This window comes from Schistocerca piceifrons, chromosome 6, assembly GCF_021461385.2.
Source record: "Schistocerca piceifrons isolate TAMUIC-IGC-003096 chromosome 6, iqSchPice1.1, whole genome shotgun sequence".
NCBI classification, from domain to species: domain Eukaryota; kingdom Metazoa; phylum Arthropoda; class Insecta; order Orthoptera; family Acrididae; genus Schistocerca; species Schistocerca piceifrons.
The window spans coordinates 278,424,974-278,497,062 of NC_060143.1; positions in this window are offsets into that span (position 1 = coordinate 278,424,974).

A 72,089-nucleotide genomic window follows, 5' to 3' on the forward strand; every position below is an offset into this window, starting at 1 on the left:
ATCATCCTCACCCCGCATTGGTCACTGGACGCGAAGATGTAGGGGCATGTGGTCAGCACACCGCTCTCCTGGCCGTATGTCAGTTTACGAGACCGGAGCCGCAACTTCTCAGTCAAGTAGCTCCTCGGTTTGCCTCACAAGGGCTGAGTGCACCCCGCTTGCCAAAAGCGCTCGGCAGACCGGATGGTCACCCATCCAAGTGCTAGCCCAGCCCGACAGCTCTTAACGTCGGTGATCTGACGAGAACCGGTGTTACCACTGCGACAGGGCTGTTCGCTAAATCACAGTAAGACTCAGTTTCTATAGCTTCTAAGACACAATTCAATAAAACTCGAAGTTTTAATTTCACAGAATGGACAAATGATTAGTGAAACTGAACAGTTCAAATTTCTAGGTATTAAGCTAGATAGTAAGCTGTCATGGAAATCTCACATTCAGGATCTTGTTCAAAGACTTAATGCTGCTATTTTTACTATTCGAACAGTATCTGTAGTAAGTTATCGTTCGAGACGAAAATTAGTCTACTTTGCTTATTTTCAGTCGCTTATGCCGTGTGGTATTATATTTTGGGGTAACTCCTATCATTCTAAAAGGATATTTTTGGCTCATAAAGTGGCAGTTCGGGCAATGAGTGGCGTAAGTTCGAGAAACCTCTTGTCGACCCCTGTTCACTACCGGTATTTTAACATTGGCCTCTCTCTCATTCTCTCTCTCTCTCTCTCTCTCTCTCTATATATATATATATATATATATATATATATATATATATATATATATATATATATATATATATATATATATATTCTTTACTCTCGTTTCTTGTTAATAATATCAGCTTGTCCCCAAGAATTAGCATCATTCACTCAGTTAATACCCGGTAGAAATCCAATCTGCATTTGGATCGCACTTCCTTAAGTCTTGTGCAGAAAGATGTGCGGCATACTGCTGCATCCATTTTCAATAAGCTACAACAAGTGTTCAAAAATCTTATCTATAATCAACGCGCTTTCAAATCTAAAGTCAATAGTTTCCGTATTCTGTTGAGGAGTTCCTTGAAAAATTAAGGTGATTCTTATGTTATGTTGTTGATTGCGTTTACTTAAACTTACGGATTGACTGTTCTCGGGTTCATAAACATTTTATTTTATCTGTTATTAATTTTATGTTGTAATTCCATGTACTGACACCTTCCATGACCTTGGAGATCTGCTCCTCAATTTGATCCTACGGAACTAGACGTCTAAATAATATTTAAGATGTAACTCTTCAGGCTTTCCCGGCGATCTAATGACATCTTGGGTTGTCGGGTGTTCTGCCGGATATCAGCGTCGTACTTGCACGATATTTCGGTCACGTAGCTGGTAACCTTCATCAGATGCGACCTGAGACTGCTCCTCGAGTGGACCTGGTCCAGTATGTATGCCTATGGACCAGGTCCACTCGAGGAGCAGTCTCAGATCGCATCTGTTGAAGGTTACGAGCGACGTGACGGAAATATCGTGCAAGTACGACGCTGATATCCGGCAGAACACCCGACAACCCAAGATGTCAATATTTAATATCATTAAATAATGTCGCGCGATGGGTTTAATGTCGAGACACACTTTAACTCCAAAATTATATTAGTAATGGCAAAAAGAAAGGAAAGCGCAACAGAATTCTTGAAACTAAAATTCTCCAACCATGTCATCATATGACAAAATTGCATGAACTAAAATTATGTCAACAAGTGTTTGGAAACGCCCACTGTTTACTGCAGTAATCGTTTGCAGTCGCTGGTGCAAGGACTTCTGGGCAGACTGCTGCAGTAATTTTTAGAAGCTTTACCTTTGAGCTTAGCTCGGAGAAAAGAGTGCAGTAGCGTCAAATCAGATGAACGTGCAGGCCAGTTCATGACGTTTCACATCCTCTGCAGATACCAGGAAAGTGCAAGGTGAGCGCTTCGCTAGACCCAAGTAAGTAGTGAGTCGGGCACCATTGTGGTACTTCCTGTAGGAAAGGCGGTAGCACTTGAGAAAGAAACTGCAAATGTCTTCTACCCGACAAGGTCTCTTCAATTACATACTGGCGAATAAGTTAGTCTCCCTCCGGGATCAAACGTACACACTCCATGGCCTCTGATGTTCAGCCTGTCTCAGCCAGTGCGGTGTCTCAGAGGCCCATAATGCACCTTGGACAGATTCAGCTTTCCGTGATCTGTAAAGGCAGCCGAACCGTTGCACGATCGATAAGTCGCGCCATGGTCTGTAGCAGAGCATCTTTGAATTAGGTGGCCGTGGCTCACGCGGGGATCGGAGGCGCGAGGGCAGAGGGAGAACGGGGAGGTGAAACAGTGCGCTCGGGGTGAGGCGAGTAGTGTCCCGGCTAGTACAAGTGCGGCAGTTACAGTCATAGACTTTGAGCATAGCAGCGATACCAGGAAGAGACATTCAGGCGGTTTCCTGGAGTGCGAACCATTAGTACTCCGGTTGCGGCCGGCTGCAAACCTTTGGAAGTATGGGGCGCGTACCGTTGTGTGCTTCAGCGACCGACCTGTCGTGGAGGCGGACCGCCGCTGTGTTGAAGTTGTGTGTCGGCTCCACGCTGTCCTCCCTCGATCATTGTACGGATATGTCTGGTGAGTTTCCGATTTGGTTTACCGAATGCTAGTGAGCCGAACATCGACAGTAACCATAGCTATAATTGCCATTTCCTGTACCAGTAATGTGACTGTTTAGTTCCGTAGTTTCTGATTGTTTGTTCGAGACACACGTGCTATTCTATATCAGGAAAGTTGCTCTTGCATTGCTATGAAACTACTGAATTTGGTTCGTAATTTAATGCTACAGTCTGAGCGTTATTTACGAAGTTCGGTCGCAACTACTCAATTGGTTGCTGCAAGGCGTCGGATTTTTGGCGGCGTGCGTGTATATATTACGTGGGTTCATTTCGTGTGCAACGTTCTGCATGTACTATAACTGGAACGCACAGTTACATTTATTGTATTATTGCGTCTTTATGCTACCAAGTTTGCGTTCTTTTTTTTTCTAAGGGTGGAGCTCTTTTATCTTAATTATTAAGTTTCTTTCAGTGAGGGCTTCATGTTGCGTTTCTTCCTACTATCTCATACGTTACTCTTGTCACTGTCCGTGCGGCTCCCCCGTCGGAGGTTCGAGTCCTCCCTCGGGCATGGGTGTATGTGTTGTCCATAGCATAAGTTAGTTTAAGTTAGATTAAGTTGTGGGTAGGCTTAGGGAGCGATGACCTCAACAGTTTGGTCCCATAAGACCTTACCCCAAATTTCGAAGTGTTAATCAAATGGTTATGCTCTATATGCTGCTAGTCAGGGGTTCGTTAGGCAACCGAACGCGTTTGCTTGACGTTTACCGTTCCGCTCCGCGTGGTGGTTACTTGTATACCTCTCGCCCTCGACTTATAAGTATCACTGATTTCACTCCGTTAACTCATTGAAAAATAATTACCCGTTTTTCTTGTTGCTGTAGCTTTGATTGCCTATTAGACGCCTGGCCCAATTCCTGTCTTAAATTATCTGTTACTCTGTTAAGGAGACAACCATTTGTGTTTCTTTTGGTGGTACTTGGGTGTCATCTGCCTGGTCGATAGAGCAGGCACAGCGTCCGAAGGCGGAGCCAAGTTCGCACTCGACAGAATAAGCAGCCGAGTGCAGGTGGTTCTGCACCACTTAATCTTTCCGAGCCACTACGCCTTGCCAAGACAGGGTTGTGAAGCACGCCGATGTATTTGTTTATGTCTTAACCACTGCGCGCCTGCTGCAACGCTCCTTAATTTTTTATTTCTAGCCCATACAAACTGTTGAAATGTTAACCGGCTACTTTACAAACTGAGTAATTACTAGATTTATTTACTTAAATGTGTGGCTCCGCCAACTGAATGGTTATTAATCTTACCCCTAGTATGCACTGTTTGTTTTTGTACTGACCCAACACTAGAGGTTTGAGATCTGTTAATGTAATGAAGATTCCCGTTGGCTATTTATGCCATTTACGACGCAATTTTTAACATCAGTTTTGTCTGGATATTTCTCTAGCGTACCTTGCGCACCTTCGCCATCCGGCGCTATACTAATTTACGTATACGGTGCTTATTTGCGGAGTATACCTCTATTTTGGATTGTAAATCTTAAGTTTTCTTACGAGAAAGAATGTTTTAGCTCTTTTACTGTACCCTACAGTTTTTATTATTCGTGTTCAATCTCTTTGCTATTAATCAGTCTGGTACAGTTTTATATGACTGTAAAGTATTCTGTTTCTTAGTACTCAATAGAAGTGGAAGTGTTTTCCCAATAGATGTTTAATAAAGCTAACTTCCGTTAAAATAAAGAAGTTCACTACGCGAATGATGTTCAGTCTCCCTTTGGAGACAGTCTGACGCGGGTGGTGCTTACCAGAAGCAATTTGGAAATTTGGAAATTTGTGGTAAGGTTCTGCCGGCCGCAGTGGCCGCTTCAATATGGAACCGCGCCATCGCTACGGTCGCACGTTCGAATCCTGACTCGGGCATGGATGTGTGTCATGTCCTTAGGATAGTAAGTTTTAAGTAGTTCTAAGTTCTAGGGGACTGATGACCTCAGATGTTAAGTTCCATAGTGCTTACAGCCATTTTTGGTAATGTTCTATGGTTCCAAACTGCTGTCATCGGTCCCTAGACTTACACAAGCGGTTCTAGGCGCTTCAGTCCGGAACCGCGCGACTGCTACGGTCGCAGGTTCTAATCCTGCCTCGGGCATGGATGTGTGTGATGTCCTTAGGTTGGTTAGGTTTAAGTAGTTCTAAGTTCTAGGGGGCTGATGACCTCAAATGTTAAGTCCCATAGTGCTCAGAGCCATTTGAACCATTTGAACTTTAACGCGCCCGCATGCCCGAGGGAGGACTCGAACCTCCGACGGAGGGAGCCGCGCGAACCGTGACAAGGCACCTAAGACCGCGCGGCTTACCAGTAGTTTCATCGATAAAGAGAGTTCTTTGAAGAAAGAACCTCTTGTGCTGGTGTCACATCAGAACGGAACAACAGTATTCCTCACGTCCTCTGGTGTCCCACTGGTTAATCTGCTGGTGAAGTGGCACGTGATACGGATGCTGGGCTGAGATGACAGGAGCCACTTTGTTTCTCGGACGTAACAAGTGGATAGTGAGCAACGGCTGCCAGAACTCTAATTGCCTTCCCTGCGCTCTTTGCAAGCTTGCTGATTATCCATGAAGTAGTTTTTACACGTTCGCTGAATCATCATCTTATTGGTCGCCGTCCGGAGGGATACCTCGGTGCATACAAATAAACTATTCTCTTCGCGTTCCTTCAGCGTTCTCAGTAATGAAGTAGCACACTAGTTTCTCTTGATTTGTGAAAGACATTAATTTTTTTCAAGCTAACAAAGATACCCTCGTGTGCGATGTCGCAGAAGGCGAGTGATGTTTACGGCACTCGATGCCCCACATATTGACTAACATGCAACAACAGTATTGGCTGCTAATGGCAACAGGGGGCGGGATTGGAGATATCCAGTGGTGAGCACAGCATGAGGCTACGAGGCGTAGTTAAACTGCTCAGTCGGCGAGTAACCAACAACAGTGCTCCAGTGCTTCTAGTGTTGATACAAAGCAGAGCAATGGCAACATTAAACAAAGCAAACATTGCATTGTATCTACAACCACAGTTGTCGAAGTTGACATTTTATCAGAAAGGAACCCAAGGAATTTCGCAGAGTGAGAAAGAAGTCTCAGACGAAATATTAGCTTCTCTCGTAGATGAGTCAGGAGAATTCGTGAAGTCGTATGCGCTCGACTGTGCGAACGATGTACATGTGGAGTACAATGATGGTGATACGTGCATAATAAACGAAATATTGAAACAGGTATGGAGGCATGTAAAAAATCAAATGGCTCCGAGCACTATGGGACTTTACATCGCCTATAACTTAGAACTACTTAAACCTAACTAACCTAAGGACATCACACATATCCATGCCCGAGGCAGGATTCGAACCTGCGACCGTAGCGGTCGCTCGGTTCCAGACTGTAGCGCCTAGAACCGCTCGGCCACTCCGGCCGGCGAAGGCATGTAGTTCACCATCCTTGTCGGACAAAGAGCCACAAATTCCCCCTCCAGTGACACGTAGTAAAGGACAATCGTTGTCCAAGGAGCGGGTACAAAACATAATTATGAACATGGAAGATCATCCACAGCATACTAAAAATAAAACAATTATGAACAGATTTCAAATGAGTCTGCAGCAATATTACTGTGTAGTGCATAAGAAAAACTATGGATATTTAAGGGAGAACAACGCTCACTTGTTACAAAAACTGAGTTTGCACGTTTCAAGGCTGCTTGACACAATTTTCAGGATGTGTATGATAATGGCCTACTACGTCATGCACATCAAACTGCGCACGACATATATTGCAGTGATTTCAAGTGAATCAGTGGATGATTGTATTTGTTCAAAAAGTGCTACAGAATTGGAGGACGTAAGATAACGAGCTTTCAAAGGGTCAACTTCACAATAGAAAGCAAATTGCGGAATCGGTCCGAAAATTTGTGGATGATATGAGCAAACTTTTCCCACCGTTTAGTAAGAAATTTGTTTCCATCTCCGACTACTCGAGGTTTGAAGAAGAAATGCATATGAAAGGAACCTTGGAAATTACTGCTACAAATTGTATCAAGATCAACTAACGTAAATGCCTTAGCGCGTTCGTATGCAATTACGCCGACTGTTAATATGGATGGCAAATTGGCTAAAAAATTATTTATTATGCTGCTAGAAGTTTGAGATGCTCTGCCCCCTAAGATTCTTTCTCATGAGCGTAATCGTACAAAGACAACAGGGAATATTTACGTCACAGCAAGCAAGAGTGGCAAAATGGGCGTAAGAGGACTAAAATTATGGTGAAAGAAGTGCTTTCGGCCAGCAGCTGGTCAAAATAACTTACTTTGCTTCGTTCCAAGTCTGTGTACAAAAATTACACTTCCTTAGAGAAAACTATCCCTCCCGATAAGTTTGTGATGTCTGTTCATACTACTTGGAACCACCGGACAAAGTCAGCCTCTGGATGTTTGATTTTTCCGTTTATATAAAGCATGTTGTCGAACTACCTGTCGCTATGTCTCAAAGGATGGGCTCCACGACATATTTTTTCGTATTTGGTTGCATACCACCACATTCCATCAGTTTTCATCGCCCTAACGACACTAATATTATTCAGTATGCATTCTTTAAGAGCGGATGTCTAGCTGAATGTCCTGCACGCTTTGCCACTACCGAGTAGTTAGCCATCGACCTTGATGGTGCTAACCTCTGTGGTACTGTGGTGCGCCATTTTTCATTCGGTGTTCATCGTGCAAGTTAATGGACTGTTTTGTACATTTCTTGAATGTCGACTATGTCCATTTTGTGAAGCGTATTTCATACATCCCATAGAAGGTTGATCTCTGCACTTCCCGGACATCCATCTCCTGTCGCCCTCCTGATGCTAGTCGTGAGTCATCAGCAGCTAATACTTGTTAACACAAAACTTTCAGATGAGCCCAACTAAAGACTGAAAAAAATGGTCCAAATGGCTCTGAGCACTATGGGACTTAACAGCTGAGGTCATCAGTTCCCTAGAACTTAGAACTACACTGCTGGCCACCGTAAATGCAACACCAAGAAAGACAAGAGGTAGCACAACAAAATTTATTTTGTAGATAACATATTGACTAAGTATCAAATGATTACGTTTACAGACGTCTGTGACATGTGGTTCCTGCCAGAATCAGTAGCCAGAGTAGCCGCCATTGTTGGAGATCACCGCTGCCACACGTCTCGGCATTGAGTCAAAGAGACGTTGGATGTGTTCCTGGGGTACAGCAGCCCAAGCAGCTTCCACACGTTGCCAAAGATCATCTGGTGTGGCAGCTGGGGATGTAATGTGGGTCACTCGTTGAGCAACCATGGACCACATGTTTTCTATCGGCGAAAGATCCGGAGAGCGAGTCGGCCAGGGAAGCAAGTCAATCTGGTTATTGACGAAGAACCTTTGGACAATGCGTGCTACGTGTGGTCGCGCATTATCCTGTTGAAATATGGCTGTGGCCGAGCCCTGAAGGTAAGGAAGGACAACTGGCTCCAGCACCTCGGATATGTAGCGCCGGTTATTTAAAGTACCGGCAATGCGTACTAGAGGCGTGCGAGAGTAATATCCAATACCGCCCCATAACATAATACCCGGTGCAAGACCAGTGTGGCGGTGCATAATGCAGCTGTCCAGCATCCTCTCTCCACGGTGTCTCCACACTCGAATCCGACCATCGTGGTGCTGCAGACAGAAGCGTGCCTCGTCAGTAAAGACAACGTCATTCCATTCCGCCGTCCACATCCGTCTGTCATCACACCATTGGCGACGGAGACGTCTGTGGTTCTGCGTCAATGGTAGACGACGCAATGGACGTCTTGCGGACAGACCACTCTGCTGTAAACGGCGTCGAATGGTACGCGCAGCCACTGGATGTTGCGTTACAGACGCAATGTGCTGTGCTATGGTTCGGGATGTCACTGAGCGATCCGTCACTGCCATGCGCACAATTTGCCTATCAGCACGTGCAGTGGTGCACCGAGCTGAATGCGATCGACCACGTCGGTCCGTCGTACCCTCCTGCATCCAACGGTCACATATCCGCATTACATTTGTTTGGTTTCGTCCAACACGACTAGCGATTTCTCTGTATGATAATCCACAATCTCGGTAAGCCACTATCCTTCCTCTGTCGAACTCGGATACTTGATCAAACGATGTTCGCTGTTGTCTACGAGGCATAACTGATCGTCTTGTGAAACAACCACAAGGTAAACACACGTGCCGAACGTACACTCGTCGAAATCGCCAAGCCTTAAATGGCGCTATGAGGAGGCGCCACAGGTGCGGGTGATGTGCGTCTGCGCTGAAATTCTAATCAGTTGCATATCTCATCGCTGCAAACCCATGGTGTAAATTTCGCTTGATTCGGATGCTTCCTTCAGGGTGTTGCATTTACGGTGGCCAACAGTGTACTTAAACCTAACTAACCTAAGGACATCACACACATCCATGCCCGAGGCAGGATTCTAACCTGCGACCGTAGCGGTCGCGCGGTTCCAGACTGAAGCACCTAGAAGCGCTCGGCCATCTCGGCCGGCTAAAGACTGAACTTGCGACCTTATACTCGAGGGGTTCCTTGTAAGTAGCTCTCGACTCACATGAGCGATAGACAGATCGAAAGCTACTGTGTGTCTGTGCCCCCTTTATACATGCATCGCGCCAGTGCAAGATCGTTTGGCCTCATTGGAAGTGACATTACCTTATTTAGGTATGAAATCACAAACTTTCGCGTAAGACAGCAGCTGATTTCATGTTCAGAACCTTCATATACTAAGTTCCGACTATCATAGTTATTGCATAATTACAATGTTCAGAAAAGCTTACGGGGGAGTTAGATAAACTATTGGTGTGGCCGACATAGTAATAAGCATTCCTCGCGTAGACAAACAATCGAAAGAGTTGAAAACAAATAAGTCACCAGGTCCGGATGGAATGCCATTTCGGTTTTACAGAGTACTCCACGGCATTGGCTCCTTACTTAGTTTGCGTTTATCGAGAATCTCTCACCCAGCGCAAAGTCCCAATTGACTGGATAAAAGCTCAGGTTACCCCAGTATATAAGAACTTCAAAAGATGGAACTCTGCAAAATTACAGATAAATACCCCTAATATCGGTTTGCTGCAGAAAACCTGAACATATTCTCAATTTGAATATAATAAATTTTCTTGAAACCTAGAAGCTAATGTCAACGCATAAGCATTGTTTTAGAAAGCATCACTCGTGCGAAGCTCAGCTTGGCCTTTTCTCATATGAAATTATGGCTGAAGGCAACACGCACATACCATACTTCTAGATTTCAGAAAAGCACTTGACACAGCAGATTGTTAAAGGGTGTACGAGCACATGGAAAAGGTTTCTACGTGTATGAGTGGCTCGAAGCCTTCTGAAGTAATAGAACCTAGTACATCGTCTTCGACATACCTCATCAGAGACAAGGGTATCGTCAGAAGTGCCCAGGATAGTGTGATAGCACTGCTGTTAGTTTCCACATGCGTGACTGATCTGGCGGAGAGAGTGAACAGCAATCTGAGGCTGTTTGCTGATGATTCTGGATTGTATGGGAAGATATCGTCGTTGACTGATTGTAAGAGGATGCTTTAGATAAAATTTAGATAAAATTTCTAGTTGGTGTAATGAACGGTAGCTAGGTCTAAAAGTAGAAAAATATGTTAATGGGGATGAGTAGGAAAAACAAATCCGATATGTTCGGATACAGCATTAGCAGTGTCCTGCTCGACACAGTCACGTCTTCTGGATAGCTGAGCGTAACGTTGCAATAGCGATATCAAATGGAACTAGCGTGTGACGATTATGGTAGGGAAGGCGAATTGTTGACATCAGTTTATTGGGAGAATTTTGGGGAAGTGTGGTTCATCTGTGAATGAGACCGAGCGTAGGACACCAGTGCGACCTATTCGTGAGGTACTGCTCGAGTGTTTTGGATCCGCACCAGGTCGGATGAAACTAAGACAGCGAAGCAATTCAGAAGCGTGCTGCTAGATTTGTTACCGGTAGATTCGAACAACATGCAAGTATTACAGAGATGTTTCGTGGACTCCCTGAGGGAAGAATTCTAAGCCATTTTGACTATTTTTCGACCGTGACTGTCTCAAGAAATATGTAAAGTTTTTTTTTTTTAAATTACCGCTACCAGTCACAAACTTTATTTATTTAGCGACATGTTTCGATGGAATAACCCATCTTCAGGCAAAATGGCATTACCAAAAACAACTTTACAATAAGGTCATACTGATGTTATAGTCTTTTCGTAAATGCTGTGGTCATCCTGTGGAAGAAGAGAAAACTTTGTAAGAGGCGGTGTCACACTGGAAGCTGGACTGATGATTGCACGAAAATGTTTTGTAACGGTCACTTACTTTATACATCTGGCGCAGCAGTGTCGTTGTGATGCGCTTAGGTGTTTCCATTTCCGTGGCTGTCTTAGTCACTGTTCATAAATTGTCACTAACATAAGAGTAGCATGAAAACACGATCACAAACAGTTCTGTAGTGCAGTGGACAAGATGGCGGTCCAAATACAGTCGGTTTCTATTTGACTGTTGATTTGTCGATCTATGTGGTGTCAGATGTTTACATGTCTTCTGCACGTCTTGTTATCGTATTACAGATGTAGGTTGACGAAATACATTAGAAATTGAGCACCTATTACAATATTATTGAACAAATCATGATATAAACTATTTATTTTACATATTTCTAAGCTATTCCTGGGGCTAGAGTCAAACGACTGTCATGTTATGTATCTTTTATTCTAGGAGTACTGTAGTGAAATTGGCAAAGAAATGTGAATTTTTGAAGTCTGTCATTTCATACAGAATCTCGTTATTCCCCATGTGGCCATAGATGAATATTTCCATTTCTTCCAACAGGTCCATTTTCCAGCTCTTTTCTAAGTTATGTGGTACTTTGAGATCGTTGTCTATGGTAACACTGTGTCCTGTTTCGTTTATATGTTTCACTGCAGCTCATTTATTCGGTTTGCCAAGTCTGAAACAGTCAATGTGTTCTTTAAAGCGGGTTTTAAAATTTCTTCCCGTTTGGCCAACGTAATATTTGTTGCAATGACTGCATGTAATTTTATAAATTCCTGCTTTCTAAGTTTCTTTGTGGAATGTGAAATGTCATGATCAGTTTCTTTTTTTAAGTTGTTGTTGGTGGCAAAGGTGATCCTGATGTGTGTTCTTTTAAACAGGTTGCTATTTTGTCTGATACGACACCTAAATATGGTAACGTTATGTACTTCGATTTTTGGATGTTGTGTAAGGAGACTGTGTCACATTGTTTGTTGTTATTTTTAGTTGTGCGTTGTGATAGTGTGTCTATTTCATGTTCGTGATAGCCATTATTATGTGTAATGTATTTGATCGTGTTCATTTCTGTCTCATTGTCGGCTGCATAAAGTGGGAATTTCTGCGCTCTGTTTAAGAAGGATCTGAATGCTACTTGCTCATGTGAGTTGGGATATGTGGAAGATTTATTAATAACTGTGTCTGTGTATGTTGGTTTTCTGTATGCATTGATACTTAGGGTTTGGTCTGTGTTGCTTATTGTCATGTCTAGAAAATTAATTTTGTTTTCTTTCTCATGTTCTTTGGTGAACTGGATGTTGTTGCGTAAATTATTGAATCTGTTTAATAGAGCTTCTATTTCTTCATCACTTCCATTGTATACAATGAATGTGTCATCAACATATCTGCAGTAGTGTACTATTTTCTGGGTTATTATGTCTTTGTTGTTGAGAACTTTATTTACAAGGTCGTTAATGAAAATTTCTGCAATGGTTCCACTTAGGGGACTTCCCATGCTAGGCCTACATCTTGTTTGTACATTTTGCCATTAAATGTGGAATAATTCTGTTAAAGAACAAGCTCTAGCAAGTCTAGTAATTCAACTACTTCAGCTGCGGACAAAGTCTGACGTTTTAATAAATTATTTTTGATTATATCTATGGATTCTTTGATGACTTCCCTGAGGAAAGCTGACGTTCGTTTCGAGTAACACTACTGAGAAAATTTAGAGAACCAGAATTTGAAGCTGACTGCAACTGACTGCCAACATACATTTCGTAAGGACCACTAAGATAAGATACAAGAAATTAGGGCTCTTCCCTTCAAGATATCTCTCTCTCTCTCTCTCTCTCTCTCTCTCTCTCTCTCTCTCTCTCTCTCTCTCTCTCTCTCTCTTCCCCAGTTTATGCGTCAGAAAAGCTCACACGAAACATTTAAAATAAGCGCCACATGGAAAGGAAACAATCTCCTGAACAACTGAACACCTGTTTCTACAGTAATATAACACCTCTCGTTTTTTTGTGTGTGGAAATCTGCTGTATCAGTTGACAGTGAAGTGAAACGATATGTAAAACAGTGCATATAATTACAATGCGCAATGAATACACAACACGACGCACAAACATAAGGACAGAGGACTTCCAACTGCTACTCTCGGCAAATGTATAAAAAAATAATTACACTTTAAACTAAGGAGATATTATTCTCACTGCATACCAGATGACGTAATGTCAAACCAAAAAACGCTTAAAAGCAGGCCTACCTGTACAATTCCATCTACAAAACTAATACAGTTTCAGGTGATTAGTCAAAACAAGACAAAAATCCCAATGTCATAGTATTTAGAAATAGAAAACCAATTAATAGTTTTATACTATATTGTACATAAGAAAGACAACGCCCACTGAAGATAATATTTAGGTGTCAAAACTAGTTCGGCTAGAAAATAAAGGAAGGAAAAATCTTGTTTACTGTAGAAGGGGTATAAAAATAAATACTTTTTCAGTCACAAATTTGCGCTAGTATGATTAGTTGTCGAAATGAAGGAAGTATCCATAGGACAGCAGCTAGAATCTTAGTGTTCGTAGTGTGTGCAGTGATAATGTAGAGGCAGGCTGAGAAACAGTGCACAAACTGTTTCTCAGGTTGTTACCTCATGTGCAAACTATGTATGAACAAAATAACATTGTACAATACACAGCTTTTTTTTTTCTTTTTTTTCCAGCATATTCGGTCACAGCCTAACCATCCTCTGGCCGTCTGTACCAGAGGACACATTTACTTATATATAAGTGAATTCAATAACTGCGAATAACTCCTCATAAAACATTCATCTAGTATACACGTATTTTACATGTAATTAAAGAAACAATATACCTACAAAAGACATAATTAACTGTGCCTCCACAGTTGCGATGATTAATCAAAATCTTGAAATGTTCTATTTTGGTATAATTTGTGATACAATTAATCATGTACTACTGTCTCCCAATGTAGACTATCAACACGGTCGAAGAAACCTAGTACATTTCCTAGTCCTACAATTGCCCAAATTACAGGCCTTTGATATTCCAAACATTTTTGCCTGGCAACATATTCAGGCCAACGACATGTCCAGGACGTCGTGTTGCTCTAAATTTCGATAAACCATCAAAGCAACTGGGATTTACATTATTATTCTTTCGTTAGATAGTAATAATTACCAAAATTAAATTCGATCTACCTGTATAAGTTTGTATATTTGAACTATTTATTTTTATTGTACGGGATGTATCAAAACGAATCATCCGATTTGGCACGTCTGTATTTCTGAAACTAATAAACATATACAACGAACTTTGTTTCTTGATGAACGGGAAACTCGAAATTTTTTTCATAGCTTTTCACAGGTGTTCAATATGCCCCCTTGGGATGCACTGCATATGTCAATGCGGTGTTCAAATTGTTCACATACTGCAGCTTGCATGTCTTTGAGTTACAATTTCCGCAGCTGCTGTTATGCGATGTCTCAGTTCATTCATTGTTGTCGGTAACAGAGGCACATAAAGTCTTTTTATAAACTCAAGAAATAATCTGATAAAGTCAGTTCCGTTGACTTTGGTCGCCACTAACGTAAGACTGAATCATTTGGTCCAGTGCAACCGATCCATCGTTCAGTAATCCTTTGATATAAAAATTCCCGTAATTCCACATGCCAGTGTGGCGGTGCTGTCCCATCCTGTTGGTAAATGAAGTCGTTCGAATCAGCCTCCATCTGTGGGAAAAGAAAGCTCTCAAACATATCGAGATACGTGCTTCCTGGACCCCACATATTTTCGCGTGAAACTGCACAAAACGCGTTAAATTTTGGAGAGTTCCCTCATACTGTTCAACTTCATGTGGTTGTTCCGTATTCCATATTCTCACATTATGACAGTTTGCCGTTCCATTTAAATGGAATGTTGCCTCGTCCCTAAACACTAAGCTTGGAAGAAAACTCATCCTCCATTTTGCTAAGAATTAAATTGCAGAATTCCACACGTCGTTCTTTGTCACCTTTACTACCATCTTGCAGTAGCTGAATTTTGTATGGTTTCATGTGTAAACCTCGACGCAACACACGCCAGACGGACATCGGAGGCGTGTTGAGCTGTCGAGCTGCACGGCAAACGGATTTCTGCGGACTCCTTGTGAAACTGTGGCGGATGCGTTCGACGTCTGTGTCAGACATTCGGGGACGGCCCGGCGACTTCCCTTTATACAAACAACCTGTTTCTCTGAATTGTTCATGACATCGTCTAACGCTCTGTGCTGTAAGAGGATCCACACCACACCTCGTACGGAAGTCACGCTGAACGGTTATTACTGACGCAAAATGCTTTCCTTAGTCCCGACACCATTTTTACTATAACTGAAGTGGGTGCACACTACTGCTACCAGCTAGAAACATATTAAACTCTAGAGTTTGCTTTTTTCAACAGTACGTTGTTCACGCACATATCTCAAACAACATAACAGTTATGATTCTTTTGAATCGGATAATTCTTTTTTATACATCTTGCATTATAACAAATACTGCATCGTTATCAGAAGATCCCTGGACGAATATGTGAATAAATCCGTGTGTGTGTGTGTGTGTGTGTGTGTGTGTGTGAGCGCGCGCTCGTGCGCCCCATATCTCCTCCTAAATCACTGGATCGGTTTCAACCAAATTAGGTACACGCATCCCTTATCGTCAGGCAACAATCGCTGTGAGATAAGAACTAACTACGTATTATAGCTGAGATATTATGACGTCATAAACACTGAGATGCGTGAAAAACTACCGTATTATGCCTGACGATTAAATTTCTTACTTTTTTGCTGCTAAGTCTACGGGCAACATATTTCGCGGACAGTATCCAATACGCCACTCGATGTACCTATACAAATATATCACTGTACGATACATAGTTCAAGAGATATGACGTCACAGACTGATGCATGAAGAAATGCCGCGTCATGCATGAAGTTTTAATACATTCTTTATTTTTAAGACACTCCTACAGTCGCATCAACTTACGGAAATCCCCGACACCTGGCAGCGCTTTTGGAAATTTTCACCTGCGAACCACAAATGGCTGTAGGCGAAAATAGTGGCCCTCTATGGAGCTATGAAGGTGCGTTGCTATAAAATCGTGTTTTACATTGGCGAAGTAGCTACGCCTCACGCACAGAAACTGTCTGAGGTCGTCTCACACCGAATATACTGCATAATTCCAAAGGTATTTTCACGATTACATAGAAGTGAATTTTTTTTATATTACATGGCAAACACAATTCGTTTTTTGTATTCGTTTGTCACAGAAATTTGCCAAAATGAACATCCGGGCAATGCCTGGTTTGCCGGCTAGTAAAATAAGAAATCTCAAGTAAGGGAAAAGAATTTCCTTTTCATTAAGCGGAAACCAAGGTAAGGAGCAGTTTATTTATCTCCCGTGTTACAACATTCATTCATCAAAGAGCTGTACAGTTACTTTGTTACATGTGTCACAATAATAAAATGGAAATATGCATTAATTTATGTATGTGTGTAATAATAATTAAAATAAAATTATTTATTTATGTATTCATTTTTCCAATAAAGACCTGCTGCCTGTTATTATATAGCAAGTCGTGCATTGTGAGATTTTACTTGTTATACCATATAAATTCAGTTTTACTGCTAGTAAATTTTTTGTTGAAAATTTTACAAAAGTGTAAATTAAAAAATAACAACCCTGTTACAAAAAAGGTACGGCCAAACTTTCAGGAAACATTCCTCACACACAAACAAAGAAAAGATGTTATGTGGACATGTGTTCGGAAACTCTTAATTTCCATGTTAGAGCTCATTTCAGTTTCGTCAGTATGTACTGTACTTCCTCGATTCACCGCCAGTTGGCCCAATTGAAGGAAGGTAATGTTGACTTTGGTGCTTGTGTTGACATGCGACTCATTGCTCTACAGTATTAGCATCAAGCACATCAGTACGCAGCATCAACAGGTTAGTGTTCATCACGAACGTGGTTTTGCAGTCAGTGCAATGTTTACAAATGCGGGGTTGGCAGATGCCCATTTGATGTATGGATTAGCACGGGGCAATAGCCGTGGCGCGGTACGTTTGTATCGAGACAGATTTCCAGAACGGAGGTGTCCCGACAGGAAGACGTTCGAAGCAATTGATCGGCGTCATAGGGAGCACGGAACATTTCAGCCTATGACTCGCGACTGGGGAAAACCTAGAACGACGAGGACACCTGCAATGGACGAGGCAATTCTTCGTGCAGTTGATGATAACCCTAATGTCAGCGTCAGAGAAGTTGCTGCTGTACAAGGTAACGTTGACCACGTCACTGTATGGAGAGTGCTACGGGAGAACCAGTTGTTTCCGTACCATGTACAGCGTGTGCAGGCACAATCAGCAGCTGATTGGCCTCGACGGGTACACTTCTGCGAATGGTTCATCCAACAATGTGTCAATCCTCATTTCAGTGCAAATGTTCTCTTTACGGATGAGGCTTCATTCCAACGTGATCAAATTGTAAATTTTCACAATCAACATGTGTGGGCTGACGAGGATCCGCACGCAATTGTGCAATCACGTCATCAACACACATTTTCTGTGAACGTTTGGGCAGGCATTTTTGGTGATGTCTTGATTGGGCCCCATGTTCTTCCACCTTCGCTCAATGGAGCACGTTATCATGATTTCATACAGGATATGCTGGAACACGTGCCTTTACAAGTGCGACACAACATGTGGTTCATGCACGATGGAGCTCCTACACATTTCAGTCGAAGTGTTCGTACGCTTCTCAACAACAGATTCGGTGACCGATGGATTGGTAGAGGCGGACCAATTCCATGGCCTCCACGCTCTCCTGACCTCAACTCTCTTGACTTTCATTTATGGGGGCATTTGAGAGCTCTTGTCTACGCAACCCCGGTACCAAATGTTGCTGCTCTTCGTGCTCGTATTGTGGACGGCTGTGATACAATACGCCATTCTCCAGGACTGCATCAGCGCATCAGGGATTCCATGCGATGGAGGGTGGATGCATGTATCCTCGCTAACGGAAGACATTTTGAACATTTCCTGTAACAAAGTGTTTGAAGTCACTCTGGTACGTTCTGTTGCTGTGTGTTTCCATTCCATGATTAATGTGATTTGAAGAGAAGTAATAAAATGAGCTCTAACATGGAAAATAAGCGTTTCCGGACACATGTCCACATAACATATTTTCTTTCTTTGTGTGTGAGGAATGTTTCCTGAAAGTTTGGCCGTACCTTTTTGTAACACCCTGTATATATAAAGTACAAATGCTTATACACAATTTTCTTTAAGCTTATTGCTAACTTAGGTAATGATAATTAAGATGATACGTAATAGATAAAATCAAAACTATATTTAATGGAAGAAACAAGAGATGGAAAACTGACAGATATGATTTGACTTTCTTCCTTTTATACCTTTTGCGTGTGTGGTTACATCTGTCACATATTTTTTCTTGACAGTGGTAATACTTAATTTAATATATTGATTAATTAGGTTACAATTTGTTTCCGAACTTAATGTAACAGTGGAGATTGGGAGCTGATTTAAAATGTAAAAGTCAGCTACATCAGGTGCGAGGGCTCGGTGAAACATCGAGCCACTCACACCTGCTCCAGCGAAAGAAGAAGAAATGTCACGTCTTCAGATGGAATGGTATAACAAACATCTACACAGAACGGGCTTTCTCGTGCTTGATTCGATTTACTGTTGTAGAACCTTCGCTTACTTTCGCTATGTTTGTATGTTTGTATAGTCTTCACTTCCTGTGTGTGATGTAGTATCCTACTCCATGTCTCTGCTTGTGTCTGTGTCGTTTATTGTGTACTACTGATCTGTCCGATGTGGAACCTGTCTTATTCTAGCGCATGGTCTCTCCTGTTTGTATGCCGCATATAGAGTTCCAGTCATCTTGTCTGCAAATTAATTGTCTTATGTCCTGGTTTCCTAAGGCATCGGAGATGGGCAGTATGTGTTCAGGTGTGTCATTCTCACCACGATCACAAGTGTGAGTCTGTTTCAGGCCAAACCTGTGGAGGTGTACAGGATACTGGTCACAACATGTCAGAAAGTTATAACAAAAGTAACTCTTATATGTATGTGTGTTAAATTTTCCGGAACCATTATTTAGCCACAAAGAGTGCACTGGGCGTAGCTTTGCCCAAAGCATCGGCAGTGCACGCAGCTGGCCACAGACTGCGTTGCAATAGGTGGTCTGCCGTCTGTTCAAAACCATACTCACACATCACTGACTCCACTGTGTAGCTCCGTCTGCGTAGGTTGTTTCTGCACCTTGTGACACCTCTTCAAAGACAGATGAGTGTCTTATAGGTGGTCCATTCTTCTGTGTGGCAGGGGAGGAGTGACAGTCAGTCCTCGATTTGCTGTCTTTGGGTGCGCCGCTCCCAAAGTCTTGGCTGCTTAGGTAGTTCGGCAGGCGCCTCCGTTATTCTCAGCAAGTTCTTCTTTAAGTCTTGGTTGTGCTAATGGGAAAGATGACACCTGCCTGAAGTGGCCAAAAGCAGTTGGTCGTAGGGCTTCACGATCATCCTCTGTCCTGGAGACAGAATCAGTGACGTCCTCCCAGCCAGAAAAACCCAAGGCTCAGCGAGAGAAATCCAGAAAGAATACCCCAAAACCAAGGGAATTGCGGTGGCACCCACACCACCGCTGCCTACAAGCTCTGGGTCTGAGGATGAGGTGAAGATTCTGGCATCTCCTGAGGTCCTAGATCTCGCCAGACCCTCAAACACAATGGATATAGCCTGTTCAGGAAATAAGTCGGTGGCAGCAGGTGACCCTGAGGTGCAGACTGCCTCACTGAGTGTTTCATATACTCCTGGAAATGGAAAAAAGAACACATTGACACCGGTGTGTCAGACCCACCATACTTGCTCCGGACACTGCGAGAGGGCTGTACAAGCAATGATCACACGCACGGCACAGCGGACACAGCAGGAACCGCGGTGTTGGCCGTCGAATGGCGCTAGCTGCGCAGCATTTGTGCACCGCCGCCGTCAGTGTCAGCCAGTTTGCCGTGGCATACGGAGCTCCATCGCAGTCTTTAACACTGGTAGCATGCCGCGACAGCGTGGACGTGAACCGTATGTGCAGTTGACGGACTTTGAGCGAGGGCGTATAGTGGGCATGCGGGAGGCCGGGTGGACGTACCGCCGAATTGCTCAACACGTGGGGCGTGAGGTCTCCACAGTACATCGATGTTGTCGCCAGTGGTCGGCGGAAGGTGCACGTGCCCGTCTACCTGGGACTGGACCGCAGCGACGCATGGATGCACGCCAAGACCGTAGGATCCTACGCAGTGCCGTAGGGGACCGCACCGCCACTTCCCAGCAAATTAGGGACACTGTTGCTCCTGGGGTATCGGCGAGGACCATTCGCAACCGTCTCCATGAAGCTGGGCTACGGTCCCGCACACCGTTAGGCCGTCTTCCGCTCACGCCCCAACATCGTGCAACCCACCTCCAGTGGTGTCGCGACAGGCGTGAATGGAGGGACGAATGGAGACGTGTCGTCTTCAGCGATGAGAGTCGCTTCTGCCTTGGTGCCAATGATGGTCGTATGCGTGTTTGGCGCCGTGCAGGTGAGCGCCACAATCAGGACTGCATACGACCGAGGAACACAGGGCCAACACCCGGCATCATGGTGTGGGGAGCGATCTCCTACACTGGCCGTACACCACTGGTGATCGTCGAGGGGACACTGACTAGTGCACGGTACATCCAAACCGTCATCGAACCCATCGTTCTACCATTCCTAGACCAGCAAGGGAACTTGCTGTTCCAACAGGACAATGCACGTCCGCATGTATCCCGTGCCACCCAACGTGCTCTAGAAGGTGTAAGTCAACTACTCTGGCCAGCAAGATCTCCGGATCTGTCCCCCATTGAGCATGTTTGGGACTGGATGAAGCGTCGTCTCACGCGGTCTGCACGTCCAGCACGAACGCTGGTCCAACTGAGGCGCCAGGTGGAAATGGCATGGCAAGCCGTTCCACAGGACTACATCCAGCATCTCTACGATCGTCTCCATGGGAGAATAGCAGCCTGCATTGCTGCGAAAGGTGGATGTACACTGTACTAGTGCCGACATTGTGCATGCTCTGTTGCCTGTGTCTATGTGCCTGTGGTTCTGTCAGTGTGATCATGTGATGTATCTGACCCCAGGAATGTGTCAATAAAGTTTCTCCTTCCTGGGACAATGAATTCACGGTGTTCTTATTTCAATTTCCAGGAGTGTACCTTCCCGGGCTCACGATCTTGTCATCCTCCAGTGGAATTGCGGCAGTTTTTTCAGCCACCTGGCTGAGCTACAGCAGCTGTTAAGCTTTACAACTGCTTTCTGCATTGCCCTCCGGGAAACATGGTTCCTGGCAATGCGGATCACTGCCCTTCATGGGTGCAGGGGATATTACAAGAACCATAGTGAATATAATAGTGTCAGGTGGAGTTTGCGTTTATGCCCTGAACTCGGTATGTAGTGAACCTGTGCCCCTTCAAACTCCTCTTGAAGCTGTGGCTGTCAGGATACAGTCGATGCAGTATATACCTGTCTGCAATGTGTATCTCCCTCCAGATGGTGCAGTACCGTTGGATGTATTGGCTGCACTGATTTATCAACTCCTTAAACCTTTCCTACATTTGGGAGATTTTAACACCCATAACCCCTTGTGGGGTAGCACCGTGCTTACTGGCCGTGGCAGAGATTTCGAAAATTTACTGTCCCAACTCGACCTCCGCCTCTTAAATACTGGATCAGCCACATATTTCAGTGTGGCTCGTGGTAGTTACTCAGCCATTGATTTACCAATCTGCAGCCCAGGACTTCTCCCATCTATTCACTGGAGAGCACGTGACGACCTGTGTGGTAGTGACCACTTCCCCATTTTCCTGTCACTTCCCCGGCGTCATGTCCACGGACGCCTGCCCATATGGGTTTTAAACAAGGCAGACTCTGCAGCCTTCACCTCTGATGTCACCGCTGAATCTGCCCCACACGGTGCCATCGATGTTGTGATTGAGCAGGTCACTACAACGATCGCTTCTGCGGCGGAAAACGCGACCCTCGTTCTCTAGGGTGCCCCCGGCGAACGACAGTCCCTTGGTGGTTGCTGGAAGTCGCTGAGGCGATTAAAGAGCGTCGGCGAACTCTACAGCGACATAAGTGTCACCCTTCCCTAGAGCACCTAAAAGCCTTTAAGTGGCTCCGTGCCCGCGTTCGCCTGCTTATAAAACGACGGAAACAGGAGTCTTGGGAGAGGTACATGTCGACTAATGGGTGCCATACGTCACCTTCCCAAGTCTGTATGAAGATCAGGTGTCTTTTTGGGTACCAGACCCCAACAGGTGTCCCTGTCGTTAACATCAGTGTCGTCCTCTCTATCGACGTACACGCGATTGCCGAGCTTTGCTGAGCACTATGCTCGAGCCTCTGCATTGGAGAACTACCCCCCAGCCTTTCGCACCCTCAAACGGCGGATGGAAAGGGAAGTCCTCTCATCCACTATACGCCACAGTGAACCCTATAAGGCCCCTTTACAGACTGGAGCTCCTGAGCGCCCTTGCACATTGCCCCGACACAGCTCTTGGGCCGGATCAGATCCGCAGTCAGATGATTAAACAACTCTCGTCTGACTACAAGCGATATCTCATTGTCATCTTCAACCGTATCCCGTATGGTGGCGTCTTTCCATCGCATTGGCGGGAGAGCACCGTCTTTCCGGTAAATACCCGCTTGATGTGTATAGCTATCGCCCCATCAGCATCCACTGCAGTAGTAGCCCTTGGGAGGCATGTCATCGATAGTTCCTGTCTCCTTCTGTATCTCCTCCATGTTCGAACAACATCACTTTGGTTCACTCTGAGACACCTGGATGCTTCCCTTGCTGAGAGCCCTTCCTGGCACAAAATAACAATGTGGACACAATCGAACCATGCTATTGACCGTCTAGGCATAGTTGAACTACAGACAACACGAGCCGTGTACCTCCATCCTGGTGGGATGACTGGAACTGATCGGTTGTCGGACCCCTTCCGTCTAATAGGCGCTGCTCATGCGTGGTTGTTTACATCTTAGTGACATCTCTGAACAGTCAAAGGGACTATGTCTATGATACAATACCCAGTCAACATCTATCTCCAGGAGTTCTGGGAATCGGGGTGAAGCAAAACTTTTTTTGATGTATGTAGATGTCGATCTGAAACCTTTGGGAATTGACAGCCGAGAACAGTATTTCACTAATTCAGTGAAGAATTCGCATTGCTCAGGAACTGGTGCAACTGTGCTGATCTTCTCATCCAGCATGGCAGAGAACATAGCACAGTCTGACTTTCTAAACTTGTATCTGCGTCTGAAGGCTGCCTCCTGTAGTTTTACTGCTGGGTAAGACCTGGCACATGACCGGTCAGTGCTGTGTGTTCGGTACCGGTGTACGTACTGATATTTTTACTGCTGCACTATGCAGTCACTTACAAACAGAAAGTCTGTGTTATGTCGACGTTGTCATCTTTTGCTGTGACAGGTGGGAAGCTAGCTGTCGTGACTGAGGGAAAGATCGTGAGGTTCTGCCCGAGACAAAAACGACTTTGCCAGTTTCGTCATCTTGCAGGTAGCCCCGTGCGTGACTGTGGCTATTATAATCGCCTCTCACAACTGACCTTTTATTTTTTGTAGAAATTCTTGGGTGGTCTGTTCAAGAACCCTGCATCTGGTGCTTTATACATGGTGGAGATTGATACTGCTGAGCTCTACGGAGATGATATGGACGTTCTTCCCAGGCGCGTTATAAATGATACTTGCCTGGAGGCCCGGCCTCACAAAGATGGCACTTCGATACCGATAGTGGGCCTTTCGGCAGCTAGCTTTATACGTGGCACTAATGGTCGTCCTAGCTGATACCCTGTGTTTCTTGGACGCATAGTACGTCGCATTTCTTGCTTTTGCACAAATTGTACGGCAGCTGTTCCTTGACAGATGATACGCCTTCAATGTTGAGGGATATGACAATGTTGGCTCTAGAAAGTGTCTATCGTTTTGTTTCATCATCTAGGATGCCTCTGTTGTGAAATTATTTGCCGGAGTAAACATCGTTACGACGGACGACCGAACCGCTTTGGCACTTAATCAGTGGAGACCCATTAGTGGGATGGGGGTTAACTTCACCGATCCTCTTTAAATGAAGTTACGTAAAATAACTGAGAAATGAAAATATTAACTTTCTGTACTTTCAGACTTGAAATAATTAGCAATGACGGCAACGTTAAGGAACACTTTGATTTTGTTGTTAATGATTTTAGTAAATTATTAAATAATTTCAGTAGCAACTTTAAAATAGCTATGGGCTATAGTTAGCTTGGAAGACAGTTCTTTTGGTAATCTATAAACTGACCTTAAAATTTAACGTTGTATCCTTTCGGAAAAGAATATGTTAGTGTATAATCGTACTTGGCAATGTAAAAATGACTGCAGGTTCTATCGGAATATAAAGACGAAAGATAGCGCTTGAAACTTACGCGGACCAGAAGAAAAGCTTCTGTGTTTAATTGTTCCACACCTATTAACCTTGTAAGGTAAGCAGTGGTATTTTAAATGAAATAAAAAATGAATTTAACAATGTATTGAAAGTAATTACATTTGGTGATCACGGCAACTAATCGATAACTATGACCGAAAAACAAAATATGTTGTCTGTGAACATAATACTTTTATATGAATCCTACAAATTTTAATATTCCCGGAATCTGATTAAACATTTATTCTGCAGATAATCATTGAAGCTGAACACCCAGCTAAATTAACATCAGATCAGAGTGAGCTAACAAAGCTAACGAGCAAAGTAGGCAAAAAATGAGATCTGAAAGTGAGATCAAGGGTTCTGGTACAACACTTTACACAATCACTTATCTCGATGATCTTTGTTCATTTAGAGATTACATTGATGGTTAAACCTCTGGTATCTCTCAAACAATTCATATATCCCTACAGTATTATACTTTACGTTTTGTGCACTTTACAGTGTCTGAATCCACATATTTACTTTAGCAAAATTCAGGGAAGAAATTTGTAAAGTTCGTTTGTGACGCCACTGGGGTAGTGGTGTGATGTTACCTTGCTGCTATTAGAGGAGAATATACCACGTCGTAAGAACGCGTTTCACTCACTCCGTTCCCTTTCCTCGATGAAGAGACATACGACACAGACTTTACAAGCAGTAGTCTGCCATCATACACTTATACAACCACAAACCTGAAATGAAACATGCCAAAGTACAGTAAGGACGAAAACTGAACAACCTGGCCGTGTTCCCAAAGCCGAAAATGCCATGCGAGATTATTTTTGTAGATCACAGATATTGTAACTGGATTGTGATTTTCATAATGTACTGTCACGTAAAGATACATCACCAAGCGGCGGGACTACACTGCTCTACAAAACTTAATGGCGAGATACACACTGAAGCGCCAAAGAAACTGGTATAGACATGCGTATTCAAATTCAGAGATATGCAAACAGGCAGAAGACGACGCTACGGTTGGCAACGCCTATATAAGACAACAAGTGTCTGGTGCAGTTGTTAGATCGGTTACTCCTGCTGCAATGGCAGCTTATCAAGATTTAAGGGAGTTTGAACGTGGTGTTATAGTCGGTGCACCAGCGATGGGACACATCAGCTCATAGGTAGCGATGGAGTGGGGATTTTCCTGTACCAGCACTTCACGAGTGTACCGTGAATATCAGGAATCAGATAAAGTATCAAATCTCTGACATCGCTGCGGCCGGAAAAAGATCCTGCGACAACGGGACCAACGACGACTGAAGAGAACCGTCCAACCTGACAGAAGTGCAACCCTCCCGGAAATTGCTGCAGGTTTCAGTGCTGGGCCATCAACAAATGTCAGCGTGCGAACAATTCAACGAAACATCATCGATTTGGGCTTTCGGAGCCGAAGGCCCACTCCTGTACCCTTGGTGACTGCACAAAGCCGGCCAGAGTGGCCGTGCGGTTCTAGGCGCTACAGTCTGGAGCCGAGCGACCGCTACGGTCACAGATTCGAATCCTGCCTCGGGCATGGATGTGTGTGATGTCCTTAGGTTAGTTAGGTTTAATTTTTTCTAAGTTCTAGGTGACTGATGACCTCAGAAGTTAAGTCGTATAGTGTTCAGAGCCATTTGAACCATTTTGACTGTACGATACAAAGCTTTACAGCTCGCCTGGGCCCTTCAACACCAACATTGGACTGATGATGACTGGAAAGTTGCCTGATCGGAGGAGTCCCGTTTCAAATTGTATGGAGCGGATGGTCGTATCGTGCATGGAGCCAACCTCATGAATCTACGGCCCTTGCATGTCAGCAGGGGAATGGTGGAGGCTCTATAATGGTTTGGGGCGTGTGCCGTTGTAGTGATGTCGGACACCTGATACGTCTAGATACGACTCTTGACAGGTGACACATACGTAAGCATACTGTCTGATCACGTGCACCCATTCATGTCCATTGTGCATTCCGACGGACTTGGGAAATTCCAGCAGAACAATGCGACAACCTACACGTCTAGAATTGCTACAGAGCGCTTCCAGGTACACTCTTCTGAGTTTAAACGCTTCCGCTTTCCACCAAACTCCCCAGACATGACCATTACTGACCATATGTGGGATGCCTTGCAACGTGCTGTTCAGAAGAGATCTGTACCCGCTCGTACCCTTACGGGTTTGTGGACAGCCCTGCAGTATTTCCACGAAACTCCCCAGACATAACCATTACTGACCATATGTGGGATGACTTGCAACGTGCTGTTCAGAAGAGATCTGCACCCCCTCGTACCCTTACGGATTTGTGGACAGCCCTGCAGGATTCATGGTGTCAGTTCCGTCCAGCACTACTTTAGACATTAGTCGAGCCATGCCACGTCGTGTTGCTGCTCTTCTCCGTGCTTGCAGGGGCCCTACCCGATGTTAGACAGTTGTACCAGCTTCTTCGGCTCTTCGCTGTAGTAACATAACAAATTAGCAACTCGGCGTAAGCATGTTCTCAGAGGTCTCCCATTCGTGCACAGAAAGCTGGATGTCACATGAGTGGAAGTCGTCATAACTATAGTGCGAAATGAAGCTGACCGCGGAACACGAGTCAGATGAAGGAACAGGAAAAGATAGTGTGTGTGTGTGTGTGTGTGTGTGTGTGTGCGTATCGATCAGTGAGCAGTGGTGGTGAGATGAGGTGATGTTCTTCATTACAACATGACCCAGAGGTAACCTCCTGATTTCATGCAGGCTAGAATGATCGGAACTCTGGAAAAAGAACGAAATGTGATGAGTGTAGTGTGAGAGTTTGGTACAGTTCACAGCGTCATCTCATCTGCATGGAAAGCATTCCGAACCACAGCCAACTACAGCAACAAGTGACCGCCATACTGTGCAACAAGCAAGAAGGGACCCAAGTCGAGAAGCAGGTGCAATTGTAACCACATTTAACAAGAGGCACTCAATCCCGCGCTCCACAGTGCATTGGCGATTGCGTGGGGTTGGTCTCCTTGGTCGACAACCAGTACGTTGTGTTCCACTGACACATGCGTATCGGCGCACCATTTGCGACGTTGCCAAGTGCACGGGGTCTAGACCAGCGAGGAGTGGATTCGCATGCTCCTCTCGGATGAAAGCAGATTCAGTCTGAGTAGTGATTCCGGCGGCATCCTCATATGGAGAGAACAAATTGTGGTGGCGTAAGATGGCGCCAACACATCATGTGGCATAGAGGTCACAAGAAGATCGATTGAGGCCAACGACAGACTCGTTGGAAAGGCGCCGCCAACGCCCTCTTGGCCGCCAGTATTTAGATCGCCGCCTTTGATGGGAGGTTCAGTTAGTTCGAGCCTGTTGCATCTAGTAAGTTCCAGTGTGTCGCCGAATCGGACCCGCAGACCTGGCCTCTAGCACAGACAGCCAGCATATAGCAACCTTATAGTGAACATAGCAGACTTCTACTTCACTGGCAGTGAGACTGAAGTGGACTTTATAGGAGAGCTAGTACCACAGCACATGGAGGCTTAAGTTAAGTAGTTCTTTGTTTACGAATAAAGAACCCAGTTAATAATTGCGAGTTATAGATAGAGGATACTGGCCACCGACCAACATGCTCTCCTTGCTTCCCATGGTACAGCTCTACAGAGACAACAAGACTACATAAAAGCGGCTAACGAGGATTCAACACAATGGTTCAAATGGCTCTAAGCACTATGGGACTTAACATCTGAGGTCATCAGTCCCCTAGAACTTAGAACTACTTAAACCTAACTAACCTAAGGACATCACATACATCCATGCCCAAGGCAGGATTCGAACCTGTGACAATAGCCTGAAGCGCCTACAACCGCTCGGCTACAGCGGTCTGCTCACTAATAATGCTCCCAGGAACTTTGCCACAGATGATGTTTTTGTTGATCCGCGTTTTATGGCGCGGGAGGCATAATTCTGCATGGGCTTGCTGATATCCAAACTTCTGAACACGGTGGACTCATCAATCAGCGTTATTGTGACACTGCACTCCTTCTCCATGTACATCTCTGTTATGTCTTTCTTAGTACTCTGTGTGGTTCTTTAATGGATATGGGAGCGAGTAGCAGACGCTGTATATGAACAGAGAATTCAGACATTAATTTATTCCACATCTAGTATCAAATAGTGAAAATAATGCATAACTTTTTTGCTGAAGTAGTAGCGTCAGTTGCTAACAGTAGATTTCAATGTAGAAATATATACAGACACAAAAGATTCGTAAATCTATCACTCATCAATGCAACGTCTATTTAACACGTTCTAATGTGGAAACTAATTACCTTACGAGGAACAAACTTGTGTCAAAGACATATGCAAATCAATTGAAACACTTTTAATGTGGTGCTACGGTAAATCATATAATTACATGCCGGCACCATTACTGCTACAAAATGGGCTCAACATGGCGCCCATCAGTATCCACAAGAGTCTGAAAGCGCAGGATTGCTTTCTGGGCAGCAGAACAGAGCATGTCTGTAGGTATGCTGGCTACCTCTCTTGCTGGGTTTCCCGGTTCCACTTAATAGGTCAGGAGTCCACTACACACAAGAAGAGCCTACATGGGTAGTAGGGGCTGTGTGGTAGGAACTGGGTGGCTTTTTAGGTCAGAGGGTCTCAGGGAACCACACAAAGGGCGTCCGTCTAAAAGGGGACAGGTAAAACACAGTAAGTTAGTTGTAGAAACGATCTGCATTGTAGTTGTAAACTGTCGCAGCTGCGTTGGGAGACAACTATAGCTCCAAACCCAAATAGAAAGCACTGAAGCTCAAATAGTTCTAGGTACAGAAAGCTGGATAAAGCCGGAAATAAGTTCAGCCGAAATTTTTTCAAACGATCTAACAGTGTTCGGAAAGGATAGATTAAATACAGTTGGTAGTGGAGTATTTATTGCTGTCAGAAGTAGTTTGCCTTGTACCGAAATTGAAGTAGATAGTTCCTGCGAAATAGTATGGTAGAGGTTATACTTGACAATCAGACTAAACTATTAATTGGATCGTTTTACCGACCCCCGCACTCAGAAGACATAGTTGCTGAACAGTTTAAAGAAAACTTGAGTCTCATTTCAAATAGGTACCCCACTCATACAGTTGTAGTCGGTGGTGAATTCAATCTACCCTCGATATGCTGGAAAAATTATACTTTTAAAGCCGGCGGCAGGCATAAAACGTCATCCTAAATTGTACTGAACGCTTTCTAAGAAAATTATTTGGAACAATTAGTTCATGAGCCCACTCGAAGCGTAAATGGACGCAAAAGAATACTTGACCTCTTAGCGAAAAACAGTCCTGGACAAATAGTGAGTATCGTGACGAATACAGGGATTAGCGACCACAACGCAGTTTCTACTAGGCCGAATGCCGTAACACCTATAGCCATCAAAAAGAAACGCAATCTGCTTAAAAAAGCTGATGAAAATGCTCTTAACGCCTTTTTAAGAGACAGTCTTCACTCCTTCCGATCTGGTCATGTAAGTGAAGAAAAGTTGTGGAATGATTTCAAAGAGATAGTATGGACAGCAGTTGAGAGATATATACCACATAAATTAATAAGTGATGGTACTGATCCCCTCATGGCACACAAATCGGTCAAATTGCTGTTGCAGAAGCAGCGAAAAAAGCGTGCCACATTTAAAAGAACGCAAAATCCCCAAGACTGGCAAAGTTTTACAGAAGTTTGAAATATAGCGTGTACTTCAATGCGAGATGCTTTTAATAATTTCCACAACGAAATCTGTTTTGGAATGTGGCAGAAAACCCAAAGAGATTCTGGTCGTACATAAAGCACACCAGTGGCAAGACGCAATCAACACCTTCACTGCGCGATAACAACGGTGAAGTCACTGATGACAGTGCCACTAAAACCGAGTTATTAAACACGGTTTTCCGAAACTCCTTCAGCAAAGAAAACGAAGTAAATTTTCCTGAATTCCAATGAGGAACAACTGCCCAGATGAGAAACATAGAAGTAGATATCCTCTGTGTAACAAAGTAGCTTAAATCACTTAATAAGCCAAGACCTCCGGTCCAGATTGTATACCAGTCAGGTTCCTCTCAGAGTATGCTGATACAATAGCTCCATATTTAGCAATTATATATAACCGCTCGCTCACAGAAAGATCCGTACCTAAAGACTGGAAATTTGCTCAAGTTACACCAATACCCAGAAAGGGAAGGAAGAGAAATCCGTTGAATTACAGGCCCATATCATTAACGTCGATTTGCAGTAGGGTTTTGTAACATATACTGTATTCGAATATTATGAAGTACCTCGAAGAAAACGATTTACTGACACAGTCAGCACGGATTCAGAAAATATCGTTTTTGCGAAACACAACTAACTCTTTATACTCACGAAGTAATGACTGCTATCGACAGGGGATGTTAAGTTGATTACATATCTTTATATTTGTAGAAGGCTTTCGACACCATTCCTTACAAGCGTCTTCTAACCAAACTGCGTGCCTATGGAATATCGCCTCAGTGGATTCGGGATTTCCTGTCAGGAAGGTCACAGTTCGTGATAATAGACGGAAAGTTATCGAATAAAACAGAAGTAATATCCTGCGTTCCCCAAGGAAGTGTTATAGGCCGTCTATTGTTCCTCATCTGTATTAACGACATAGGAGATCTTAGTAACCGTCTTAGATTGTTCGCAGATGATGCTGTAACTTACCGTCTTGTAAAGTCATCAGATGACCACAAAAAATAGCAAAATGAATTAGATAAGATATCTGTATGGTGCGACAATTGGCAATTGACCCTGAATAAAGAAAAGTGTGAAGTTATTCATGTGAGTGCTAAAAGAAATTGACTAAATTTCAATTACGCGATAAGTCACACAAATCTGAAGGCTGTAAATTCAAGTAAATACACTCCTGGAAATTGAAATAAGAACACCGTGAATTCATTGTCCCAGGAAGGAGAAACTTTATTGACACATTCCTGGGGTCAGATACATCACATGATCACACTGACAGAACCACAGGCACATAGACACAGGCAACAGAGCATGCACAATGTCGGCACTAGTACAGTGTATATCCACCTTTCGCAGCAATGCAGGCTGCTATTCTCCCATGGAGACGATCGTAGAGATGCTTGATGTAGTCCTGTGGAACGGCTTGCCATGCCATTTCCACCTGGCGCCTCAGTTGGACCAGCGTTCGTGCTGGACGTGCAGACCGCGTGAGACGACGCTTCATCCAGTCCCAAACATGCTCAATGGGGGACAGATCAGGAGATCTTGCTGGCCAGGGTAGTTGACTTACACCTTCTAGAGCACGTTGGGTGGCACGGGATACATGCGGACGTGCATTGTCCTGTTGGAACAGCAAGTTCCCTTGCCGGTCTAGGAATGGTAGAACGGTGGGTTCGATGACGGTTTGGATGTACCGTGCACTATTCAGTGTCCCCTCGACGATCACCAGTGGTGTACGGCCAGTGTAGGAGATCGCTCCCCACACCATGATGCCGGGTGTTGGCCCTGTGTGCCTCGGTCGTATGCAGTCCTGATTGTGGCGCTCACCTGCACGGCGCCAAACACGCATACGACCAACATTGGCACCAAGGCAGAAGCGACTCTCATCGCTGAAGACGACACGTCTCCATTCGTCCCTCCATTCACGCCTGTCGCGACACCACTGGAGGCGGGCTGCACGACGTTGGGGCGTGAGCGGAAGACGGCCTAACGGTGTGCGGGACCGTAGCCCAGCTTCATGGAGACGGTTGCGAATGGTCCTCGCCGATACCCCAGGAGCAACAGTGTCCCTAATTTGCTGGGAAGTGGCGGTGCGGTCCCCTACGGCACTGCGTAGGATCCTACGGTCTTGGCGTGCATCCGTGCGTCGCTGCGGTCCGGTCCCAGGTCGACGGGCACGTGCACCTTCCGCCGACCACTGGCGACAACATCGATGTACTGTGGAGACCTCACGCCCCACGTGTTGAGCAATTCGGTGATACGTCCACCCGGCCTCCCGCATGCCCACTATACGCCCTCGCTCAAAGTCCGTCAACTGCACATACGGTTTACGTCCACGCTGTCGCGGCATGCTACCAGTGTTAAAGACTGCGATGGAGCTCCGTATTCCACGGCAAACTGGCTGACACTGACGGCGGCGGTGCACAAATGCTGCGCAGCTAGCGCCATTCGACGGCCAACACCGCGGTTCCTGGTGTGTCCGCTGTGCCGTGCGTGTGATCATTGCTTGTACAGCCCTCTCGCAGTGTCCGGAGCAAGTATGGTGGGTCTGACACACCGGTGTCAATGTGTTCTTTTTTCCATTTCCAGGAGTGTACTCAGGGATTAACAATTACAAATAACCTAAATTGGAACGATCACATAGATAATATTGTCGGTAGAGCCAACCAAAGACTGTGATTCATTGGCAGAACACTTAGAAGGTGCAACAGGTCTACTAAAGAGACTGCTTACACCATGCCTGTCTGCCCTTTTCTGGAGGACTGCTGTGCGGCGTGGGATCCGCATCAGGTGGGACTGACGGATGACATCGAAAAAGTACAAAGAACGGCAGCTCGTTTTGTGTTATCGCGAAATAGGGGAGGTAGTGCCACAGACATGATACGTGAATTGGAGTGGCAATCATTAAAACAAAGTCGTTTTTCGTTGCTGTGGGATTTTCTCATCTAATTTCAATCACCAGTTTTCTCCTCAGATTGCGAAAACATTCTGTTGGCACCCACCTACATCGTCGCTATAAAATAAAAGAAATCAGGGCTCGCACAGAAAAATTTAAGAGCTCGTTTTTCCCGCGTGCCGTTCGAGAGGGTAACGGTAGAGAGACAGCTTGAAGGTGGTTCACTGAACCCTCTGCCACGCACTTTATTGTGAATAGTCTAGTAATCATGTAGCTGTAGACGCAGATGTGCTGCGCTTCAGATCAGTACGTGTGTGAACCCTGTGCTTCAGGTTGCCCCACGACTAGAAATCAGAACGAGTGACATCAGCTTATCGTGCCGGATATGCACTTGGAAAAGATCGGTTGATCATTCGATCGTTTCCGATTGTGTTTCGGTGAAGCAGGTGAACTTCACGAGCGATGTACAGTGGGGCCCTATCCCGCATGAATTCAATGCATCTCTCTCCATTAGGACGGGTATGACATGCTGGCGAAGCATATCGTAGTAACCCTGGGCGGTCACAGTGCATGTCTTTGGTCCTTGAGTGCGAACCTGTTCAAAAAAGATTGGGCCAAAGATGAACGTAGCCATGAAACCACACCTTATGGTGACACGTTCACCATACAGAGCAAGTTGATGCACAGTGACAGGAGGTGAAGATCCCTACACTCGGCAATTCTGTGTGTACACCTGAACGTTCAGAGAAAAATGAGCTTCGTCTGTCCATAGAATGGTCCAGGGCCAGCCCTCGTCAACTTCAATCCTTGCGAGAAAATGAAGGGCGACGTCAACACGTCGTTGTGCGTCCTGTGGTGCAAGCTGCTGTACGATATGGATCTTGTACAGATACCATTTGAGAATGGTTCGAAGCACCTTCCGTAGAGTGGACCACGGGATGTTCAACTGCAGCGTTGTCTGCCATACCAACTGCGATTCCATCAATCACCTGTGGTGCAACCGATCGTTGGCCCAGTTCTCCAGTTGACTGGAACTTCTTCATCATGCTCCACACAGCAGGTGGAGAGAGAGGAGCCGTTCGAAAGCCTTTCAGTCGGCGATATTCTCTAAGCGTTACTGTTGGTTTGATAACAGAGATTCACCAATAATGCCCTTCTCCTTTTGTCCAATTGTCATGTTGACACCTCAACGAGTGCACTGCGACTGGTCAGATGAGTGAGACTGTGAATCACGATGGATGATCGCAGAACCTGGTGGCCATAGTTGGAACTGGACGGTGGCGCTGTGACGCGTGAAAATCGTGCACCGCATACTCTGGACATTAATGCTACCAATTTTGGTATTCGTACGATAATTTATCTTGTTATGTTATTTAATTATAACCACCCTGTGGAAGATGTCGAGCCGTGGCCACTATGAAGGTCTGTAAATGTTGTTCGACTGCCAAACACACAAAGTGGCGTCAGTGCATTATTGTTCAAACTTAAGTACACCCGCCGCTGGAGCTCCGGAGAGGGGCTGTTTGCACCTCATTGGCAGCGACGTAATCGTTCGTGGCAGGCAGCGCCCTCGTACCGCCGTGGCGGCTGTAGGAAACGCGGCGGCGCAACTGGCGCCAGTCGTGTTTGAAAGTGCTGTCGGCCGGATAGCGGCCGGTACCGCAGTCCTTCAGCGGTGCATTCGGTCTGAATTAATTTCTATGGTTGACAATGCGCGACCGCAACGAACAGCGCGGATGGAAGAGCTATAGGAACTAGAGGACATTCGCTGAATGGACTGAGCTGCCAGTTTCCCCGAATTAAACTCCAGCGAGCTCGACAGGGTTGCCGTTAGCGAGACGTATTTCAGCACGTCAATGTGCAGCAGTTGTCAACTGTGCTGGTGCAAGAATGGAAAGCCTCCCCTCAAGAACTCCTTACCAACCTCTTGACCAACATGATAGCGGCCGCGCGGGGTAGCCGCGCTGTCTGAGGCGTCTTGCTCGGACATGGGTGTGTGTGTCGTCGTTAGCGTAAATTAGTTTAAGTTAGATTAAGTGGTGTGTAAGCTTAGGGATCGATGACCTCAGCAGTTTGGTCCCATAAGACCTTACCACAAATTTCCAAATTTACCACCATCGGAGCACGGTGCAGAGCATGCATTGCTGTTCATGGTGATCACACAACCTATTATGAATCGAGTCCTGCCTTTCTTAATGTCCAGAGGGCCTCATAAATTGCGCTAACTTCAGTACAGTTATTGTCATTTCTGTTCGTCTCGTTGCGTATTTCTTTCAGTTACTTTCTACGGAATACCTTAGCAGTTCTTTCTATGTATGGTCCGTGGTATACATAGCAGTGGGACATCGTGCCAAAGTTACTTTCGTCCTATGGTTTTTTACACCAGTCTACTTCAGAAACACTGTGCTTGCGAAACCTATCTGTCGAATGGTAGGTTATGGAGACAGGGGCAGCATTATCACAAACAAAGCACTTGTTTGGTGTTGGGCGATACTGTAGGTGAAGTGCATCGAGAAGAAAATACAACGAACCATGGGTACAAAAGACAGACAGATCTAAGGGTGGTTGCTTTTTACAAATACATTTATATTCCACAATCTCTCTCACGGTGCGTGGTGGGCGGTACTTCTTGTAGCACTACCTGAGCCCCGTCCCCCTTGCCCTGTTCTGTTCGCAAATGGCGCGCGGGTAGAATGATTGTCGGCAAACCTACGCATTAGTTTATATTTCTCCGATTTTCTCGTCTTGGTGATTTCAAGAGACGTGTGCAGGAGGAAGTAATATCTTGCCCGACTCTCTCCGAAACGTACTATCTGTGACGCACACCTCTTCCCTCTTAACGTTGTAAGTAGGTTGTTTAGGGTCTTATATTGGTAACGCCACCGCCACGTAGCGCTCTGTATGAAAATCACTGGCTGTACTGTTTGCAGTCTGTGGCTGGGTGGCATTGTTGGAATTTGCTATTGTAGTGTTGGGCAGTTGGCTGTTAACAGCGCATAGCGTTGCGCAGTTGGAGGTGAGCCACCAGCAGTGGTGGATGTGGGGAGTGAGATGGCGGAGCTTTGAGAGCGGATGATCTGGTCGGAGACAGTAAATTTGTAAGACTGGATGTCATGGACTGATATTATATATAATGACTTTCGAACACTATTAAGGTAAATACATTGTTTGTTCTGTATCAAAATCTTTCATTTGCTGACTATGCCTATCAGTAGTTAGTGCCTTCAGTGGTTTGAATCAGAGAAATCCGGGAAGTACAAGATCAGTTGACACAGGTAATACAAGAATTACATATTTCAGAGGACACTCGCGCTCCAATACGGGGAGAGGGACATAGAAATACGAAACAGCCACAAAATAATAACACAGGGCACTTCGGAAATTATGAAAGAAATTGGCAAGGTACACCGAATTCTGAGATGGAACCGCCGAAACGCAGTAACAATGACCGATTTGCGACTCGCCGACATGATGCTTTTGACTATAAACTGTTTATTACTACACGTAAATTCAAAACATTTAAGAATTCTGGCAACGACATTCATCCCCAAGCGTGGCTTCATCAATTCTCTCATTGTTTTCCTCCCAACTGGTCATTAGAGATCAGATTAGAATTTATGTGTGGCTATTTAGAGAATGAACCAGCTTTGAGAATGCGATCGGTCATTCACGATTGTCACAGTGAAGGAGAATTTTATCATGCCTTCCTCTCAGCATATTGGTCTCAAGTTACACAAGACCGAGTAAAACAGATCATCATAACGATGAAACATTTCGAACAATCTGAATTTTACAGTCTTGTGAAATATTTCGAAGACATGTTGCACAAGAATCAGTACCTGTCAAACCCATACAGCCCCTCAGAACTCATCCGCATTTGCTTAATCAATTTGCCTGAACATTTACGACATATTATTTTGGCAGGACGTTGTATAGACGACATTGAAGCTTTTCAGGGACTGTTACAAGAACTGGAAATTGACACTGACAATCGTGGGACACGAAAACAAGAACACAACAATTACAGGTCACATCCCTCACAATTCTGCGATGAAAGAAATAATAACAGGACACGACAAGGCTGTTCTTACAATGTAAATCGTGACCAAAACAGACACCGCCTGCATGACAACCTTTGGCAGAGTAGTAATAATTACAGAGAAAAATCGCATTTCCATAGTAATGAATGTGACAGACAACCAGAGAAACAGATAATATGGGAAACAAAATAATTATTATCAAGGGAGACAGAATAACTTCAGACGCAACGGTCCATCGCGCAGTTACGATTTCGGGAGAAATTCTCCACCACATGACCGACAAAAAAGGAACCATGGAAACTACCGACATAACGACAGACCTGAATTTCATCAGAACTGGCGGGATTCAAACAGGGCAGGACCCTCTCGACAAGGTGAATTTGTAGAAGTTAGTCTCCTAATCCCAATAACGACGCACGCCAACAAAGAGACAGACAATGACTCGCAACGCAGGCAGCCACGTGCGCTGGCTGGCTCAGCGAAAAATAACATAGACGCTAACCTTGAGAATAAATTATTGAATTACTGTGCTTATAAACCTCTTACATTATTTGATTTTCAAACAGCTGAGCAGAACTGAACGTACTCAGACATTTCGCTCTTTACTTATTCTGATCAACACTAAACTGACACACAATATTTTCAGGGCAACGCAATCTGACTTTCAAAAATCCCTACAAAAGAATGGCCCTGACTAACATTAAACTATACCTTTCACAAATGACTTACCTCACAAAAATCTTCGTTACTCGAACTACTGCAATACAGCGAGCGCCAATACTGCCAGCTAAATAAAAGATTCAAACTACTGAAGGCACTAACTACTGATAGGCATAGTCAGCAAATGAAAGATTTTGATACAGAACAAACAATGTATTTACCTTAATAGTGTTCAAAAGTCATTATATTTAATATCAGTCCATGACATCCAGTCTTACAAATTTACTGTCTCTGACCAGATCACCCGCTCTCAAAACTCCGCCATCTCACTCCCCACATCCATCATTGCTGGCGGCTCATCTCCAATTGCGGAACACTATGCGCTGTTAACAGCCAACTGCCCAACACTACAATAGCAAATTCCAACAATGCCACCCAGCCACAGACTGCACACAGCACAGCCAGTGATTTTCATACAGAGCGCTACGTGGCGGTGGCGTTACCAATATAAGAACCTAAACAGCCTACTTACAACGTCTACCACCGTAGTTCACATTCTCGTACCGACTAAACAATCACGCGACGAAAGAGGCCTTGTTCCGTAGTATCTTCTCGATCTCTTCTGTGAATCCTATTTGTAGCGTCCCAGACTGATGAATAATATTAAAGAATAGGTCGAATAAGCGTTTTGTAAACCACTACTTTCGAGAATCAATTACATTCCAATAAGTCACACCCAGCCATCTGCTTTACTGACAATTTATTTTGTTAGGTCACTCCACTTCTAATCACTTCTAACGGCTACTCATAGGTATTTTACGACAGTTACTGTTACCAGTAGCATAATGGTACACCATTGCACTTCTTGGTCTATTTATGCGCAACAGATTTCCTGTATATACGTTCAGTGTCAATTACCTGTCCCCTGTACCAGTCGTTGATCTTGTGCCAGTATTCCTGCTGTTTCATGCAGTCTCTTACACGACCGCATCATATGCTCGCAGCCTTGAGGAGCTCCCGAAGATATCCGTTACATCACTTACACAAACTGCAAATAGTGGCGGCCCTTTAACACCCTCTTACATACAATGGAAAAGAAATCCACTACCCTCGAACTACACTATTGATGACAAATTGCTGCAAACAGAATCTACCGTAATATGTCTAACTATCCAAGGCACTCTTAACTGGAATGACCACATCAGATAGTAGGAAAATCAGATGCCAGAATGACATTCATAGGAAAAATCTTAAGCAAATGTAACACATCCACGAAGGAAGTGGTTCAAAAAGCGCTTGTTTGACCGATTCTTTTGTTCATCAATCTGGAATACTTACCAGGCGATACTGATAGACAGAGAAGATCCAACTAAGAGCGGTGCCTTTCGTCACGGCATCGTTCAGTCGGCGAGAGAGTGTTACAGAAATTTTCAGAGACTCCAAATGCAGGCGTTACAAGAGAGGCGTTGTGCATCACCATTGAAATGTCGAGAGCACTCTCCCTGAAGAATCGGACAACATATTATTTCCCCCCATGAACATCTTGTGAAATGTCCACGATGAGAAAACTCGAGAAACCAGAGCTAACACAGTGGCTTACCGCAAACATTCTTCCCATGAGCCATTCGCGAGTGGAACATGGAAGGGCGGATCAGTTACCAGGATCATAAGTACCCTCCGCCACAAACAGTTAAGTGGCTTGCGGAGTATGGTGCAGATGTAGATGTCATTGCGTACTCTCGAACTTACCTTTACATTTGTCGATTTTGTTTTTTGCGGACGACATGCTGAATTCTGTCCGCAAACTTACGCGGAATCCTGACGCAAATTTGGTCTAGTGCTCGCGAAGCCCGTATTTTATTCACTAAAGTCAAGTCCGGAACTATATCTAAGGTCTTCCTTAAGTTAAGGAACACGGCAAATACGTGGTCGCCGATCGCGAGATCTCTGTTTGCAGAATCCTCGTTGATTTTTATGCAGAAGATTTCAGTTCTACATAAATGTCACAGTGAGTAAGAATGAAATGTTTCGAAATCCTACTTCATTGCGACCTCAGCGATATCGATCTGAAATTACTTGCATTTGTCCCAACGACCCGTCTTGAAAACTGGAATAACCTGCGCTTTTTTTCCAGTCACTGGGTACCGTTCGTTGCTATAGCGACTGTAATAATCTGCAGCTGCAACGAGAGCAAGTTCTTTCGTACAATCTCTGCAGAAACTCGCAGGTATATCGTGCGGTCCAGATGAATTTCCACCATTTAGCAGCTGTTTCAGATTACAGAATTCAATAATTCCGCCGTCATCATCTTTCGTTCCTATGTAATAACATTCGATCATGAAAAACTGGCCAGTGTCTTTTCTACGTAAAACGTTGCATTCTACCACAAGTGGCATTTTAATGGAGAAAAAAAAGTCTAAAAAGATATATATACCATAGGAGAGAAATTATACGTAATTCAGTGATTTCAGTGCATCGTTACATTTTCAAATCAACAGTGCCAAAAACCCTCCGCTTAAAGTAATTATAACAGCGCAAAGCAAACATATCCTACACCGTTGCTTATATTAGCCCTCATAGTACGGACGAGGGATTTCGATGAAGTGGTTACAAATCAACAGTGCCAAAAACCCTCCGCTTAAAGTAATTATAACAGCGCAAAGCAAACATATCCTACACCGTTGCTTATATTAGCCCTCATAGTACGGACGAGGGATTTCGATGAAGTGGTTAAACCAGAGTGGAACACAACAATGTGCACTGTGCAGTCACATTTTTACATTCAGAATCACTTTCGCATTCAACCAACACAACATCGAGGACCACATAAGTTAAATTTTCAATTGACGACACGGTTATGTCAGTAACATAACCTGCCTTTCGCCAGGTATACTTTAACACAGGTGTATGCTTTGGTGCATATAACTGACTTTAAATGACTGAGTGGAGTTTGATGTTTAAATAACAGTATTGTATTGGCACATCTTAGTCTTACAAAACCAGTAATCGTTTTGATACAGAACTTATATTCCCCAAAGAGTTAAATTACGTCGTCGGAAAACTTGCGTCTATAAGGGTACGATCTGTATGACCTGACCAGGAATCACACAGCACTTGTTAAATGTTCACCAAGGACTGAAGTGAGATAACGTTTTTGTGTTCTTTAGTTATTTTTCCACTTTTGCTAGCCTCCACATGAATGTTTCGTGGGCAGGTTCTTTCAAGTTTCTTTGCAATATTTGAGATTAAAGTGCTTCTTGCCTCTTGAAAACAGATGTACAACTTGATTGCTAGTCTGTCTGTCATTGATGAAGCCACATGAATTGTATAGCTGTGGGTAGAGCTATGTACAGACTGCAACACACTAGCTATAGCTTCATCTCCTCTGTGAGACAGAGTTGAGAATGAAGACATGTCATACTGGAGTTGATTCTAGTCACTGTTCCAAACATTTCCTTTCTCCATAACCTGCTCTGTCATAAACATTTTCACTTCGTCTACAAACTATGTGTCTCCTGACGTACACTATTATCGTTTTCTATGTCCTTATGTGTGACAAATGTACTAATACGCTCGGATGAAATGCCACATTCAGCATTAAGACTGTCGATAAAAGAAGGTGAAGCTTTGAAATAGTCCAGGCCAACCATTTTGGTCGCGTCTAATACCCATATTTGCAGACACCAAGAGTGATCATCAAATTGCGATGTTACATTCTCTTTTATACCTCGTAATTTCGACACTCCGTTTCCTCTGAAACCAGCTCCTGCTCGCCTTTTGCTAGATGAATAACTTAGAATTAAGCTGCAGTTTGGTTTACTTTTATTGCACTTTAAGCGCCTCGTTAGTTTGCTAAGGGAATTGAGGCCACGTTTGTAAGTCGTCTTCATAAATGTTATCTAGTATACTGTCATCACGATCTTCTAACATACTGGGCCTCGACTGTTTGGATAGAGATAGCTCGTACTCACTCTGAATGGACTAATTCTATTGATCTGGAGATGATTATCGTGTACTATTTGAACAGCCACCTTCACGTTCAGGTTCTTCCTCTCCTTGAAAATCAATATATCTATCCAGAGAAGCGTCATGTATGTCTGCGTTATTCCCATTACATTTCGGGATTATTATGTTTCATAATTATCCGTGAACTCTCTGTCCTTGACCCCGATTTCATTTCCATATTCAAGACGTCGCAACTTTGTCCCTAATGTCTGGACCACATTCACAGCATTCATTCCATTAACGATATCCCTGTACACAGTTTACATAGTAACCCACATGCGAACGCTCCAAGAGACGTATTCGTACTGCAGTTACACCATTCACACAACTCGAGCAATTGTTACTGCAGCTACAACAGTCCACCGTCTGATGGTCCTAACAGACAAGTGCAGAGTTTTGCAGGCAAATGACCATGTTTTTATGATCGATTGTTAGTCTAGGTATGGTTTTGTGCGATTCCGAGCGTTCGTGGTCAAAGGTGTTCCTTACAAGCGAGGAATAGACGATCTCTATCCACTTTCTTCCTACACGTAAGACCCAGATTTCTGAGGGCTGTTAATCAGATCGGTTGGCAAAGTTTTGCTTCCAAATTCATGGAACGCTTCTCTCATAGCTTTCTTTAACCTCCTGTTTTCTTCGTTCAGTTTTTGTTTGTCAAGCAGACTTAGAATTCGATTGCATCTGAGAAGAAGCCCTCTTTGCACTTCCAGTTCTATGAACGTCTGGGTGGTTATCGTGATCTGCATGACGATATCGGTCCAGTGTGCTCGCTATCCGGAGACCCGGAGATACCACAGCGTGCGCGCTATGTAATACGTATGTATTGAAAAATATTCGGTCTGTGGTCGTAGAGGAACGCACAATTGGCTTCTTGCGTAACTATTTCGTCCGCTCTAAATACACTACTGGCCATTAAAATTACTACTCCAAGAAGAAATGCAGATGATAAACGGGTATTCATTAGACAAATATGTTATACCAGAACTGACATGTGATTACATTTTCACGCAATTTGGGTGCAGAGATCCTGAGAAATCAGTACTCAGAACAACCACCTCTGGCCGTAATGACGGCCTTGATACGCCTGGGCATTGAGTCAAACACAGCTTGGATAGCGTGTACAGGTACAGCTGCCCATGTAGCTTCAACACGATACCGCAGTTCATCAACAGTAGTGACTGGCCAGTTGCTCAGCCACCATTGAACAGACGTTTTCAATTGATGAGAGATCTGGAGAATGTGCTGGCCAGGGCAGTAGTCGAACATTTTCTGTATCCAGAAAGGCCCGTACAGGACCTGCAACATGCGGTCGTGCATTATCCTGCTGAAATGTAGGGTTTCACAGGGATCGAATGAAGGGCAGAGCCACGGGTCGTAACACGTCTGAAATGTAACGTCCACTGTTCAAAGTGCCGTCAATGCGAACAGGAGGTGACCGAGACGTGTAACCAATGGCATCCCATACCATCACGCCGGGTGATACGCCAGTATGGCGATGACGAATACACGCTTCCAATGTGCGTTCACCGCGATGACGCCAAACACGGATGCGACCATCATGATGTTGTAAACAGAACCTGGATTCATCCGAAAAAATGACGTTTTGCCATTCGTGCACCCAGGTTCGTCGTTGAGTACACCATCGCAGGCGCTCCTGTCTGTGATGCACCGTCAGGGGTAACCGCAGCCATGGTCTCGGAGCTGATAGTCCATGCTGCTGCAAACGTCGTCGAACTGTTCGTGCAGATGGTTTTCGTCTTGCAAACGTCCCCATCTGTTGACTCAGGGATCGAGACGTGGCTGCACGATCCATTACAGCCATGCGGATAAGATGCCTGTTATCTCGACTGCTAGTGATACGAGGCCGTTGGGATCGAGCACGGCGTTCCGTATTATCTTCCTGAAGCCACCGATTCCACATTCTGCTAACAGTCATTGGATGTCGATCAACGCGAGCAGCAATGTCGCGATACGATAATCAGCAATAGCGATAGGTTACAATCCGACCTTTATCGAAGTCGGAAACGTGATGGTACGCATTTCTCCTCCTTACACGACGCATCACAACAATGTTTCACCAGGCAACGCCGGTCAACTGCTGTTTGTGTATGAGAAATCGGTTGGAATCTTTCCTCATGTCAGCACGTTGTAGGTGTTTCCACCGGCGCCAGCCTTGTGTGGATGCTCTGAGAAGCTAATTATTTGCATATCACAGGATCTTCTTCCTGTCGGTTACATTTCACGTCTGTAGCACGTCATCTTCGTGGTGTAGCAATTTTAATAGCCCTTAGCGTACATCGACTAGTGCTGTGCATCTTTCCGAACAACAGTGAAGGCTTTGAAGATGCCAGTGCAGCTAGGCGTCATTTGCTTCCACTGCAGAAATGGTTGGGAATTGTCATTGTCTTGACTATGGTTCCGATTGGTAGACTACAATCCTACTACAGCAGCCAGTCGGAATTTCTATGAACTTAGTGACGGATCATAGAATCATCACCACTTCTTACTCTTACTGTATGGGAGGGGAAATGAGCACCTGCTCCAAGTTAGATAAGAGGAATCAGTTCAGTGATCACGCTGCACACTGAGATGACAAAAGTCATGCGACACCTCCTATATCGTGACGGATGTCCTGTTGCCTGGTGTAGTGCGCCAGCTCGACGTGGTACAGACTCAAAACTCGCTGGAAATCCCCTGTTCAAATACTGATCCATCCTGCTTCTAAAGTCGCCCATAATTGCGAAAGTGTTGCCGCTGCAGGTTGTTGTGCACGAACTAGCTCCCCATCGAATTCTTACGGCCTGCAAATGTTCGACTGGATTCATGTCGGGCGATCTGGGTGGCCATATCATTCGCTCGAATTGTCCAGAATGTTCTTCAAACCAATCGCGAACAATTGTGGCCTGGTGACATGACATCGTTGTTAGGGAACATGAAGTTCATGAATGACCACATGTAGTCTCCAAGCAGCCGCACATAAACCACTTCTGGTTGTCAGTGTCAGTGTCAGAACTGCCTCTTCGGTCCCTTTACCTTCCATAAAGCCAATTGATCGTCCTCTAACACGTCCTCAATTTTCTTTCCCATTCTTCCGTACTTCTGTACAATATTCTTGTAAGCAAGTAGTACGCATGAGCTGTTAAGCTGATTGTGCGATATTAACGCCATCTGTATATGTACCAACAGAGATTGATAACAATTTCCAGTCAATGACGGTTCAGGTGGACACGTAAACGCATCCCACACCATTATGGAACCACCACGAGCTTGCACAGTGCCTCGTTGACAACGTGGGTCCATGACTTTGTAGGATGGGCTAGAATCGAACCCTGTCGTTATCTCTTACCATCTGAAATCGGGACTCATTGGACCAGGCCACTGTTTTCGAGTCTTATATGGTCGTACTGATATGGTCACGGGACAATGTTGAGCTGTTAACAAAGACACTGGCGTCAGTCCTCTGCTATCACAGCCCATTAACACCCAATTTTGCCGCACTGTCCTAACGGATACATTCGTCGTACGTCGCACATTGATTTCTGCGGTTATTTCGCCCACTGTTGCTTGTCTTTTAGCACTGACAACTCTATACAAATACTACTGCTCCTGGTCGTTAAGCGAAGGCCGTCGGCCACCGTGTTGTCCATGGAGAGAGGTAATGTCCGAAATTTGACATTCTCGGCACACACTTGACACTGTGGATCTCGGAATATGGAATTCCCTAACGGTTTCCGAATTGGAATGTCCCATGCGTCTAGCTCCAACTACTATTCCGCATTCAGTCTTAATTTCCACCGGCCGTTGTGGCCGAACGGTTCTAGGCGCTTCAGTCCGGAACCGTGCTGCTGTTTCGGTCGCAGGTTCGAATACTGCCTCGGGCATGCATGTGTGTGATGTCCTTGGGTTAGTTAGGTTTAAGTAGATCTAAGTTCTAGGGGACGCATGACCTCAGATGTTCCCATAGTGCTCAGAGCTATTTTGTTAATTTCCGACGTGAGGCCATCATCACGCCGGAAATCTTTTCACATGAAACACGTGAGTGCCAATGACAGTTCCGCCATATGCTCTGCCGTTTTGCACCTCGTACTGCGTACGTGATACTACCGCCGTTTGTGTATTTGCATATCGCTATCCCATTACTTTTGCCATCTCAGCCTATACACCCATTCTTATGTTTTTTTTCCGAAGTAATAGTTAACAGGGGACAAAAGCACGCCTTGTCTCGTGCATTGCAGTATTAGGCCTTCAGGGCATCTGTCCTTCCTCAGAGGAAGATGTTGTAGCACTCAGATTTGTTACATTTCCAAGAAAGGCTAATTAGAATCACCTAGAGTTTGCCCTTTGCATCATCACACATATGAAGTTGTGCTTTCATTGAAGCTGCCCCATCTTTTGGCCTAGTTCTCTTTGCAGTGATCTCGCAGTTTAGTTTACCTTCTGCTGCCTGAACTTCATTCACCACAGCCAACTGTCATGTACCTCTGTCTCAGCAGTACATTCGCACTGACTACCGATGATGTCGTTCTTGTTTAAGTCTTCTTTTACACACTTCTCTGAAACGAAGATGCAGCATTTCATAATTCCCTAAACCGTCAGAGCGTTCAGCAGGGCTGCAGGTATTGCCAGACGATCCATGTGCCTCGCGTAGCCTATCCACAAAAGAGGTCGCTGACCAAGTTGTACACGCTACGCATAATTTCTCGTCGCAGAAAATTCTTGCTTGGGTCTTTGTATTTGCTTGAAATCTGAAAGAAACTCCTGAGACAGTAGAGACGAAAGAAGTTCAACCAGAATTCTTGCCTCGCCAAAATTATCGAAAATTTCGGGGCTGTAAATGTGTGTGCTGATAATTCAGGCCCAGTGAATTCGAAGCTTGGTATTTTCTGTTCACAGTTTGCGGTGTAAAATCCTTTTCCTCAGCTGTGGCGTAGCAGCTGAATGCCCTTGTTACTCTGGTCACGAACTCACTGTCCAACGGCAGATAGACTGGCCATGGCTAAATGCAGAAAACTAGCTACTACTTACTGTCGTGGTTTGATACACGTCTTTACTTAGGCTGTTCTGTGTTCTACAACTTTTACCCTCTAAGGTTTCTTGCATTTCCAAACTGACGATTCCTATCAACCGATCGCTTAGTCAAGTAATGCCAAAATTTCCTTCTTTCTCCAATTCCTTATCTCTTCGCCAGTTATCCAGTCTACTTATCTGGTCTTCAGTATTGTTGTGTAGCTCTGCTTTTCAAGTTTACTTTTTTCTCTTGCCTGAACCGTTTATTATCCACTTTACACTTCTGTACGGCGAACGGCCTTGCCGCAGTGGTAACACCGGTTCCCGTCAGCGCTGTCGGGCTGGGCTAGCACTAGGATGGGTGGCCATCCGGTCTGCCGAGCGCTGTTGGCAAGCGGAGTTCACTCAGCCCTTGTGAGGTCAACTGAGGAGCTACCTGATTCAGAAGTAGCGGCCCCGCTCTCGTAAACTGACATACGGCTGGGAGATCGGTGTGCTGACCACATGCCCATCCATACCCGCATCCAGTGACGCCTGTGGACTGAGGATGAAACGGCGCCCGGTTCGTACCGTTTGGCCTTCATTGCCTGTTCGGGCGGAGCTTAGTTTTTTCACTTCCGTACGAGGCTACACTCCGAACAAATACATTCGGAATAGACTTTCTAACAGCCAAACTTATATTTAATGACTAGCCACCGCCCCTGTCTCGCACGGGTAACACTAAGTATCTAGGGCGGGAGCGCTTATCTGATACCGCGATAATTTTGTTTACGAAGCACTGCGTAAGGATTAAATATCAGAGAACAGCGTTAGGTGACTGAACATAACTTCCAAGTTCTAGTAGTCATCATACCTGTATAGGAAATCGACCAAAGTTGGTTGCATTTAGCCTCCAGAAGAAGACCTTAAAAGCTTATTGTCTATGTTTTAACTGAAGCCGAGCAGATATTTTCCTTTTGTTTAAAATATTTTCCAGTATACTACATTGATAATCTCTTCAGGATTAGATGGCACCACAGGATCACATTTAACAGACTACCTGAAAAAACACTGTACACTTAGTTCAGTTCCAGCAGCGTTCACTATCTGGCTCCGTACATAGTAAACAGTCATACCAAATGCAAGTTTAATGGGGAATTAGAGCTGTTTGATCTTGAACGGTAAGTTTGGGAATGTCATTGGCATCTTGGTATCAAAACAGTTTGTCCGGTTTCACAGCCCACTTAGTATTGTGCAACCAGTCAAAACGTATTTCAGTTGGTAATAAACAATAGATGCATCTACTTTTAGTATTAATTTATGTGGGACTGTTCCAAGCTCCATCAACGAATAGAAAAATTCAGTGGGGCAATGCACTGCTTCCTCTCTACCTAAGACCATTTCCACCAGATCTGACATTTGCGGGTATTGGATTGATTATAACTGTCTTGCCTTTGTCTCAGTATACATCTAAGGTAAAAATTTTCCCTTATTTCTTCTTGATTGATAATATTATCAAAATGGTTCAAATGGCTCTGAGCACTATGGGACTTAACAGCTGAGGTCATCAGTCCCCTAGAACTTAGAACTACCTAAACCTAACTAACCTAAGGACATCACACACATCCATGCCCGAGGCAGGATTCGAACCTGCGACCGTAGCGGCCGCTCGGTTCCAGACTGTAGCGCCCAGAACCGCACGGCCACTCAGGCCGGCGATAACATTATCAAGTCGTAAATATTTCTTTGCTCGTGATTCAAACGACAGATATTTTGAATGGTCTGTGAAAATCGGTAATGATCGTAGCTTGTTCCTCCCAAATACTCCGTGTTGGTTAATGTATTTATATTGGAATGCATCAGTAAAGGAGACAAAATGTAATACAGGTTTGTTTGATAGAGATTCAACCTCTTTATTCAATTCAAGCAAAGCCTCATCAAACATATTTAGGACATAATATGTATCATGTAATGATATATACCTGTTGTTTATAATGCAGTAGGTTTTGAGCCATGCTTTCGCTATGATTTTGCCAAAGGAATATCGGGACAGTAATTGGACAAAACGAAAAAATGATAGCAAGGTCTGAGACATTTTTCTGTGCAGCACATTGCAGACTCGGATAGCGTGTTTTACCAGTGAGAATCGTCTTCCAGTAGACCAACGGTTTTGCATGCTCCTTGGAAGGCATCGTAAGTCTCCTGTATGGCAAGGGTATCGTTTTCGTATTTCTTTCTTTTATTTTGGGTCATCAGTCTTCTGACAGGTTTGACGCGGCCCGCCACGAGTTCCTCTCCTGTGCCAACCTCTTCGTGTCAAAGTACCAGTTGCAATCTACGTCCTCAATTATTTGCTGGACGGTTTCCAATCTGTCTTCCTCTAGAACCATGGAAGTTATCTTTTGATGTCTTAACTCATGTCCTATCAACCTTCTCAATTCTTTTTATCAGAGTTTTCCGCATATTCCTTTCGTCTCCGATTCTGCGCAGAATCTCCTCATTCCTGACCCTATCAGTCTACCTAATTTTCAACATTCGTCTTGTAACCTCCGCGTGACACAGTACTCGTTAAAGCCTGTGCTATGGTAATTGAGCGGGGTTCACCTTATGAGAGAGGATTTTTGTATAGATATCGACCGCGTGTACCTGAATGGTGGCAAATCAGACTTACACCCACTCTGTAAGAACAATGATCCGTCAAGCAAGTTCGAAATGCAACTACACGTCAGGATGGACCAAAAGCAATACTGAACATGCTACCAATTCAATAATAATACGGTCGCCAGCCTAATTAGGCATTAACTGAGATTCTTCCCTGTACAAGATGGTAGATATTCATGTAAAACAACAAGTAGTAACACTGCATAATATAGTAGAATTTTAGAACCAGAAAATCTATTGAACTGATAGTTTCACGTTCTGTACCGATATGGAAAAACCATGAATACGTAACACAACACTATAATGTATACCACAAAAATTTATACTGTCTATTAATCTGACTAAAATCGGGCATAGGTTACCCTAGAAATAGCACTTTCGTACCACACACAAAATGTCAATTTTGATAAAGATAAAACACTGATAAATTTTGACTTTTATATTGACTTTAACTTTTGCTGGTCAAACCAATTTAGAACACTTCAGAATTCAAATGAATAAAGGAGGGGACGAGGGGGGGGGGGGGGGGCGGGGGTCGTGAAACTATTATGATAGCTGTATAAAAAAAATGATTACTGAATTTATTATGCGTTCAAGATTTCCAGTGTATAAGTTACTACTCTTTTCATCTTATTTACTGCTCATTTAAATGCCTTTAAATCTGTCTCGAAATAATAAACTTCATTACTATATCAATACTAAAGTTATCTTTCAACTTCGTTAGACCTTCGTTATTCATTTACTGGTTCATTAACAAAACATTTCTTTAAACACCATTCTAACATAGCTAGTTCTGCAAATAATTATTATTAACACAAATTTTAATTTTCATTTCGGGACACTCGCATTGCACAACATTTGGAAAGGATCCTGTCTAGGTTAGTCGCGAGGATAATTAAATGATGGAAATGTTCTGGTAAAATTTAGGTTATTATTGCACAGTTCACTCTCTGATCCGTACGAATACAGTACTAAAGGTTTCAACCTGTTAGTATCGATGCGGCGGTTGGCGGGCGGCGAGATGGCGAGGCACAGAGCACACATACAACCACAGCTATGGCTCTTGATGTATCGGCACTTTAATTCTTCTTAGCGTCGCAATACTTTTCCATTTAGTGCCTATGGAATTTTGCCATGCTGTGTAGGCATTGGAACAGCATACCCGAGGCTCAGTGAAGTCATGTCTCCCACGAGAGCCTCCTCGCTCCAGAAGGTGTTGCTCAAACCAGTGCTAAACTCCAACTACTACTGCTGAGCCCGTTGTGCCGTGCAGTGCCTGTGCGCATTATCCCGCGCTCGCCTGCCATCCACCTTTTACCGCTCCCTGACAGGCCGGGTATTCACCCGAGGTTTTGCATTCTACATATCCTAACACGTTGCCTACGTATGGACCAGACGCACAGTTACAACTTTAAACATCTTACAACAGTCTCAACATTTGTTACATTTCAATTCTATTATAATATTGTTTGACATTTGACATAAACATTAATATTCACATTGAAACTTGTTTACAGTTTTCTTAACACAATGACATGAAACAAAAAAGAAATGAAATCAGAACATCAATTACACTAGTTTATCGAAAAATCAGAAGAAAAAATATTATTTGTACAATAGTACAGCGTCGTTGTTGTTACAGTCTGTAGCGTCCCGTCTCAAATGAATCGATTCTCTTCTGTTCAGGTTTCCCCACAATCTACATTTCCATACCGTACAATGCTGTTCTCCAAACGTACTTTCGCAGAAATTTCTTCCTCAAATTAGGGCCTATGTTTCATGCTAATAGACTTTTCTTGGCCAGGAATGCCCTTTCTGTCAGTGCTAGTCTGCTTTTGATGTCCTCTTTGCTCCGTCCGTCGTTGGTGATTTTGCTGCCTAGGTAGTAGGATGTTTTAGCTTTCATAACTTCATCTACTCCGCGACCACCAATCCTGATGTTAAGTCTCTCGCTGTTATTTCTACTGCTTCTCATTACTTTCGTCCTTTCTCGATTCGCTCTCAACCTACATTCTCTACTCATCCTCCAATTCTTTTTCACTTTCAGTGAGGATAGCAAAGTCATCAGCGAATCGTATCATTAATATCCTTTGACCTTGAATTTTAATTCCACTTCTAAACCTTACTTTTATTTCCATCATTGCATCCCTTCTCCGATGCTGTCTGGTGCTTTTACCTTTTCTAAATCCAACACATCGTCAATTTTCTTTTGCATTCTTCTGTATATTATTCTTGTCAGCAACGTGGATGCATGAGCTGTTAATCGATTCTCGCACATGTCAGCTCTTGCAGTCTTCGGAATTGTGTGGAAAGTCTGTGGTATATCGCAGACTCATACATTCTACATACCACCGTGATTAGTCGCCAACTGTCTTGCTGCAGTGGTAACACCGGTTCCCGTCAGATCACAGAAGTTAAGAATTGTCGGGCTGGGCTAGCACTTGGATGGGTGACCTTCCGGTCTGCCGAGCGCTGTTGGCACAGGGGTGTACTCAGCCCTTGTGAGGCAAAAACGATTCAATTTTCCCTCTTTCTCGGCATACAATGTGTGAAATAATATCAAATCCTGGTAAAATTAAAATATAAGCCTCTAGGTACCCAAAGAATCAAAATAAATGTTGATATAGAATTGGGTCTACTTGACTGAGAAGTAGCGGCTCCGGTCTCGGAAACCGATAAACGGTAGGGAGAGCCCCTTCATATCCGCATCCGGTGACGGCTGATTGAGGATGACACGGCGGCCGGTCGGTACCGCTGGGTCTGCCAGGGCCTTTGGACGGAGTTTACGTTTACGTTTTTACCGTGAATTGTCGTTTTGCTGCCACTTCCCGTAATGATTTTAGAAATTATGTTGGAATGTTATCTACCCTTTCTGCCTTATTTCATCTTAACTCTTCCAAACCTCTTTTAAAATCTGATTCTAATACTGGTTCCCCTATCTCTTCTAAATCTGTTCCTGTCTCTTCTCCTGTTTCCCTTCATATGGCCCTTCAATGTACTCTTTCTACCAATCCGCTCTCTCGTCTGCATTTAACAGTGGAATTCCCGTTGCACTCTTAGTGTTACCACCACTGGTTTTAATTTCACCGAAAATTGTTTTGACTTTCCTATATGCTGAATCAGTCTATCCCACCATCATTTCTTTTCCGATTTCTTCACATTTTTCAAGCAGCCATTTCGTCTTAGCTTCCCTGCAATTGCTATTTATTTCGTTCCTAAGCGACTTGCATCTCTGTATTCCTGAATTTCCATGAATATTTTTTTACTTCCTTCTTTCATCGATCAACTAAAGTATTTCTTCTATTACCCATGGTTTCTTCGCAGTTACCTTCGTTGGACCTCTGTTTTTCTTTCCAAGTTTTGTGATCGTCTTTTTTAGAGATGTCCATTCCTCTTCAACTGCGCTGCTTACTGAGCTATTCCTTTTTGCAGTGTCCATAGCCTTAGAGAACTTCAAGCGAATCTGTTCATTCTCTAGTACTTCCGTATCTCACTTCTTTGCGTATTTATTCTTCCTGACAAATCTCTTCAGACTACTCTTCATTGCTACTACATTGTGATCTGAGTCTGTATCTGCTCCTGGGTATGCCTTACAACCCAGTTCTCGAATATTACGGTAATAACAGTTTCGTGTCGTTCCATGTCCTGGTGCAAGTGTTTCAATTGGACACCACTTCAGCAACTTGTATCTCCTTACCCGAGGACAGGCGACCTACAGTTTAACGTGGAATCTGAAACACATTTCGTTTATGGCGAATGTCTACTTCATTGAGATGTGATTGCTAGGTTAAAAAACTATGAAGAAAATCCTTGGTACGACCGGGCTTCGATTCCGTGACCTTTACCAGGCATGCGCTTTGTTGCTACTAAACCGGCACCGACTCGACTTACGCTTCGCTCTCTGTGGTGTTGTGGCATTGTACCACTAAATGGCGGTCCCATGGTTTTCACAGCGACGTCGGGTTTTCAGTCATCATAGTTCAGGCAATTTCCGCAAAATATTTATATAAACTATACACACGACTTCCTCATCAATCGATATATCTGTTTTTCAAAACCCCAGCCATGTCCCGCAAAACTTCGTCGAAAACAGACCTCACCATATGTAATTTCAACGCTAATGAAGTAAGCACCAGAGAAATTGAATCAGAGGATTTCCTTCTCCAGCACAAAGTCGACATCCTTTTTCTTGACGGAGACCCTTCTGCGACCAACACAGTCGTTTGAACTTAAAAATATAATTGGATACCGGAAGACCAGACTAATGGCTTTGGGGGATGGCTTAGCTGTTTTTCTGAAGAAGTCAGTCACCCACGTACCAGTTGACTTGCCGCCATTCACATCTCTAGAGGCAACGGCAGTAAATGGAGCAATAGCGCATTGGAGCATTACGATGGGAGCAGCAGACATAAGCCCTCAGAGGCGACGTGATGAAGAGGACTTCATCACCGTCTTCGACCGCTTTGATAAAATACTCCTATGTGACGAACTCATTGCTAAGCATTATGATTGGAGTTCCCTACAAACTAATCCTCGAGGGGAACTTCTAAAAGCGTTGGAAGAACGTCTATAAGCTATTATTTTCGGCCCATGAAAACCAGTTCACACTCTGTCCAACCACTATCAGAGACCTGAAGTCTTAGCCAAGCTGAAGAACTTACGCTTTAACCTCGACATTCCAACCGTCATCGACTTAGCTTCAGACCATCACTTTGTCACTGGCACTGGACTTTATATGCCACCCAACGATCGCAACCACCAATTGGGATCAGTTCAGTAGGTGGCTCAAAGGAAACATTCGGCCCACAGAGGGCGTTTTATCACAGTCAAGATCGATGATGCAAGTGAAACCTTAACAGGTAAAATAAATCGGGCATTCCGACAATCGTCGGTCAGGACCATGCACCAAGCAAGATATCACGAATCATTCTCGCCACTCTTGCAAGATCTGAAAATGCCTAAGAATAGGGGCCATAGAATATGCCAACAATGAAACTGCTGTCTATAGACATCTATGTGAGGTTAGGTTCCATTGGTCTTGCAGTTCGCAGATTTCCTGTGAACGTTGTTGAGTCCTCTACCTATTCGTCATTTTCGTCGAGGTCCAAGTTCTTTTACTCCTCATATGAACTGGCGACCACCTCTGCCTTTCCCAAGGGGTTGTATAGTTGTCCAGCAGGACGCTAGATGGTTAGCTTAGGTGTTCTCGGGTTTCTCGTATTTCTGACGAACGTCCATTGGTTCTGTAGGATTAAAGTTGCCGTCTTATCCTCCCAGACTTCAGCACGATGCTCTACTCCACGGACTCAACAAGGGTCACAGGAAATCGGCGAACTGCAAGACCAATGGAACCTATAGCCTGCCGAAATAAGGAAGATTATTAGCCGCCTAGGAAACCACTATGCCACAGGTCGAGATCCCATCCCCAACAAATAGCTCAAGCATCTTCCGAGAATTCCACTGGTGCTCTTAACGCGGATATTTAATAACTGCATGTGCGTGGGTTATTTCCCGACAGCGTGAAAGGTCGTCTAGTTTGTACCACTGCCGAAACCTGACAAGGACTTGAGCATTCCAGCAAATTAAAAACCAGTTAGGCTGTTATCTATACTGTCCAAGATTTCCGAAAGCATCCTCCTGCTACGAACTCGGCAACCAGTACTGAATCAGGAAATCATCAGACCAGACCAGTTTGCTTTTCAGCCCAAGTTATCAGCGGAACAGCAACTATCGCGGGTATCAGAATATGTCGCATACAGCTTAAATGTCTCCAGCTATAGCGCTGCAGTTTTCTTAGACGTTATGAAAGCTTATGATCGCGTGTGGGGAAACAAGCTCCTTACTAAACCGCAAAATTTAAGGACGTTCCCCGACTATTACATCAAGATCATTTCCAGTATCTTATAGGAGAGATGTCTGATGGTAAAGATACAATGAAAACGCTCCAGCATTAAACTACTCAACGACGGCATTTCCCAAAGACCCATACTGTTACCCACACTGTTTGCAACATATGTGAACTATCTAGCGGTGCAGCCACGTGTCGTCCGAACTCAATCCGCATATGACACCACTCCCTTAACTGGCAGCCAGAGGATGAAAGCCATCATCGGGCGTCTGCAACGCCAAATTACGTTGACTAAGCAGTGGGCAAAGAACATAAGCCTACAAGGTGGCCAAAAGTCCACTTTTCAAATGCTAGTAATTCCAGCAATAAATAACTTCTACATCCACATCGATACTCCGCAAGCCACTGTACGGTGCGTGGAGGCGGGTACTGTATACCACTACTAGTCACTCCCTTTCCTGTTCCACTAGCAAATAGAACGAGGGTAAAACTGCTGTCTACGTGCCTCCGTTGTTGTTGTTGTTGTCTTCAGTCCAGAGACTGGTTTGATGCAGCTCTCCATGCTACTCTATCCTGTGCAAGCTTCTTCATCTCCCAGTACCTACTGCAACCTACAACCTACATCCTTCTGAATTTGCTTAGTGTATTCACCTCTTGGTCTCACTCTACGATTTTTACCCTCCACGCTGCCCTCCAATACTAAATTGGTGATCCCTTGATTTGTGACACAAATTTCTCTTCTCCCCAATTCTATTCAATACCTCCTCATTAGTTATGTGATCTACCCATCTAATCTTCAGCATTCTTCTGTAGCACCACATTCCGAAAGCTTCTGTTCTCCTCTTGTCTAAACTATTTATCGTCCACGTTTCACTTTCATACATGCCTCCGTATGACCCCTAATTTCTCGTATCTTATCTTCACGGTCCTTACGCGCAATGTATATTGCGAGCAGTAGAATTGTCCGGCAGTCAGCTTCAAGTGCAAGTTCTCTAAATTCTCCCAATAGTGTTCCTCGAAGAGAACGTCTCCCTCCATTCAGGGATTCCAATTTGAGTTCTCGAAGCACCTCCGTAACACTTAAATGTTGTTCGAACCTACCGGTAGCAAATCTAGCAGCCCACCTCTGAACTGCCTCGATGTCCTCCCTCAATCCGACCTGGTACGGATCCCTAACACTCGAGCACCATCGTCCTATGTGCGGTCTCCTTTACATGTGAACCACACTTTCCTAAAATTCTCCCAATAAACCGAAGTCGACCATTCACCTTCGCCACCACAGTTTTCACATGTTCGTTCCATTTCATATCGCTTTGCAACGACATTTAAACGATTTCATTGTGTCAAGTAGGACACTACTAATACTGTGTCCGATCATTACAGCTTTGTTCTTCCTACCCATCAGCATTAAAGTTCCGTAATAGTCTGAGAGATGGGACGTTGTGGAGGCACTGTGTTATTTGCTATTATGCACTGATACGTACCAGAGCTAGTGTGTATTTATGTCTCGCTTGCAGTACATCTGAAGCTTCTCTACTGGCTTGAAATCACTCTGCATTTGTGAATATGTTACAATGTTTTTACTTGAAGTGTGGCGGAAAGCAATATGGATTGTGAAGATCCGGTTATGTACCGTTATTTATAATTATTTTCATTTGTACTATTTACTAATTTTACAAGTAATAATTCTTTTTGCTATAATTCGGGGTGTTCCTCTCCATATAGGTTAATACAGCGTCATAGATAAATCGTTCCTCTGCCGTAAATTTAAAAAAGCAGTTTGATTTTGTACGATTGTTTTCCAGTAATGACTTGTCAGGCATAAAAATATAAAGTCTGAAATGAATTCTGGAAGCATATCGTTTTTATCCCAGGTCTTCAAAAGTCAAAATTAGACAAGAAAAGGCTTTATGACCTTATGGAGAGACCTACTGAAAAAGTCTCGAAAAAAATTAGACTTCATGGAAAATTATATATTATTAGATCCCGCCTTCCTGTTGAAGAAAAGAAACGTTTTAAACATACTTTGTATTATATATTGTCAACCACTAAGAATTAGATTTATTCATGAAAAGCTGATGTTAGTAATCAAGACATTGGTTCTATCAACAGGCAATTTGAAACATTACAAGAAAAAAAACTGCAAGAACAGAAAGGTGGTGTATTCATAAAACACGCACTGCTGATGACTGTGGTAGATGCAAAGGTCTGCAGTGCAGCAACAGAGACAGGGTCGACAGTTAGATGCTACATTTGGCATTTGGAAGGGTACCTCAAAAGACTTCAATGACTTGTCAAAAACCAAAGTAGTAAATACAGAAGCTCTTCGGTTCTGCCTATCTATACTCCATGCCTGAATAAGATTTTTCGAAATTTTGTTTCATTTATCCCATAAAATAGAAACCAAGAAGCGTCAAATCCGTTCAAAACAGGAACAGAAATTTGTTCTAGAGAAGAAAAATGCCACACAAGAAATATTGAGAAATCGATTGGGATTTGTTGTACATGTTCCCAGGCAAGGCTATGGAAATTGATAGAAACATCAGCAGAAGATTTCTTGCAGGCCCTGAAGCGTCAGCGGAAATAATATGTGTAGCTCTGCAACTCATCTATCGATTCATGATTATTCCAGAAGCTGTTTTCAGTTGACGTAATATAGACATAGACAAATTTTCTGCTTATACAGTTGAAGCAGTAAGATTATATGTTGATTTATGTCCATGTCATCCCATGTCTTCCGCGGTACACAAGAGTTTGGTGCATGGTCCAGATGTCATTGAATATGCCCTCTTACCTACAGGCAGTTGATCAGAAGAAGCAGCCGAGGCCCACAATAAGCATTTTTGTCTGTACAGAAAAATATTTACCAGGAAAATCTCACGAGAAGACCGCAATCTGGACGTTACAAATAGGCTGCCACTGACATCTGATCCGTTAATAACAGGTATGAGACCGAAGCGAAAGAAAACCAGCAATCCTTTCTTAAAAGAAACATTTCATTTACCGCTCTTATGGGAAGGATGGATTAGGCAGTTCCCTCAAGCTGAAAGTGATGATGAAGAAGAGTCCTCAATAGAAATTGAGGGCTCAAATCAACAAGACTGGGACGCATCCTCTGAATAATAGATAGTACTGTAGCTAAGAAATAAAGAATCTAACAAATATACCATAATTTTGCTTTATTTCATGTTATAAAATATGTAAATACATTATTATCGTACTAATATGTTCTCTGGCGTCCCATGGTACAGAAAATACCAAACACCAACTTGGCGAACTTTGTGCATGAAATACCCCTATGAGCGACGCCCTGATCTGAGTGACCGGCTGATCCTACATGACACGGCAGCTGCTTGGAGCGACCACGGTAAATAGCTTGGAGTCATCCTGGATAATAAACTTCTATTCAAGCAGCACATGCGGGACAAGATGGTGAAGATCCTTCACCTAACAGCACAGCAGTGCCCTCTACTGGCAGGGTCCCACATGCACGTACGGACAAAACTAAAATTATACGCAGCAGCGGTCCCCTCGGCTATCCTATACGGTCGATCTACATGGCTACCAACTAGTACCTCCAACGTGAAACTTTTGCAAACTCTGCAAAACATGTGTTGAGCAATCGTCCAGTGCCCACAGCAACCAAAATCAGAAAAAACAACACCTCATAAGGGCTCGAGGACCATGAACCCCAGTCCTTATCAAGAGTTAAAGAGCCTTCGTTACCTATTCACCAACCACACAGGAAGTCCAGCCACAAAATTGGTTGTATTTCAGCACGACCACAGAAAAAAGAAAGAGAAACTGCTCTTCAAAGTCCTTTCTACGTGTGCATCTACATGACTACTCTGTAATTCACACTGAAGAGCCTGGCAAAGCGTTCATTTAACCATCTTCAACCTATTTCTCTACCGTACCCCTCTCGAACAGCACACGGGAAAAAAAGAACACTTAAATCTTTCCGTGTGAGCTCTGAGTCCTTTAATTTTATTAGGCTTATCTTTTCTCACTGTACAGCTGGTCATCAACAAAATATTTTCGCATTCGGAGAAGAACGTCATTGAAATTTCGTGAAAAGATGTCGCCGCAGAGAAAAACGCCTTTGTTTTAATGATTGCCACCGTAACGCGAGCATCATATTCCTTACACCTATTTCGCAATAATACAAAACGAGCTGCCCTACTTTAAATTTCATCGACGTCCTCCGTCAGTTCTATCTCCAAAGGATCGCTTACCCACAGCAATATTCTAAAAGAGGACGGACAAGGGCAGTGTAAACAGTCTCTTTTGGAGTCCTATTATATTTTCTAAGTGTTCTGCCAATAAAACGTAGTCTTTATTTTGGGTTCCACAGAACATCATCTATATGATCGTTTCAGTTTTAGTGGATGGTAATTTTAATTCCTGGATATCTGGTTGAACTAACAGGCTTTAGATTTCTGCGATTTATTGTGTGCCAGAAATTTAAGATATACCTTTTAGAACTCATGTGAATTATTTATGGTTGTGACTTAGGAAGTCGGGATTAGCAAGGAAGGACAAGGCCCCTATAATGTCACTCCTTAAACACAATAGCTAGTAGGTCAATAAATTAACAGTTTATTCAAGACCACATGTATAAAACAGCTAACATACAATCAAAAAGCGGCCGTCTGAAAAACAATCCAAAATGACCAATATCTTCCTTCTCAAGCAAGCAGCAAATTAGAATTACTTAATGAACAATAAATCTGAAGTAATTTAAAAGCTGGCTCAGATAATTTTTTTTTGAGCAATAATACAACCAGCACAATACGTTACACTTAATATAACTCATTGGCGAGCAAATTTAAAAATTTTTTCAAAAAAAAATACATGAGAAATGTTGGGTGTTTATCAAATTGGCAGTGACGCCAGGCTCCCCTGGGCAAAGGGTGACTTAGCTTAAAATGCAGGAAGCAGCAGACCAGCCGTCCAAAACAACACCTAAACGCCGGGGCCCAACCGGGAGTCACTTCCCATCAGACGACACGTCACAGCTTCTGTGCACCGAAGCGGAACGTAGCGCCACACCCACGCACCCCAACTCCCAGAAACTGGAACACAAACAGACCGCAGAAGATACGGCAAACACCAATCAACATATGTTAAGAAATTTATAAAATACGCAAACTAATTACTGTTGAGTGAGTGCATTCAACAGTGCACGTATATAAGTAAGTACCGGGTGATCAGAAAGTCAGTATAAATTTGAAAACTTAATAAATCACGGAATAATGTAGATAGAAAGGTACAAATTGACACACATGATTGGAATGACATGGGGTTTTATTATAAACAAATAAATAAAAAAGTTCAAAAAATGTCCGACAGATGGCGCTTCATCTGATCAGAATAGCAATAATTAGCATAACAAAGTAAGACAAAGCAAAGATGATGTTCTTTACAGGAAATGCTCAGTATGTCTACCATCATTCCTCAACAATAGATGTAGTTGAGGAATGATGTTGTGAACAGCACTGTAAAGCATGTCCGGAGTTATGGTGAGGCATTGGCGTAGGATGTTGTCTTTCAGCATCCCTAGAGATGTCCGTCGATCACGATACACTTGCGACTTTAGGTAACCCCAAAGCCAATAATAGCACGGACTGAGGTCTGGGGACCTGGGAGGCCAAGCATGACGAAAGTGGCGGCTGAGCACACGATCATCACCAAACGACGCGCGCAAGAGATCTTTCACGCGTTTAGCAATATGGGATGGAGCGCCATCCCGCATAAACATCGTACGTTCCAGCAGGTGTTTATCAGCCAGGCTTGGGATGATGCGATTATGTAACATATCGACGCACCTCTCACCCGTCACGGTAGCAGCTACAAAACCACAATCATGCATTTCCTAGAAGAAGAAAGGCGCGATAACGGTAGATGTGGTAAATCCAACCCATACCGTAACTTTCTCGTCGTGCAGTGGAGTTTCCACGACAATTCTAGGATTTTCGGTAGCCCAAATTCTGCAGTTGTGGGTGTTGACAGACCCTCGGGGTGTGAAATGAGCTTCGTCGGTCCACAACACGTTACTCAACCAATCGTCATCTTCCGCCATCTTTTGAAACGCCTACACCGCAAATGCCCCCCGCTTCACTAAATCGCCAGGTAACAGTACGTGATGCCGATGGATTTTGTACGAATAGCATCGGAGGGTACGCCTCAGTGCCAACCAAACAGTAGTGTATGGAATGCCGGTGCAACGTGCGACTGCACGAGCGCTGACTTCCCCATGCATATGAGAACCCGCTACAGTCTCTATTTCTTCCTGAACTGTCTCAGCAGCATTACGCCTTGTGCTCGGTCGGCCACTACGGGGTCTGTCGCCTAAAGAACCCGTGGCTTCGAACTTCGAAATCATTTTCGCCGCAGCTGCATTTGTTAACGGACCTTTACCCGTTCGAATCCCCTTCCTATGGCGATAGGATCGTAACGCTGAACTAGCACATTCCCCATTCTGATAATACAGCTTCACTAAAAGAGCCTTTTAAAGTAACGTCAACATGCTGCGACTGCTGGCGCATCTGAGTCTCTCTCTCTCTTTTTTTTTTTTTTTTTTTTTTTTTTTCTTTATTGTGATTTCATGCCCCTGCCCCATACGGGCAGGGGAGGGCTGTCAGCAGCACAATCCGCCGCTCTTCAGCCGAGTGAATGACAACTAAAACAAGAATAAAATAATACATACATAAGGAGGTAAAACAGGGGAACATAAAACAGAGTAAGGGGAGAAAATTGAGGTAAAAATACACTGACATGTAGAAGTTCATTGGGGACAGTTAAAAAGTCACCAGAAAGTTAAAAAACACAGTTGGCGATTCTTAAAACACAGAAGACACTGGATGCGCATGCACAGGTTAAAAGTTGGCCACAGTATTAAAAACACTCCGAAACAACACACTTAAAACCCACTTGGAGCACACACGACGAAGAATAAAACTACCAGGCGGGACCTGCCGAGGGAAAGGTCTGAGAGGATGGAAAAGGAGGGGAGAGCATGGGGCAGCTGGGGAAGCGGCGGGATGAAGAGAGGAGGGGCAACCGTGGGTTCACAAAGAGACAGGAGACACATGGGGCGGGAGAGGAAAAGGGAAGACAGGGCAGGAGGGAGCGCAGAGACACTGAGTCTCTCTCTCATTACAGCTCCTTTTATACACGATTGTCACTGACGTTTTCCTGTCTAGCGCCATCTGTCGGACATCAGACAGGTCCACCACAAACTCGCGACCTTTTTGCAAGGTAGACCGGCCACGCCACCGCTGCCCGAGCCCTCGTGTTTGCTCCGTCGTCCCCTGAAGGACGTCCTAGCGCCTCGTAGCGAGTCCGACGACCAACTCGCCTACCGCCAATACCCGCCGGCAGATCACAACAGGGGCAAAGATCGTAGTACAGTCGTACCAAAGAGCCGGTGTGCCAGAAAAGGCGCACCACGGCTCTGTGGTCAACAACGCTGTTCACGCCATACATATATCTTATCTACATGATTATGCATGGGATTTGACCATCTGATGACTTCGCTAGACTGTAAGTGACAGCATCATCTGCACACAATCAAAGAGGTCTGATGAACAACAGTTGGGTCTGTAACACTTCCTTGGGGAATACCGGATACTAGTTCTGTTTTACACGATCACTTTGTCCGTTATCACGAACTGTGAACTTTCTGACAGGAAATCACGAATGCAGTTGCACAACTGAAGCAACATTGCATAGCCACGCAGTCTCATTAGAAGTCTCTTGTGAGGGGCGCTGTCAAAAGCCTTCTGGAAATCTAGAAATATGGTATCAGTTTGTGATCCCTTGTCGATTGCACTCATTACTTCATGAGAATAAAAAGCTACGAGCAGTTATGTTCCACAACAACGATGTGCGTTAGGCTCTGGTCTGACGAACTTTACGACACTAAATCTACAGGAGGCCCACTCACATGGATAGATACTTTCACAAAAACTCCAACGAACTTGAATGCTTAATAAGTTTGTGCTAATAGATTGACCCATAGCGTAACCGAAAGTTCACGTTCGAACTACACGTAACGCATTTTGCCATATTTAACGATCATTTTGCAATGGAAACTAAAATTGCAAGGTATATTCGGTAAAATTGTATTAGATAATGGACAAATCTCGAACGAATGCTTTCATGTATATTACGTATTCTCGTCTATGTTAGAATAACGTCATCAGCAAACCTCGAAGTTTTTACTTCTTGTCCCTGAACTTTAATGCCCTTTCCAAATTCCTTGCTGGTTTTCTTTACAGCTTACTCAATATACAGACGGAATAACATTGGGCATAGCCAACAAATCCATTCCATTTCCTTCCCGATCACTCCTTCCGTTTCGTGTCCTTCGACTCTAGCTGCTGTCTGGTTTTTCCGCTGTGTGTAGAAGTTACGTAGATAACCTTTCGCATGCGATGGCTATATGCACATACACATACGGCGGTATTATCCCGTACACGGTAGATAAGGGCAGTGCATTGGCAGAACTGTTATTTGTACTCACGAGATTCACTTGAAAAGATTTCCGTCGTGCTTATGGCCGCGCGTTGAGAATCAACAGACGTCGAATGCGGAATGGTAGTTGGAACGACACGCATGGGACGTTCCATTTCGTAAATCATTAGGAAATTCAACATTCCGAGATCCACAGTGTCAAGGCTGTGCCGGGAATACCTAATCTCAGGCATTAACCTCTGACCACGGACGACGCAGTGCCTACGGCCTTCACTTAACGATCGAGATCAGCGGCGTTTGTGTGGCGTTGTCAGTGCTAACACACAAACAACACTGCTTGAAATAATCCCATAAATCAGTGTTGGACGTACGACGAACGTATCCCTGAAAACAGGGCGGCGAAATTTGACGTTAATGGACTATGGCAACAGATGATCGATGTGAGAGGCTTCTCTAACAGCACTTCGTCGCCTACAGCGCTTCTCTACGGCTAGTGACCAAATCTGTTGGACGGTAGACAACTGGAAAACCGTGGTTTGGTTAGATGACTCCCGATTTCAGTTGGTAAGAGCCGATGGTAGGATTCGAGTGTGGCGTAGACCCAATGAAGCCATTGACGCAAGTTGTTAACAAGGCACTTGCAAGGCGGTGGTGGCTCCATTATGGTGGTACTTGGGTACCATCTGCAGCCATCCATGGACTTCGTGTTCCCAAACAACAATGGTATTGTTATTGATGACAATGCGACGTGCCACAATTGTTCGCGATTGGATTGAAGAACATTCTGGACAGTTCGAGCGAATGATTTGGCCTCCCAGATCGCCCGATTTGAGTTCCATCGAGTACCTGTGGGACATAAGTGAGAGGTCAGTTCGTGCACAAAATCATGCACAGGCAACACATTCGCAATTATGGAAAGCAATACAGGCAGGATGGCTCAGTTTTTCTGCAAGGGGGCTTCCGACTTGTTGAGTACATGCCACGTTGAGTTGCTGTTCTACTCCGGGCAAAAAGAGGTCCGACGCGATATTAGGAGGGATCACTTGTCACCTTAGTGTATTCCAACCAACACTGCTAATAAGTTTCTTAAATCTAAAAATGTAAGTTTCCCTTTCTGCATTTTATATTGTTAGTAAGTCATAAGTTATAACGTAATTAATACCCCATTAATGCTAAAAATAGTGGGGAAACCGGAAAATGGAACGAAGCGCTTGAGACATGGTGCTATAGAAAGGTGACTGATTTAAATTACCGCATGATAAAAATTAACTCTACATGACGATAACGTTTTCCTCAAGTTGTTTGGTTTAGAGCAAATACGAGGGTTGTCCAGAAAGTAAGTTCCGATCGGTCACGAAATGGAAACCTTAGTGAAAACCAGAAACGTTTTTTATTTGCAACAATTATGTGCGCCTTCCACCTACTTCTCTACATAGTCGCCACTCCAACTTCGAGTGTTGTCGTAGTGGTGTATCAACTTTCCAATATCCTCCTCATAGAAAGCAGCCGCCTGTGTTTTTGGCCAGTTATCTGCACTGGGTTGCAGTTCGCTGTCTGTGGAAAAATTTTGTCTTCATAGCCAGCGCTTCCTGTGAGCAGAGATGAGACTCAGGGAGAGCCAATTACCGACTGTATTGTGGGTGATCAGACACTTCTCATCGGGATCGCTGCAGGAGCGTCTTCATTGCCCCTGCAGTGTGCGGCCGAGAATTGGCATGGAGATGGAACTGCTAGACAGTTGTGTTATGTGGGCTGCATGACACAGGCGAAATCTCTAACCAGGCCTTCATACTTGGCGGGAAACACAATTACCTACGCATCTTTGCGTGCTCACTGTTCGCTCAGAACTGAAAAGAGCGACGCAACACGATCGACGGGCATACTAGAGGCACTGCCCAACAAATCTGTGCAAAGCTTTACCGGATTTTCCCAGTGGTTTCCATTTCGCGGCCGATCAGAACTTACTTTCTGGACAACTCTCGTAATTCCGCGAGTGTTATACAGTGACACACGTGTTCCCCACTAGATGAAGAATGACGTAAGTGAGACAGAACAGACTGTTATAAAGAACCGACTGTTATAATGACATTGTAGCAGCGACAGCAGCGTCCTACATTTCGAACAGACTGTTATAAAGAACCGACTGTTATAATGACATTGTAGCAGCGACAGCAGCGTCCTACATTTCGATTAGCGCTTGTGATCTAAGAGCCGAGGACTAATGACTTGCGCGGTCGGAATATACACTCCTGGAAATGGAAAAAAGAACACATTGACACCGGTGTGTCAGACCCACCATACTTGCTCCGGACACTGCGAGAGGGCTGTACAAGCAATGATCACACGCACGGCACAGCGGACACACCAGGAACCGCGGTGTTGGCCGTCGAATGGCGCTAGCTGCGCAGCATTTGTGCACCGCCGCCGTCAGTGTCAGCCAGTTTGCCGTGGCATACGGAGCTCCATCGCAGTCTTTAACACTGGTAGCATGCCGCGACAGCGTGGACGTGAACCATATGTGCAGTTGACGGATTTTGAGCGAGGGCGTATAGTGGGCATGCGGGAGGCCGGGTGGATGTACCGCCGAATTGCTCAACACGTGGGGCGTGAGGTCTCCACAGTACATCGATGTTGTCGCCAGTGGTCGGCGGAAGGTGCACGTGCCCGTCGACCTGGGACCGGACCGCAGCGACGCACGGATGCACGCCAAGACCGTAGGATCCTACGCAGTGCCATAGGGGACCGCACCGCCACTTCCCAGCAAATTAGGGACACTGTTGCTCCTGGGGTATCGGCGAGGACCATTCGCAACCGTCTCCATGAAGCTGGGCTACGGTCCCGCACACCGTTAGGCCGTCTTCCGCTCACGCCCCAACATCGTGCAGCCCGCCTCCAGTGGTGTCGCGACAGGCGTGAATGGAGGGACGAATGGAGACGTGTCGTCTTCAGCGATGAGAGTCGCTTCTGCCTTGGTGCCAATGATGGTCGTATGCGTGTTTGGCGCCGTGCAGGTGAGCGCCACAATCAGGACTGCATACGACCGAGGCAAACAGGGCCAACACCCGGCATCATGGTGTGAGGAGCGATCTCCTACACTGGCCGTACACCACTGGTGATCGTCGAGGGGACACTGAATGGTGCACGGTACATCCAAACCGTCATCGAACCCATCGTTCTACCATTCCTAGACCGGCAAGGGAACTTGCTGTTCCAACAGGACAATGCACGTCCGCATGTATCCCGTGCCAACCAACGTGCTCTAGAAGGTGTAAGTCAACTACCCTGGCCACCAAGATCTCCGGATCTGTCCCCCATTGAGCATGTTTGGGACTGGATGAAGCGTCGTCTCACGCGGTCTGCACGTCCAGCACGAACGCTGGTCCAACTGAGGCGCCAGGTGGAAATGGCATGGCAAGCCGTTCCACAGGACTACATCCAGCATCTCTACGATCGTCTCCATGGGAGAATAGCAGCCTGCATTGCTGCGAAAGGTGGATATACACTGTACTAGTGCCGACATTGTGCATGCTCTGTTGCCTGTGTCTATGTGCCTGTGGTTCTGTCAGTGTGATCATGTGATGTATCTGACCCCAGGAATGTGTCAATAAAGTTTCCCCTTCCTGGGACAATGAATTCACGGTGTTCTTATTTCAATTTCCAGGAGTGTATTTAGGCCCGGACTTAGAAGCGAGAAGTCAGCGAAGGTGGAGCTATGTCAAACTGCGCTCTCTCTTTCACGCTGAAATATTGTTGTGTCTAGGGTGTGTTAATTATCTCCTGGAAAGACAGGCATGCCACGTGAGCTTTTATTGAGTTGCGCAAATATTTACTACTAGACCGCAACACCAGAACAGACTGAGAACGTTAGCTTATTATTTTATAAGTTTCCGTCTTTTGAAAGTACTGAAAAACATGATGACAGGCATCATGGATATGTGCTAGGGCAGCTGATAATAAATATATTAATTCGTCTGGATGTTACCAATTCACGTTTAGCGATATTTTAAGGAAGGTAGTTAAGTAAAATGTTCACTTGCTAATATAACGGCTCGATTCGATAGAGGCAAATTCCGTCATTGAAGTACCGTTTGCGTATTTGTAACTTTTCACTTATTTCACGCACCCTTAAAGAAGTGCAGATTGTGTGTCATGTCAGCCGGCTGCTGTGGCCGAGCGGTTCTAGGCGCTTCAGTCCGGAACCGCGCTGCTGCTACGGTCGCAGGTTCGAATCCTGCCTCGGGCATGGATGTATGTGATGTCCTTAGGTTAGTTAGGTTTAAGTAGTTCCAAGTCTAGGGGACTGATGACCTCAGATGTTAAGTCCCATAGTGCTGAGAGCCATTTGAAGCAGTTTTTGTGTCATGTCACTAGACAAAGCTTGATTATTGCAGAAGAATATCTCCGAATAATCTGAAATTTTCTTGAAGAACAGCAACAAAATGGTGGAACATGGTTTTTGAACAGCGTGTCGAGATACGGTATGGTGCCAAGATGATACGTAGTCGATACTGGTTTCGATACAAACATACATTCTACACGTCAGTATCTGCTGATAGTCACAGGTAATTCGAGTTAGTATATGAGTCCCAGTATTAAGCAATATTCTGTAAGGTGAAGTGATCTCTTGTCTAAGCTACCTCAGTGACGGATGCGATTAACAACTAAATGGCGGATAGTTAGTTATGGTAAAGTAGCTCATCACTGAGACCTGGAGCCACAAGTATTTAGTTAAGCACACCTACAAAATGTCAGTGGTAGAATTGGTATGAAAACGGTAGTCAAATATGAGCAATTTCTCGAGGAATTGGTGCACAATCAATCTGACATGAGATCACTCCATAGTTGGCGTCTTCCAGAAAAGTTCGCTAGTAACAGTTGCACAAATTCGAGGAGTTGTGAAACCATAAGTCCTTCTACGTGTAATACAAACTTGCGCTACAGAAAATAATTGTTAATTTAATCCCATACGGCGAAGTTATAGATTTCTACATTCTGTTTTCAGCAAAAATCACATCAGTTCCATTACCCTGGACTTCCTTTAAATCATAACTAAATTTACTGTGCATGGAAAAATTACGCAACTCAACGATGATATAAAGTATAATTATCTTCCCAAGAATGGGAAAACTGTCTGAGTATGAGTATGATGCTTTCTTGCATTACATAAATTTATTCATTATTGTGCGCAGTTCGCTAAATCTAGGTAGAACTTTGTGTAAGATAAGTGTTTGACTACAGTGGCTTCAGAATATGATTTCTACAGAATTTTAACATTAAAAGTCTTGTGTAATTGTAAGTAAACCACTTATTTGGGTGTGTTATAATGGCACCAGGAAATTTCCTCTATCCACTTGAAACTTTTTGTTACATTTGTGGTGCCCGCATAGTCAAACAATAATGAAACATCACACGCCTCATGAGAAGAGCGTATTTTGCTTATTTTAGTATACAGTGTGATGACCAAAATTGTTCCTGAGACTAGGATTAGGGTTGTCATCCGTCCCGATATATCGGGACCGTCATCGTTACGGACCTTCTTGTCCCGACTTCCCGAAAAGACCCAATTTTGTCCCGATTTTGCAAAATACTGTTACGAGCATGGCTCAAGTACTGAGGTAAAGCCATCTGTTAGCGCAACATACCTGACTGAAAATAGTGAGAAGATTTCACGTGACAATTGTTGTCAGGAATATATGTATCTGAAGATACTTTTAGAAACTAAGCATGATCCGGAAGAATGGAAGTCTACACTCCCCATGAAAGAAAGGTAGATTTACTTTCTTAAGGAAACCGAAAATCATGAACGCAAATGCCAACTGCTAAAATTATGCAAGTATTTGTTTTCTGTGCCCCACACAACGCCATTGTGGAAAGAGTATTTTTGCTGATATCGGCCCTGTGAACTGATGGAAGACATCGACTGTTGCCAGTGACTGTGGAATCTGTCTTACAGTGACACTTTAACTATGATCTGACTTGGATGGAGGTTTATGAATACGTAAAAGGGAAAAGGGACATACTGAAAAAGGTGAAACCTTCCAAAAACCTCCTTCTGTCGCAACAAGTTCCATGTAATGGTGTTCTAAATAAAAAAGCTTCTACTGAATAATTTTTTTACTTCATTTCTACACTCTCCCATTTCAGAACGTCTCGACGAGGTCCGAGCAAGATATGGCGGCCCTGCCTGTGCCCCACGTGAAACCGCGTCCACACCGACTGCGCCGCGCCACGCGAAACCAAGCGAAGAGATTTTGGCGCAGCGCGGCACGGAACCTGTGGTCCTCAGATCGCGCCACTCAGCGCACCAACGAACGACAGAAATGCTTCGTTCCTGTGCGGCTTTTGTTCAGCCTTGCTCTGCACCGTGTGTTTGTACGCACCGCGGCGTGCGTTCTACAATGAAGAGCCAAAGAAACTGATACGCCTGCCTAATATCATGTAGGGCCCCCGCTAAAACGCAGAAGTGCCGCAACACGACGTGGCATGGACTCGACTAATGTCTGAAGTAGTGCTGGATGGAATTTACACCACGAATCCTGCCGGGCTGTCCATAAATCCGAAAGAGCACAAAGGGATGGAGATTTCTTCTGAACAGCACGTTGCAAGGCATCCCAGATATGCTCAATAACGTTCATGTCTTGAGAGTTTGGTGGGCAGCGGAAGTGTTTCAGCTAAGAAGTGTTCATGAAACCACTCTGTAGCAATTCTGGACGTGTGCGCTGTCGTATTGTCCTGCTGGAATTACCCAAGTCCGTCGGAATGCAGACAAACGACTTGAATAGATGCAATGATCAGACAGGATGCTTACGTATGTGTCACCTGTCAGAGTCGCATCTAGACATATCAGGTGTCCGAGATCAACTGCACACGCCCCAAACCATTACAGAGCCTCAACCGCCTTGAACAGTCCCCTGCTAACATGCAGGGGCCGTTGATTCATGAGGTTGGTTGGCTCCATACCCGATACGACCATCATCTCCACACAATTTCAAACGGAACTCTTCCCATCAGGCAACTTTCCAGTCATCATCAGTCCAATGTCGGTGCTGACGGGCCCAGGCAAGCTGTAAAGCTTTGTCTCGTGCAGTCATCAAGGGTACAGGTGTGGGCCTTCGGTTCCGAAAGCCCATGTCGATGATGTTTCGTTGAATGGTTTGCACGCTAGAATTGAAATCTGCAGCAATTTGCGGAAGGGTTGCCCTTGTGTCACGTTGAATGATTCTCTTCAGTCGTCGTTGGTCCCGTTCTTGCAGGATCTTTTTTCCGTCACAGCGATGTCGGAGATCTGATGTTTTGCCGGATTTGTGGTATTGACATTACACTCGTGAAATGTTTGTACGGGAAAATCCCCACTTCATCGCTACCTCGCAGATGGTGTGTCCCGTCGCTCGTGCACCGACTATAACATCACGTTCGAACTCACTTAAATCTTGATAAACTGCCATTGTAGCAGCAGTAACCGATCTAACAACTGCGCCAGACACTTGTTGTATTATATAGGCGTTGCCGATCGCAGCCACGTACTGTGCTTGTTTACATGCCTTTGTATTTGAATGCGTATGCCAGTTTCTTTGACGCTTCAGTCTATTGGTGTCGAAGAAATTTGATAGTGGCTTAAAACCAATAACGTATGTGGCGATTCCTGGTGTGAATGCACGCACGAAGGTGCAGAAGGCAGATAAATGCAATTAACACACACTTTTTTGCTACATACAGACGCACATAGCAACATGGTTGGGCAAAAAGTTAACCAACGATATTCTCCACGAGGAAGGCTAAAGTCCCTGCCAAAAACGCTTGTTTACTCCCACTATGATGAGGTCCCCATAATTATCTTCCCATTTCACAGAACTGATGATCTGAAGTGAAACCGCTCAATTAGTCACGACTGCTACTTTTTCTTTTTCTTTTATTTGTGGTTGGAGTTCCAAAAATAAGGTCTTTTTGTATCACAATATGCAATCAGCTCTATATCCTGTACCCCATAAACCAGAAATCCTGTACCTACCCCTAAGAAACACTAGAACCTCTTAAACTCTCTGAGAATGACAGCTCTGAGTATGATGAGAGGAATTTAGGGAAGCTCGGGACATTAATATGGGATGAAATGATTTAAGGTTTAGCTCTGTATTGAAGGGAAAGTAAATATTGGCCCCTATAAGATCTTTTCCGTGGTACAGGAAGACAGAACTACAGTTCAACCCATATTTTTCTGCAGAATTTAACCTAGTTTTACGAATTGGTTGGATATTGTGG